Here is a 70,008-nt window from a genome sequence, read left to right on the forward strand (position 1 = left end):
TTATGCCACATTACTGCAGCTACACTTTAATTCATCGCTCCCCGGCCCATTTATAATGTATGTTTATCAAGTTTTGTGAGTGTGGTGGAGGCTTTAAGCAAGAGTGACCCTCTCAGACAAGAAGAGAGGGCTTTGTAGTAATTATGCACATAAATTGGGGGGACAGTGTCACATCTTGCTAGGGTGGGGAGGCATTTCTAGCTACACCCCTACTTTGGCCCTTTTGGTCATGTCTCGGTTGCTTAGTGAATGAGAGTCTTGCCTTCATTACCAGTGGATAATTGTTTACCTCTCTGTTTACTGAGCACTGACGAACTGAAATGGACATGTAAAAACTACTAAGCAACTAGTTACACAGTCCTGTCCCATTAAATAGTTCAGTTGTTTTTAAATAAGCCCTAGTAAAATTTAATTTACTACTTTGTTTATGCTGGCATGCTTAATCCTCCAATGGAGCAAATTGACACTTGGGCCTGTTTATTCAGGCGTTTGCCCCATCTAATCTGACCAAATAGACTGAATCAATACTGAATTACAGGATATTTGCTTGACTGTTGAAAAGATCATTCCTCTGCCCTACATGTTGAGCATTTTATTGCCTGTGCATTAAAGGAGGCACTTATCAGCTCACAGATAACAGACAATCAGCACACTGCTGACACAATTCATAAGACCTGGTTAGCAGAAAGGATTGTCAAACAAAGGCTTCTGTAGGCAAACACGCTCTTCAGTTGAGGATAACTGCAGGCAAAAGCTGGGAGAACCCCTAGGGAAAACAAACCTGGAGAACAAAGAAAGTGTTGAATTTGAAACAAGTTGATCACGCCCGTGTGCTCTGCCGACAGTTAGAGGGTGTGTACAAGTAACATTTACTCTATTTTAACTGCTAAGATATTAATTTAGCCTCTGAGTATTTATTAAGGACAACTTGAATATAGTAAATACGCTGTCTGCAGTGCTTGTTTTGTACACTCTCCTCTAACAGCAGTGGTTTGCTCCTTCTTGAGCAATTGTGTCTGGACTGCTAGACTTCTAGTGCATGTCTGTACACAGCAGGTAGCCTCTGGCAGCATCACAGACAGTTGAGGTTGTCGTCTCGTCCTGGGAAGAATGCAAATACTACCTGTTCAACCAGTAACCAATCTGACCATACTTATCTAGGAAAATTAAATGCCATAGAGCCTCAGTGAATGCGTGCGTGTTCCTTCATGCACATCTGTGCACGTGTGTATGTGTGTGTTGGTACTCTTTAATCTACGTTACAATTCTCTCGATGACTCTTCCACTTCGCATTTCAAAGGAGGTTCAAACTAATTAGCTCAGGGTGCCGGTGGCCTGTTGGTTTCGCTCCCAGAACAACTGCAGGTGATTGTTCCAACATCTAAATCCTCAAAAAGGACCAGGCTAGTGACTGTATGTCCTCACCAGTCCAAGGTACATAAAATAAAAGAAAATAATGTGCATACTGGTAAACATTTTGGGTAACATCCCTTATGTCATTAACAAAAACCACGATGCATCTTTTCTTCATTACAGAACAGCTTCTATTGTTCAAAATGTGTGTGAGAGAGCAAGCAGCAGAAAGAAAGAGGTAGAGATACAGTACCTGGCATGATTCTAATGAATATGCAAAATGTATTTTTCGGTGTATATGTGTGTGACAGAATGAGAGAAGAAGATATATTATTTTGAATCTAGAGTGAACCTATTGCAGGGCAATACTGCTCAGCGTTGTAACAAAGGGGTTCTTCTGGAATGTGGTTTATCTTTACAGTTCTCACCTCTTTTACAGGCTGTGCACCAACGCGTCAACATCCCACTCCAGAAACCAACACTAGGTGTAATGAGAAAAAACGGGAAAAACGGAGAGAGAACAATGAAGGCAAGGGGACAGATTGAATGAAGAGCAGCATACAAACAAGGGCTGTCACTAATAGAGAGTTTTATGAGCTCCAGACCTGCTGAAATGGAGTGCTGTGCGTGTGCAGCAGCTCTTATCGGCTCGCTGGCAGCAGGGGAGGGTGAGAGCTTCCACACTTGCACTCCGTAAAAATGGTCTGATTCATTTTCCGCATGAGAGGGTCTCACTGGGGCGGCATCAGACCAGCCAGTCCACACAGATTTATGGACCATTAAAGCAGCAGGCCTCCTGACCGCTATGCCACCATAGGCTGGCTGCTAAGACACAGTGCACCCTCATTCATGCGCAGTCACTACTCTCCATCACAGGCTAGCTTCCTCATTGTTCATCCCTTCATCAGCACCCCTTTTACTGCCTTACATGAACTCCTCTAATAGTCTGTAATCCTACCATTCTTCATCTCACTCCCTTTGATACAAAGTGAGCTGTTTACTGTAATTATTCTCACCCGCAGTTTTCACAAAATACTTTTTTTTTATTCATTCATGTCATGAAAAGGATCAATCCTAAAGTCCCTCATCAGCACCCTGGGCAGGCAGCATGTTATATCATCCAGGAAATGTTCCAATACCGTTATGAACATCCCTGACGGTGGTCGGTGGGGCATGTTGTTTTAGCCTAACAGTTTTACAATCAGATTAGCGTCATCGCAGGCACACAGACTAATGGGTCTGTCTTTTCAAGGCACCCTCAATCAACTGTTGCCCTTTGATTAATGCATTCTTCTCTCATTTGCTAGCTTTGCAACTTCATCATCCCTAGGAGTGATACTGGGAGGAAAATGGGGCAGAGCATATGTTGCTTGCCGGCCCTAAGAATAGCTCAGTATGCAAGAAAGTCATACTACAGCAACCTGAGCAAAGCCTCACAAACATGAATGAACGAATTAATTCACATAATAGTACCCTGAGTGCTCTGCCACCACTGATAAATCACTTCACACGCTTCTTTGCTGGATAAATGAATATTTCCCCATGTAATGCAATTCTTCACCTTCTGTGTATAGGCATGAAATATACTTGTGTTTCTATTCACAGTGTACCTGAACAATCCGACACAAGGCAAACAAGGTACTCACTGAAGCAGCCTCATGTTAACTTTAAGTATCAAACCACAGATCAACAAAAGTACTTTCCAGAGTGACAGGTATTCACTCTGACACAAAACTTCCATCGCACCACTGAAAAGCCTGTTTGTCCAGTTGGAAGAAGGGGGAAAACAAGGGTGTGCATCAACGCCAGTGCAGAACTATTTACTGCACTGCTCCATGGCATGCATTGGAGTTTATTCAGTAAAAGCAAATAGAGAAGCTATTAGATCAGTCGACAGAGAGCTACTCATGTACGCTTATGAAATGGAGTGGCTGAGATGAGTAAGGTATCACCATTATGTGAAAGTTACAGTTAGGTGTGAAGTTGCTGTTGGCCAGCAAAGCTGCACTCAACAGATAGTCAGGCAAAGATACAAAACTGACCTGCTGGTTTTCCTGAAGCACACATTTGCCTATGAAAGCACATCCATACAGTCATGTAAATAACAGGTATGTGCAATTGTTTTACTTTTAACACTTGCACAGATAGAGTTTTATCTGCAACTGGGAAAAGTAGTTCATAATTGTGCTTTTCTTTTTCCTCCCATTTATTTAATTTGATTTGTCTACAAGCTCAGACATCACCTAGTATGTGTCTGTTACTGTGTGTATATACAGGTCATGTTAGCTCCTTGTATAGGCTAATCGTTTACTCTAGGAGGGGCCCTGTTAAGGGGTCCGCTATCGTCACGAGGCTGGGTGTGGTGACACATCCTTTCTCTCCGCCCCGAGGTGTTTGTGTAGCCCAAGAACGCGGGACTGTTGTGTGGGACCTGTCCGCGCGGCTTGATCATCCACTCACTTTATTCATATCTAATTCATCCCACCATTACGTCACTATCTGTATTATTCAGTAAATCTGTTTTAAAACACTACACGACACATTTCCCTCCTCTGCGTTACGTTACAAGCAGCTGGCGATAAAAGTGAAAGCACATTTCTCACGAGGCAAAATAGGATGGCGTGCGCGTTCATGGAGCTTCTGCGCTGCGGCAGTTGCCAGGGGAGATAGGAGGGGAGGGGTTTTGATTGGCTGAAGTGGGACCTGTTGCCATGACGACGGCGAGGGGTTTGGTAGCGTTGCCCGCGCGCTCTGTGATCCGCGTTCTGCGTGTGTATGGAGGAAGCAGCTGCTGATCTGATCTCTGACACTGTGTGAGACAAGACAGCTGAATAAAACTGCGCACAGACGTGGCTTTAAACACACCGCACCGAGGCACGCCGTGCATGATTGTAAGTATTTAAGCGTTTGTTTAAGGGTGCTGTATTTAAACGGTGTTCGGGGGGATTGTGTTTCGAACAAGCTAAAAGTAAATGTGGTCAAGTGACTTTGCTCAGAGCAGCCAGCATGGCAGAGCAAGCGACAGCATGTGGCCAGCTAGCTAATGTTAACTTCTCTCTGTTCTCCGGACTCCGAGCTTCAAGAGTTAGTGTGGGTATTTATAGCACCAAAGAGTGGTTAGCGTTTTGTGTATGGAAATATAATTACCATAATATTCCAGCTAGTTAAAATATTATGCTAACGCTAGCAGTAAGATATACCTTCACTGACCCATCGAGCAGCTGCTAACGCTACTTTTCCGCACGTTTGTGCTGTAGGCATTAACGTGTTAAGTTCACTCGAATTAAAACCAAACATAAATGTGAGTAACTAACCGCAGATAAGTTACTTCGTAACGAGTCCCGTGTGTCGGGAAGTGTTGTGCAATAGTCCACGTCATTACGTGTAACTTTGTATTCCTCATTGTGTTACTGCTTGTGGTTGCTTGTGAGTGTAGTCTCGAGTCCGTGGTGATTAATGCCCCAGCATATCTAGCAGTTAGTTTTCATCGCTAGTAACAGCACTTTCAGCGTATCTTTTCCACTGGCGAAAGACTCGGGGTTTCAATAAATGTCTTTTATCGCGTAGTTTCTCAGGTTGTAGGAGACAACGATATTAAATCTTTTGTGTGTGTGTGTTAATTTAAGACGCATACCTTCCCCTCATATGTATAAAATTCATGGTAACGTTATAAATCGACGGCACCAGAGGTTGGGAGGCTACACAGGCTAGCTAAGCACATGATGTAATGGATTATCACAAGATTGTCCCAGATATAGAGTGCTCTACAAACAATGCCAGAGTGCAGGAAAAATATCTCTGTTTAAGCCAGTTGGATGTACTTTATATGTTGTTATTGAATAGGTCTTCATCTGCCTTGTGTTATTCCACGTGTCTGGTGTTGTCTGCTCCTTGTAGTGTCTACCTGCTGCCTGCCAGTGTTGTATTCACTGGACTGGACAAACCTCATCTAAAATTCATTTTGTGCTCTGAGATTTCTGTGTATATTTGGAAAAAGTGAGGGGAAAATGTCTCTTCCTTTGTTGAGGTTATGACATTAATGTAGACCGGCGTTCCTTTCTTATTGCTTGGCAGTTGTTAAAGCCCCAGTGATAAATAGAAGACAAAGGCGACGAAACAGATGTTGTCTGCCATTATTTTATTGAATCTCCATGGCTGTGTTGTAGGTCAAACCATCTGTTGTCTCTGCTGTTGTTTGTAGTTCTAGCCTGTATCCACTCCTGTACATGTTTGCGTGTACAGACGCCTCTAAATGGGAAGTGCTTTTGCCTCCCAGAATAGATGAGGGTCTGCTAACTTTACAGACATTCATTACTATAAATAAGACTTGTCGTAACCCCAATGATGCGGTTATTGCTCACGTGAAATGGATTTAACAACTGCATGGGTTTAACATATTGTCAGTGGAGTTGAATAATCTTCAGTTGTGGGCCATCATACAGTTATTAGAATTGCTGGAATAGGCCTCTAAGACATTGTCGTTACCATGGGTAGCATTACTCTGTGGTTTGAGGCTCTTTTCTTCCTCAGTAAGAGACCGAAGTACAGGTGAAATAAGAGGCAGACTGCCCAGTCTTTGTGAGTATGCTGGTCTGTTCTTAGGTTTCTCCTCACAGTGCAAAATGTTTGAAAATGTAACCGGTAGACTTGAGAGTCAGATGCTTTTACTTGAAACTGAATTTTACAATAAGCAATGTGACAATCGATGACATGAGTCATAGTATCATTTGTCATACAATCCTAACGGTAAACCCTGGTGTGTTGGCCTTCTTGTTAAATCAGTTACGTAGATAAGATCAATGTTTAGACTTTTTATTCTAATTTAAAAAACACTTTTCAAAAGTGAAAATGCCCTGATAGTCACATACTTCAATGTATTGCTCCATGTCCATGCTTTGGCTATACAAATACAGCTGTAGACACAGTGGTATCAAATATATCTCAAGCTCCTCTAGAACAACACTTCGTTTTTACAACTTGGTGTACACGTTGGTGAAGTTTCTTCATTATACTGTACTGATGACAGAACAGGAAGATGCTCCTCAGAGGATGTATGACAACAACGAAGCAACGTGATAAAAGAGACCACCACAGTACAACATCTTATCAAGTACATTTCTCGTGTAGAAAGTATATTTTAAATCCGTTGAAGCTTTGTTGTCCTGTTCAGTCATCACAACATGATGACTATAAAGTGTAAAAGATCATAATAAAGAAATGGCATAGTGCTGGATTGTAGCTTGTAGCTGTTACTCCCCTCTCTATCTAGACAAGAGAGGCAAAGAATCTGCACTTCAAAATGGTGGTGTTGCCATGTAATCAGTCTTATCAGAGAATTGTGTACTCTGACCCAGAGTAAATGAAGGGTTGCGTCCTCTAAAATCCACCATGTTCTTTGCAGGTCTCTCTCTGGGTGACTGTAGGTTTTAAATTCATTACGAAAGCCGACCCATGTGGCACAACACTTTTGGGATTGCTTAACACAGTCTAAACCTGGTTTCTCATGGATTGGCTAAACAGAAAAGCTCAAGGCTTTATAACCTGCCGTTCTAAAAAAAAAAAACAAATTACCAAGTCAATTGTGACTTTGATATTACTCATGATTTTAAACAGTTGGATTTGGTTTAACTGTTATTTTTGTAATGGAGGAGGTTGAATAATTTGATGATTGGCAGAAGGAAGTTAGCAGTCTTTGTTCACTTGAAGTGACTGTATTCAATACTGATGTTGTTTAACATCAGTATTGAACACTTTCAAAGTGGGAAATAAATTAAAGTGAAAGTACATGATCTTTGCTACTTTAGTATAAGTAGTGTATTTTTTTTAAAAGTGTTCATAGCTGATTCCTGTTCTCCTAACTCCCATTATGAGGCATGGTAGTTAAATTGAACAATCACATTTCTAGCTGAGATTAGTCACTAATCAGCGAGCACCAGCCCTAACTGCTGACGTTGTCTTGTCCGGCTTGTGGAGGTGACCGCTTCATGCAGTTGTGTGGTGGTTGACTTGAGTGATTGAAGCTGCTTCATGTGCTGTGTGTTTTCATCACTTGCTCACACCCTCTGTGTGTTTCCCCACGAGTACGTAAACTTCTGCTGTCTTGGGTCTGTGACATTCTGCTAACCAAACATAGGTGGTAGCTCTGAATTTGAGATGCAAATGTAAAATACATCCCTTCCTTTAGTTTCTCTGGTCACGAGTTTGTTTTTTTTAGTCCTTGTTCAGATGATCAACATTTTTTGTGATGTTTCACATCATTTAGCAAATCCTGAGAGACCAGGATACAGCTAAATGGCATCCAATTTTTATCCATTAACCTTTCCACTTAACAACATCACTATTTTACAAACTAGGGTCAGCCTAATGTCATGACATCAAAAAGAACACAGAACAGGTTGAGATGGTTCTGCAAATCTAAAAATACATAGTTTGAATGTGAACGTTTTGAGTTTCTAGTCCAGTTCAGTTCTTCCTCCACACGCCTGCCTCTGCCCGTGTGTACTTACAGAAGTATTGCAAATGGGCGATGTGTATATTCCTGTTGTGGCGCCCCTCTGTCTACTCCAGTTATTGTTTTACATCTCTTGATTGGTCACAGTGTTTACACATATGCACTGACTCTATGGTGAGCAGACCCCCTCCTTCTCTCCCCTACACCTCTCTAAACCCCTAACTGTCCGTGTGCCTGTCTCAGTGCTGACGGGGTGGACTCAAGACGCAGCCCATTAAGGCCTGCCTCATTGAAAGCACCACTAATGTGACCGTTTCCTTGATTGAGAGAAAGGAAGAGGGAAGCACGGCTGTGTCCTGTGTTACAATGGGCCTTTGTCTCGTCACCCCTGGCGGAATTAAAGGGTTTTATTGAATTGATGGCAACATCGACGTAGGCTGACCATCTTGTGCAAATGATTCAAGATCTTCTAGGATTTGTGGGGCTGAATGGGGTTTGTGTTGTCAGTTTACCAATATTTTGGAACCAGGTGCCACAGAACTTAAACAATTTAGTGTATGCCCTTTTATGTTTAATGTAAAGCACTTTCAATTGTCTTGTTGCTGAAAAGTGCTCCACATTGTTGTAATTAAAGGTGAAGGGCTGGGTAAGTGTTTGCCTGAAGTGAAATGTAAACATAAAACTGATGCATCACTGTTATTTGAATGAGTTTTATACTGGGCTCTGTACTTGAAACAGCTGAATCCATGAATAAGTATGAAACTCAGTTTATTAGAGCTTTGCTATTTTAAGAGTCTGGCATTGTCATCAGATCACCATGGTGGTTTATTGGGGGGGGGTTTGTTGAAAAATTTCAAGTTACCTTTATTTGAGCAGAATATGAAAGGGCCATGCACTTGTGTGGCGCCATAAAAATGTGTGTGCGTTCTTTACGAGACGTACAATAAAAACTTGTTTGATGTTGCATCCTGTATTTCCTTTGATTTCACCAAGCTATCCTATGATTATTACAACTAATTTGGTCTATGTAAAGGAAAGTTAGGGCTGGGTACTATCAAATCTCAATTTCTTTGTAGCACTGCGTATTGAAACTTTTCTCGTATTGAGAGTTGGTACATAGAGGCCTACAAGAAATGTTTTAAAGAGAATTTAGCTTTTATTGTTTAATATGAAAAAGATACTAAAAAGGTAGCAATTCAGTACTGAAACTCAGGTATTATATTAGCACAAATTACATGTAAAGATATACACATGCCTAATAACAATGCAGGGATTAATAATTTTTAGTTTACAATAAAGAATGAACAAGATGAAAGACAAATAAAACAGGCTGTAATGTACCATGTAGGTAGCCAACCCTTCAGTGCTGCCAGAAGAAGAGCGCTGAGCTCAAGACTTGTAGCCTGTCTTTATGTTATATTGCTGCTACTTACTGCATGTTCATCTTTTGCTGTGCATGCACGTTTGTTGATTCACTCACTTCAGAAGCTTCAGTAAATATTTTCATTGTCTGAAAGCAAGGTACTTCCAGCTGTCTTCATGCTGCGTTCTCTGGGTCTCTGTGAGAGCCCTGCGTTCCCGCTCCCCGCTATTTGAAGCGGATACCTATGAAGGATTCCACCAGAGTTTGCAGTGATTCAGGAAAACAGGCTTTTTCCTGCAGGGCCTTGCTGGTGGTATCTGGGATTTTGTACACAAAGTTCCATTTACAAAACCTTATAGTATTAACATGGAACATAAGCTCGTACAGAAGACATTCCTGGAAGGGCTTATGTTGAAACTTCGACCAAACTGTTAAAGGCACATGCGTTATGCCTCCAAAAATATCCCTTCCATCGTTTATTACTGGGATTTAGGCCCTAGTTTACAGTAAAGCAAATGGTCTGGTCCTAGTGCTGTTTTTAGTATTTGGCAATATATGAGGTTGTTGTGCATGTTGATTGGTGGTGTTTCAGTGTTGTACACTGAGCTTAGAGCCACATGACCCAAGAGATAAGGTTTCAGTGTTAGTCGGGGGCTGGCTTGTACTTTTAGAAGGCCTCACCTCAGTTGACAGTTGAAGTGCAGTCGTGTGTTTGAGTTTGAAATCACTATATAGAGTTAATACCTTCGGTGAACATCACAATCATGATCCATTGTTTAGTCTTCTTGTTTTCCCCTGACTGTTAAGTGACTGCATCAGTCAATTCATTAGGTTTGACTTGGGTGTTTGTCAGTAGCTCATAAGCTACATGCTGGTGGAATTCATAGATTGCCAAAGTAAATACTGCTGCTTCAACAAACGCTACCTCTCGGCCTCTCGCTGCCGAGTCCACTGTTTTGGTGTTGGGCAGGCCTAGCTGCCTCTGCGTGAAGTCTGAATTTGTTTTCTGAAAATGAACTTCCTCAACAGGCAGGAGGTGTTTCCTTCCCTCCCGGCCCTCTGCTTGAAACTGTGAGGTGAATACTGAGCACTTCTGAAACATGACTAGAGCAAAAACAACTGCTCCTTTGTATGGGCCGAGTGTGGGGCCAATTGTGATGCTTTGTGCCAGCTTTTTCATTTGCTTTCACCTCGGACACTGAGTAGATAGTTTTAATCCATTGAGTAGTTTTATTTGGAAATGTATAATTTAGACATGCTTTGACAGTAGCCTGATTAGCCTTCACATTAATGGTTGCTTTTATTTGTTATGACATAATTTGACCTTCCCGTAAAATAAAAGACTGCCACTTGGCTACCTCGCTCTGGAACAGCACCGATCTCTCTCTCTCTCCCCCTCCCACTCTAACTCAGCCCCCCTTTGTCTCATTCACATTTTTAGAGCTCCAGCCAGACTGGGTAGTCACCTAAATATCAGTTAGGGTTTCAAATAACATGCCTTGCCATGGGGCTTTGCGACACACCTTTGTGTATCTATTACAGAGGAGTAACTGGTTTGTGTCAACTGGTTTATACCTTGTGAAGAGGGTGTGGCGTGAGTACAGCTGTGTATGAACTCAAAGCTGTTACGTGTGTTATTTTTTTTTTCCTGAAATCTCTTTCTGTTATTCTAATAAAAATATAAGCTGTGTGTAATTTACTACTGAATAAATTAGCTATTTGGTACATGGAACGGGTATTATAAAGTGTGCCTTAACGGCACTTAGTCAGTAGTGCTATGACATCCAGGTTGGCTGTGGCCTTTCCCACTGCTCTTTGTCAGACAGGTTTGTGGAGAACAGCAGCAGACTGCTGGCCTCAGCATTTTCCGCCTGTATTGATCTCCCCACATTAGCTCTCTCTTCATGCACAGACATGAGCACAATTGCTTCCCTTACAACATTGGCTGCCGTGGCAACTGAGTCCGGGTCGCGAGATTCGCTCCCAGAAAACATCTCAAACCAGTACCTCTTCATTTTGATGCTACTATCATCTCCTTTACGTTGCCCCTGTACATATTTGACACGTCAACGGCTTGATTTGCCACTTAAAGCTATCTCCATATGTCTTTGTGTATTTTTGAATAGGCTAAGTGCTTAACAGGATAAAAGAGCAGTTTGAAAGGGGGGAAAAATGTGCCCTGGCACCTGCTGTTAGTGCCTGCCTGTTTGCACATGAATATGATGAGGCTGGCGGTACGCGGGGCTATTTTAACTTGCAGATGAGCCATCAGGTCAGCACCGTTGCAGCTTTGGTGTATTTTCAAGGATGAGCTGCAGTCAACAGGCCAGCGCGGCTTATTAGCTCCCTCTCCTCTCTCCACTCTTTACACACTAGTGTCCCATTATCATTGCATTCCAGGCCGCCTCTGTTTGATGCCTTTCTCATAAAAACAGAGATAACTGCGATCATTGCATCAGCAGTGGTAATTGACCAGCTGCAGTCATGGTAAAACACTTCTTGTGTTTGGCTGTTTGCAAGGCAGCTTTCTCAGTCCGTCCACCCTGCCTCTGTTGATATTTAAATGACTGTCATCGGGAGGAGCTGCTCCAAAGACCGTAAGCGTTCCCTGGCACCCAGGGACCCAGTTGAGAGGTCAGGGCTGGGAAGATGGACTGAGTTGAAGCTCTCTTGTGCTTTAAGGTTAATCATAGGTCTGACACTTATCCAGGCCCGTGACTGACACCAAACTGAGTCAGGTTTACAGACAGTCATTCAGGACCTGTTAAAAGAAGAAAGGTCATCCATGTGGAGTGTTTACTGTTGACCCTGGGTCCAGAAAACACATTGACTACACCTTTTTAATCAAACAAAGACTGAAATGATTGCTGGTAGGATGAAGAACCTCTGACACTGCAGGCATGTCTGCCTGCACAGTCCCCTTTCTATTTGTAAATTCACTCAGAGTTGGAACCTGTCATGTCGAGGGATATCTTTTTGTGTTTTGGTTTCTTGAACAGAGATTTTCTTTTAACACAAATGGGCAGTTCTCTCGCTGCCTGACATATCTGATTGCTCTACTTTGCCGAGAGCCGTGATTCATCCTAGACTGAGGATAACTTACATAGTCCACCTCACTACCACTGAGTCTCAGAGCTCTGTCTCTCTCTCTTCCTTCCTCTAAGTCTCTTGGTCTCTCTGTCTTTCTCTCTTTCTTTCTTGTTCTGTCCTTCCAGAAAAGAATTTCCTTCATTGTTATAGCTCTTCCTACGTTCTGTAGCCTGTCCCTTTTGCCTTTGGCCTGGAAAGCTCTTTGACTTACTTCCTTTTTGGCCACGATCAAAATTACAGAAGTGTATGTGGTAGAAATTTCAGTGGTGCTGACATATTAAAACACATACAATAGAGGATTGACGGGCAGAATGCAGGACAAAATGTAGCTAACATGACGTCACCTACAGAGCAGCCTTAGAAGTCAGTCTAAACCAAAATAGGATCTATCTGCTATATGTTTATCCCCTCATTGAGAGCAGTCATTTTGTAAATGCACTAAAGCCTCCTCCTTCCCCCTCCTGTCCTTGCTGACTTGCTTTGACAAACTGATCTGTGCGTGCGTGTACACTCCCTCTCCTGTCTCACCCACTGTGCAAACACTCTCCAGTTTGACCCAATTCTTATCTTATCGCAGAAATGAAAATGTATGCCTTTACAGCGCTCTCTGTGCGCCTTTTACCTTTTCGCCATCCTACTCCCATCTCAGTTTGGATCCAGAACATACCAGACCACCCCAGACCTTGGCATCTGGTGTCCATCCACGGGTGCAGCAGGAGCATTTTGGTTACAGGGGGGTTGTTCAGTGGTGGACTGTGGCAGAGCCAGCCAGCATGGATTACTTATTTTCTTATTGTATCTATATATCTTGTTTGTGGGATTTCTGCTTTTAATTGAAGGGATGGCATGGTTGTCATGGTGACACTAAAGGACATAAAGCTTTTTGTGAGCGGAGCCAGAGACTGATCTCTTTGTGCTCTTGGCCTCACCAACCAGTGTGCAAGACCAGTGCTTTTTTATGGTTTTACAGAGTTTATTCAGGTTTATTGGACAACATTAATTGTCAGATAAGTGCTTACTTAATAAGTGTGCTGAGACATGGACAGATCAGATCAGATTTTCTGTGGCTGTAATTAAAGTCATAACTTGATACATTAGCTTCAACTAAAGCGTTTGACAGGATCATTGCTATTGCAGAAGATGACATGCCAACTATTCTTCCTCTGAGCCCACGTAAAAAAATCATTGTCTTATTAATAAGGGTACTTGGGTGGAATTGGTTAATAATACAGGGCTCCTAGCAATATTGAATTTCCTAGTGCTGTTAAATGACTGACAGTTCCCGGGTCTGTAGCCTCTTTCCACTACTTAATCTGGCTTGTGACAAATTGAGACTTGATCCTGGCTGAACGTAGATCAGTCTATAAGAGCCATCCACTCTGTAAGATGGAGGCCTTCCACTCATTCCTGCAGTCGTTGGATGGCTTCATGCTCATTTACACATAATGAGGATCTGCGTCTTGGCTGAAACGCGGTGGGCGTCGAGGAGTGGAGCCTTAAGTTGGTTCAGTTTCTTGAGAGGACCTCCTCGAAGGTACTCAAAGGAAGGGGGGGGGGGCTCTCTGTCCTCACCAGGCGTGGAGGAGAGGGGCAGTGAGAGGGCCAGTGCAATAGAGGCAGACAGGCACAGCGACAGGAGGCCACAGGCACAGCTACAGGACCCAGGCAGAATTTAAGAAAACACGGTTAACGCTTGGAATAGCACATCATTCCATTATGTCACATCCAGTTATTTCACACTGCCAACTTTGTTTTGAAAATCGGTTCACCATCAAAAACTGTGATTTCTGTCTATATGTGAGCTGTTCATCTTTTACAACCTCTTCTCTCTTCTCTACAGACCTCTTTGATTTAATGGGTCCAATCATTGGGATGTCACCAGATAAGAAAACGGAAATTCCGGGTATGCAAGAGGAGCGGACAGGGCTCAGGGGCGTTTGCGGTGTGGGAACACTGCCTGAGGCGGAGTGTGCGTCCAGTCCGCTGGCGACCAGTGTGGATCGTACTGGAGGTACGGAGGATGAGGAGCTCACCAACCTCAACTGGCTGCACGAGAACCTGCTTCAGAACTTCACTCTGGGAGGTCCTGAAGCTCAGCCCAGCGCCAGCCCTCTCTTTGACATAGAGGGCGACTACGGGTCCAGCCAGGGCCCATCATCCTCGTCCTCATCTTCGTCACACAGCAGGGGCCGGGAGCGGGACTCGTTGAAGTCTAAGCCCCCTTTCTCATTTTCTCTTCTCATCTACATGGCGATTGAGCAGTCTCCCAGCAAATCGTTGCCTGTTAAAGAAATCTATGGCTGGATTCTGGAGCACTTCCCTTATTTCTCCAACGCTCCCACTGGCTGGAAGAACTCAGTTCGTCACAACTTGTCTTTGAACAAATGCTTCCGCAAGGTGGAAAGGAGTTTGGGAAAGGTAAGTTAGCAAACTCTCTCTTAACTTAACACAGAGGTAAACCTGGAAAACTGCACCGTTTAAATTATGCTTCTCGAAACTGCCGTCATGGCATCATTGTTTGATGATGTGATATTAAAATTTACATAGGTCAAAATGTGTCTGCTTTGTTTAGCAAAACACTGTGGGCGAACAGTGTGTTGTAGTGTGACGCTGCAATGTGGCTCATGTGACAGTGTCCGGGACTGCAACACAGCCGCAGGGTCCTCTGTCTCTGCTGTGATAAGGGTGGAATCCAGTCAAGGTCACAGATATTCCTTCAGAAGAAATGCAAACACAGCACACTAAGATAGGACTTTATCTCCCCAAGCACTACAAGGCAGTGTAACTGTTTTTAAGCAGGGGGAGAAGCATCCCACAGTTGGAAACCTCAACGTCTAACTGCGAGAAAAGAAGCTAACGTGACCTAAAAGTTGCTGAGATGAGTTTGTTACAAGGATCTTTGCCAGCCTTGTCCTGGCAGGGTTACGTGTCACTCGCACTCATTTGTATTAGTGTTCCTGTATAGAAAGAAAATAATAGAGAAGTTGCACATCCTGCACAAACATTCTTGTGAACTGAATAGGAATATGCAAAATTGTTAGCTTACTTCGTAATGGTGTGTTCCTACACAAAGTGAAGCGAACTTACTCGCGCGTGAGTTTGACTGCTGGAGTAACGCTGTTACAGCGGTGTTAACCCAAAATAAACACATTTTGCTGTGATTGCCCTCTGTGTGAACTATCGCTAATTTTGTCAGCCATTTAAAAAAATTTTTTTTTTTAATCATCATCATCATCAATCTAGTTTTAATCATTAAACATCATTTTAGTCTTTCCTAACTCATTAGTATAATTTTGATTAGCATTTTGGTCAATCTGCTCTAACAAAAATAGAGATATTTATGATTTTGGTTTTTATTTCACGCATCTCACATATAGATAAATTGTTTTGTAACATTTGAATGTTAGCTTTGTTCTCATTTTTATTGCAAAGGAGACATTAACTTACCTCAATTAGCCTTGATATGCCGCTTCAAGTTCGTAGCGTTTTTTCCAAAAATCTTTTAACCACATTGCTTGCTGTCCAATATAATGAGGCACTCTGTTTTTTTGTCCGCCTCACTGTATTTGAAATGGGACCAAATATCTAAGCACCTCTTTCTCCCTAGCATGTTGTGTTCATCACCAGCGTTCGCATCCTCCAAAGTACAGTAACGTTTTTCTCGCGCACCAGGCCTCACCTGGTCGGCCAGCATTCAAAATACAGGAAGAAAGGAAAAAAATACTGCTGAATGAACACTGTTCAAGTGAAAATTTAGAGGGAGATGTGGCCTGTAATATTTTCTCCTCATTATACTGACAAAAAGAAAGAGACATTTTATTAATGTTTTTATTTTATGAATTACATTTTAGTCTTGCCATTTTTCGTCAACAATATTGCATTTCAAGATAGATAGTGACAGTCAGTGTTTAAGTACATTGTCGGCGTCTCGACATTGTCTTGTTTTAGTCACGGGAAAAAAGTTTGTTGATGAATATATTTCGTTTAGTTTCGTCTGACGAAAGTATCACTACTGTGAACACGCAGTAATGTTTGCGATATCTTTTTAGTTTTCCAAGCTTTTGTTTTGAAAAATGTGGTGAGGAACAAAATTGAACTAGAGAGGTAGTTCTGATTTTAAAGCCCCCCAAAACATTCCTGTATAACATTAAATGTTTATGACTAAATACGCATCACTCAAGTGGCTTAGTAACATTTAATAAACAACCTCAAAGCTGTCATCAAATTTTCTTTGAAATGTTGCTAAATATTGATTGGTAGGTCACATCACCTGTTTCCGACTGAGCTGCTTCACTTCTCTAGTGAGTAAATAGTAAAGCACTAATTAAGAAAATAGGCTTTCAGGGCCTTTCATAGAGCTGAAGTGCTGAACATGTCAACAGTAATACACTATAAGCTTTTCTGTTGCCCTTCTGTATGGTTGCATTTGTTACTCAAGTTTTAGAAAGCGGCGGTGGCAAGGTTTCTAAGAGTCAGACTGTTACTGTACTGATCCAGGGAATGACACGATGGTAGCCATATTGAGCTTCAGTATGAGTTCAGACTTGTGACCGGTAAGCCCGTGGTGCCAAGGCTGTGCCTCATATTTTCCCACCATGGGAGGGGATGGCTGTTTGCGCTCAGCGAGTAGCAACATGGCGAGGTGCAGGCCGCTCAGCATGCAGGTGCACAGTGTGAGCCATTCGTCTGCTGAGAGACCAGCACCAGTTTCACATGACACTGGCTGGTGGTTTCCGTTGCTATGGAGACATTTCCTTCTTCCTGCATCAGGGCTGGTTGGTAATCTGAGTCAAGGTTATTCTCCTCCCTCCCTCCCTCGCCTCCCTCGTCTCCCTCCCTCTATTTTCCTCCCAGACTGGGCAATACGCCGCCATCAGATAAAGTGACAGTTAAAACACTCCCGCACACATCTCCAACAGACAAATTAATTCCCCACACAGTGCCACGGAGCAGTTCTTTCTTTCTTTCTTTTGTTGAGGAATTCTTAGTTATGCATTTTCTATTTTCCCCTGTTTTGTTTTTTGATGTAATGCTCTTCTAAGAACTATAACTTAAATGTTTTTACCATTTCTGCAAATAGAGACTTGCTATGAGCTCTTTGACAAATAATTCTGTGCATCATTTTGAGGGGTTAAGAATAGGTTATTGCAACAAATAGTTTAGATTTTTGGACATTGTTCGAAGATTTTTTGTTTTAAAGCAATTAGAGCATGTCTTGTGTAAAAGCTGCTGTGAAGCTTATTGGTGAAAAAGTTGCTGATTGATTGATTGCTTTGCCACAATGACTAATCTCTAAAAGATTTAGTGTTCCACTTGACCTTTATTTTGATAAATAATGATCATTTGTAGTGTTGCAATTACCCAGCTATACAGAAAACAAAATTGATTGCTAACTCTCTTATTGAATCTTTTCAAAGTGTGGATATTTTGACCGCTGGTGCAATGGAAATGCAGGTTTCACACTATTCTGCTGATCGACAGTTGGTAGCTGTAACGTGCAAAGAAGCACTCGTAAAGGTTAAATATCACCAAAGAACCAATCAGAATACATACTGAACAAACCTGTGGTAGTACCGTAACACATGTGTGTAATTGTGAGGAATATCAGGACTTTACTTTCCCTATCTAATAATATCTAGATTCATCTAGAGGCAGGTTTTGTAACCTGGGTGTAGTAGTTTGACCAGACGATTGACCCTGCTGTTTCTTACAGGCCAATGGAAAAGGTTCTCTCTGGTGCGTTGACCCCGAGTACCGCCCCAACCTGATCCAAGCCCTTAAGAAGCAGCACTTCCCTGCCGCACATGCCTTCTGCACACCACCCGCCTCCCCGCCCAGGTAAACTTTCATCAGCCGCTCTCTGGATGTTGTGAATTATGAGTTTAAATTGGCTTTGATGTTGAAGGAAACTGTTGTCAGCTAGTCAAACCTGAATTGGCACATCAGCTCTATCTCTATGAAATCATTCTTGCCGTATTTCATTTATTTAGTGGACATGGCATTGTTGGCGAAGCATATCTTAATAGGTTTTTCTTTCATTTTGGAGATCTGCACTTCCATTACTTCCATGACTTTTTTCTCCTTTGCAAACTCAAAATCTGACCATTCATGTCTTTTGTTTACCTTCTGCAGTGCCTCCTCCCCCCCTCGCCATCTCTTTCTACAAGGCTGCTCATTCAAAGGTGAGACCGAAGCAAACTTATCTCAGTTCGGATAGGTACAGTAAAAGCTGCCTGCCCAGCAAGAATGTATGTATTCAGATCAATCAGTGCAGTTGTTTTTTTTGTTAGTTTGTGTTTGTGCAGTATTTTGATTATGTTGTCTTTGCACATTTCAGCCCCAGAACATTCAGCATCACCGTGCTTTTATCCTCAAGCCTTGGTTTGATTTGTTGCTTTCAAGTCATTGATGCCTCATGTAGACCATAATGTTGAGAGTTCCCAGTCGATGTCTCAGCCTCCCCTTTCCCCCCTCTGCCTCTTGGATTTGTAACCTTGACGACAGGCAGAGGTTCTGCTGGTGCAGAGTGTCGAGCACTCAGTCTCACTGTAATCATTAATAATTTAGAGCCCCAGAAGTGAGCTATGAGGCTTTTAGACACTTTGTCAGGTCTGGAAAGATCGGATGCACTCTTAATATCAGTGGCTTGAATTTATCCTCTGGTCTGCATATCCAGTCCATTCAGTAAGCAATGATTGGGCTGCCATGTCTCCGGTTTAAAATTTATTGAAGGAACCCAGTCCTCCCAGTCCTAGTAGAGATGCCATGCTCCCATGCTTTCACACCTCAGGACTGACCATCATGCATGTTCTCTCCTCTTCCAGAGTCTGACATTGATGCTGCCACTGCCATGATGCTCTTAAACTCTGCCCCAGGGCACCACGTTGACCCATGTAAGAGAATCCACAAGCAGCCATACTTTCACCTACTCTTCCGTCTCCTTGTCTCCTACCCCTGACATGCCACATTGTCATTGCTTAAATCTTCTTTTATTTTGTGTGCTTTTAATTTTGTGATGTGATGTGTCCCCTGTTCTTACAAGTAAAGTGTTGGTTCTTGCGCGGGAAGGGTTCATTACTTGTACTTGATTGCATACAGTTTGTCCTGTAGATAGTCTTTTAAAGTCATGTTAAAGGAATAGTTTTGCATTGCCTGCAGCCGGTAAGCTTAGCTTAGCAGAGCACAAAGACTGGAAGCAGGGGGTTCCGCCAAAGGTGACAAAATCCACGTACCAGCTCTTCTAATGTTCACTGATTAACACATTATATTTCGTTTGTTTAATCCATACAAACCCAAAGTGTACCAGTTCCCTGTTTTACGGGGGGTCATGCGCAAGCTGTTTTTGGCTGGAAGCAGCTGCCTGGAAATCATTGGAGACGCGAGGAAGTTACCGGGCTCAGTCTTCTCATCTAACTTTTGTGCTTTCCCCATCAGTGGTTATTCTGCTTCAACATGCAAGCAACAAGATATTTTTAAATCAGGTTTTCCCTCTTGGGCTGAGACAAGTCTTAGTTCTGCTTTATCCTTGTAAAGAAAGCAGGCTAAAGCTATAGTTTGTGGTTCACTGGGTTCTCTGATTTCTGCTTTTCTTTCTTCAGAAAAACAAAACAAAAAAACAACTAAAAATCAATAGCTAGTTTACTGTAAAGTTACATTAGGATTTACTTAGTATCCCTCAAAACCATTTTTAAACCCATTAAAGCGAGACACTTTCCCAACTCGAGTCTGTAAAATTAGTTTTTCATGTCTGTAACGTCACTTTTTTCATCTTCTGCTGTCCTCAGGCAACTCTGAAGGCCCACTGGACCTCTCCCGGCCCGACTCTGTCCTGGTGAGCAGTGATCCAAAGCAGGACCACAACTACAGCAGTGCGGCCCTGCAACGCTGCTCGTCCCGCTCCTCCTCCTCGTCTCTTTCCTCCCTGGATGAAGGGGGCTGCGACCGTAGGCAGTCCCACCGCGCTGGCAGCGAGGGCTTCCACAGCGACGAGGACTCTGACCTCTGGGACGAGAGGGGTGTCCACCAGACTTCTCGACGTCCGGCCGCCATCAAGTGGCCCTCTGGTAAGAGGCCACGGCGCGAGGTCAAGCCGGAGGTGGATGACGAGCTGAAGGAAGCCGCCGGCTCCTTGCTGCACCTCGCTGGTATACGCAGCTGCATGGAGGGCTCCAAACGCACTGTCAAGAGCACAAAACTTAACAGGAAATGAAGATTTGACTCACCAGACTCCGGACCCTGTGAACCCTAACCTCTGACCCCTGATCATGTGTCCCAGTGTGCCTCCTTCTCCTTATCTGATCGTTCATTGGCCATTTTGAGCCTTTTTTATTTGTTTGGGAATATCCCTGTCCAACAAAACAAATGGCAATAGTATCGTTCACACAGGAGAACAAAGCCATATAGAGACTTTTGTAACTCGGGGGTAACTGCTGGGGGTGGGATTTTGGGCTATGGAGAACCATCATGAAACCTATCCAAAATGACCTGCCTGCTTCTGTTGGATTAGAAGATTGTGATTCAAGGATTTTCCTCCGAAAGACAAAATGGGAAAAGCTGAAGGTTTTATAACTCAAAGCGTTGCATGCTTCCTCTTCAAACCTGTATCCTCTTCCAAGTGAATCTATTTATGATGCGAATGAGTGCATGTTTGTAACAGACAAAATCTAACCTCCTGGTGTTATCAGTTTCTCCTTTTTGTGCTAAAGAAAAAAAAAAAGCCACTGTTTTGAAAGGAATTCCTGCTCTACAAATCCTCTTGTAAGAGAGATGCAATAATTAATCTACAACCTTAACATTTTTATTTTTATTTTTTTTACACATTATTTCATGGTGGCATTTTTCAGAGTTGAGTACGCTAGTTAAACTTTACAATTAAGAGAATGAATGGAGTAGTACTATGATCTTGTTATGCGATAAACTTATTACTTCAGGATTAGCAAGATGTGGAAATAGTATTACTCCGCCACTGCCAAATTTAGTTGCAAAGTTAGCTATACTACTTCGCTCAGTTTTGTGCGGCCATAACAGTGCTATACAAATGAAAGTTGTTTTAATTATTTTTGCAAATCCAGTTCTCGTCCTGTCAATCCCTTCCATTCATCGGTGTGTTTTTGACATTTATGTGCAGACATATATTGACTTGTTTGGTGACAGCCTATGCAAAGCGAACATCTGCCACATATTGCCAGATGTTCACTGCGTGTTCATAGGTTATCCTCCATAGATTTGTGTGTGTGTGTGTGTGTGTGTGTGTGTACCATAGTGCATGTCGACTTCAGCCTGAACCATGAGATGATGGTCATGACAGAAAATGGTCAAATCAACTTTTTATTTCACTGACAATGTAGATATACTGCTCCAATGACTGTGATTGGTGTAATGACAGATCTCCCTTGCTATAGCTGTATTGTGGGGCCTGCTTGCTTCTGGTCCTTTTTGAATGCAGAGCTGGTTAATAGTCAAAAACTGGAGCAGACAGTAAATTACCACAGCATTGTTTGGATTTGCAGTTTGATTATACCTCCCTATGTTCTCCTTGTTTTTTGAACCATGTACTTTAGAAAATTACAAAGTGATTAAGCTCATTTTAATGCTGGCTGATCCCGTGGCCAAGTTCATTCACAACCTGAGGCATGGTGTGTCTGTTAAAAAGAACAAGAAGGGGACAATAGAGTCATGGCCCGAGAGACCTTTGCATGTGCAGTCGCTCGCAGGCGAGTTGTTGAAGACCTGTGCTGCTCTCATGTTGTGCCCTCAGTTCTGGCTGGCCACCAGTGTTTTCGTCCTTGCTCTTCCTCCTACAACAAAATAAGGAAGTGCACGCTCTCTTCTCAAGCTGTGAAATGGAGTGTTTATTGTCAGTTGGTTGCATGCAGTTCACTGAGGGGAAGTTGCGAGGCACTTGTGTAAAAGGCCATAATTCTCATTTGAGCTTTTAAAAAGGCTGCGTACTTGCAGCGTACAATAAAAGGTAGCATGGAAGCGCACAAGGGTAACAAGCCGAAAATATCATCATTTTTTTCTCCCGCAGGACTAGATCACGTTGTGTCAGTTAGTATAGCATGCATGGTCAGTGCCAAACGTTTTCTTGTGCCACTGATGTAAATCTGCAAAGGGTTACTCTATTCCCCTGCTGCCAAAATGTAGTGTGTGATTTAGAGTAACAATGCCCTAGTTTTCTGAATCATCCGAACAGGAAATGGGAGAGGACTCTCTGGTCAGTGCAGTGACTTAACCAATCCTTTGGTTTATTTTTGTCGCTTGAGAGTGGGAACTGTTCATAGCAGAGTACGCTGCAGTTCTCAGAAGTAATACTTGCATACACTGGTCTTGTTTAGCTGTGAAAAAAAGAACAAATTATTGTTCATTAATCATCACCTTATTTATGACATTAATTTATGGGATTATTGAATGCATACTCTATCAAATACTGGTCATTTGAAAGGAATGACTAGGCACATTTATTTTTCTCCCTCTGTGAACTCCTCTTAATAAGTATTTTGTTTTTCTTCTTGTTTTATTTTACAGCAATACACCTTTTTTTTCTTTCACTATGTTATAGTGATTAAGTATTTTGCCAATGTCTATTGTCTTTAGAGCGGGTGTTTGTTTTTTTCAATTTAACCATGACTGCCAGGTTTTCTTGATGTTTTGTTTTGCTTTGTGTTATGCTGGATAGAAGACAGTTAATTAACATTGATCCTGAAACCTTTTGTTGCCAAAATGGATGTACAGCTGGGGTATAAAATTTAAGACGGACACATTCCCCATGTGCTGTAGAAGTTCTTTGAAGATGATTGAATCATTTGTCTCATGTTTATGTTTAGATACTATGACTAGGTAGTCACAAATTGAAGATTAACGCTCGATCTCATCGCAGATTAGAAAAAACAAATTACTGCCACTCATAACTCATGCTTCCAAGTATTGTTATGGGATGTTGAAATGTTTCACTAAAAACTGGATCAGACTCACTCAAAGGGTGAACTCAGCAGGTGCACTCAGTCCCCCAGGCGGCTGCTGTGTAGTTTCAGACATTCAAGTGTACGGACAAATGCAAAGAAATTATGTAGAGGAAAAGCTCGCTCATTCTTTCTGTAGCACTTGCAAAAGAAATGTTATATTGGTCTCAAAGTGACACAGAGTCAGTGTGTACCTAAACGTTTTGGGGTCCGATTTACCAAACTCCAAACCCAGTTGCTTCATTGCTCAACAGCTTTTACTGAATATTGATTATGTGATCCTCGAAATTCTGTTGCAGTTCCTATGGGTATAATGAACATTTGTTGTATTTCACAAAGCTGCCAACCCAGTATCAGTTTGTGTCAGTTGTCTGCCATGTCTATTGGATGGACACACCTTTTGGTTTTTGTATGCTAACCTCTGTTGATAAAATGTTTATAAGATTTATTTTCGCCAAAGATATGCAATTGCATTATATATGGTATTACAAAATATTAATAAAAACCTGTTCTTGTTATCCCTGCGAGCATCTCTTCATTCCAGGCTGAGCTGCTGCTGCTCGGCTTCAGCATTTTATCACTGCAAATAAGACATGACACATTTTTTGTGCCCTCTAAACTCTCCTCCACAACACAAGAATGCCATCACTTTACATTAGTAGCCTAGACTAGCTACATTTTTGATCAACATTGCCACCTGCTGTGAAGGCCACAAGATCAAAATTCTAGCTAATAATAGTCTGTTCTTTAGAATAGCTACCTCTCCATGTGGCTGCTTTCTCAGTTTTCACATAACCATGTTACAGCTGGCAAATATTTCCCACCAAGTCCAGCAGTTCAGAGCTGTTTTGACTGCGCAAGCTGTGCTCAGCACTACGTGTGGCTGCTCCACCACGCTTTCCCTTTTACTTCTGCATGTCTTTTGAATGCACCAACGTGGCAGACTGCCAGAAATGCATCTCACATTAATGTAAATTCCACGGCTGTGCCAGTGATGGATACATCGTCAGATGTCCTAACGACACTCTCTGCTGTAAGTTAATTAGTCATGGAGGACTGTGGGATGAACACAGTGTGACCCTGAACAAGGGCTTGTCTGACTAGCCTCAGGCCCATTGGCACGGCTCTATTGTTCAATAGAGTCCTGTGTGTTGACTGAAAGAGGGGGGCTTCTCCCTCCTGACTGCCTCAATTCAGCTGGAAATCAGAGCAGCATCACCTCCCCCCCTCCCACACGGCCCTAGCAACCACGCCACGCCGACAGTTGCCAGGCAACCAGACAATGCTGGAGCCGCTGGCTGTGGCGTGCGCGTTAGAGAGTTTGTGTTTTGCCTGCATGCATTTAAGATCAGGAGTAGTGAAACAGCAGCAGAGGGAAATGTCTTTCTGCGGTACAAAACATTGAAACACATTTGACAGCTGATAGACTAAGAACTCCACAGTTGGGATTTCTTTAAAGAAATAGTAATACTACGTGGTGGAAATATGAAGAGATTATTATGGATTAGATGAAATTAATCGTGTAGGATTTGAGCACTGATGGCTGCATTAGCAACATGTCATTTCACTTGTAGTCTAAACGAGGTCATATGCGTTTTAAAGGGAAATCACAGAGCCTGTATGTGATTTCTGACCTTGTTTTTGTTAATGCAACCCAAACCACACACAAACTCAGCAGCAAATAATTTATAAGTGACTTAATTGTAAATGGCATTGGATCATATACTTTACTATTACTAAAATAAAAATCCTGCATTGAAAGTACACATTATTAGCAAAATACTATAATAATATAAGGATAAAATGTGTAATTATGCAGAATTGTCCTTTTCAGATATAATATGTCATTGGAATATTATTATTGATTCATTAACTACTTTAATTAACAACTATTGTGTAGTTTATTCTATATAAATTCATCATATTTTATTTTTTGAATATGTTTTGTATCTGCTGAACCTGCAAAGTAGTTTTCAGCTAATACTGTCAGATAAATACTGAAGAATCTATACATCTATCTATCTATCTATCTATCTATCTATCTACGGTCAGTTGCTCTCCTTCGAGGAATTCACCAACAAATTTGATTTTAATATTGCAAGGAAGGGGTATGAGAAGATCTGTAAAGCAATTCCCACTCCTCTTCTTCGAATGATACAAAGCAGTATGCAATTTTCCTTGCTCATGCCTTCATTACCTTCCTTAAAAGTTGGTAATATTCCATTGATGAAAAAATGTGACAACAGAACAGTTAGTCTGGTCTTTAAATACAAAATCTTTGGAGACTTTCATTCATGCTCTGTACGAGATAGTATTGAGGTTCCTTTAAGGAGTCATTTTCTTTCTAGCTCTTATGTCCTATTCCTCCTAAAGTCAAGGAAACACACTTTAAAATAATAGCAGGAATATACCCTGTTAGTGACTTTTTAAACAAAAGATTTAAATTTGAGGTGAAGCCTTGCATCTTTTGCTCTTTAAAGGCCGAAACCACTGACCACCTGTTTTTCAACTGCCCCTACACCCTTTCTTTTTTGTCTGAGGTCCATGTACATGAAATTGACAAAATACCTTCTTTTGTATACAATGATATTATTTATTTTATGGACATTTTGGATTTGGACACATTTCAGATACCGTGAATCTTGTAATTATTATGGGTAAATATCGCATTTGAATGAATAGAAAGGAAAAAAACCTGCTCTCCTCTATATCCCAATCCTTGCTTTTTTTAATGTCTCTCATCTTGCTCTTTTGTGCTCCTAAACGTTTTTTATTTATTTATTTTCTATTAAATATCTTACTTTAATTATCCATTTACTATTACTATTAATTAAGTTTATAACTTACATTGTCTGCTGCTATGTTCGAGTGTGCTATGGTATCATCTCCACCATTGTAGATTTTCTCATTTTCTACTAGTTGTATACCCATTCCCTAACTTGTTTGTATATTTTGTACTTTTTTCAATAAACAGAAAAAAAGTATCTATCTATCTATCTATCTATCTATCTATCTATCTCTTCAGACGCTAGACGGCGCCATGCTTTCACCACTTCCTGTTTGTTGAACTCTGACCTCTGTGCTTGTGTCTCTAGTTGGAGCTCATCGAGGGGGATTTAGCGGGTTAGAAAATGAAAATATTCCTTCAGATGGATGGATTGTCACGGCTGTTTCGCTAGCTTAGCGGCAGCCACACTCACTCTTTAACACGATTTGCGGTCGCAGCTTGTCACACGGCTGCTGTCAGATACCCTTCATGTGTTACCCGGGATTTGTTTTGCTACATAGCTAGTTAGCTGTGGGCTAGTTAGCCGGCTAGCAGGCGCTGTCACCGTTAATAGTGCTAACTTAAAAAAGCGGTGCTGTGAAGTGCGAATAACATCCGGCTTTACAAATTAGCGAAAATCCGAGGACCAGCGACCAGGTCTTTCTCCGGGACTCATGACCGCCCCTCTGTAACAATGTATGCGAGGCCAGGTTTACCAAGTAAGGGAACAAGCCGCCCTGAAGTAACAGTTAGCCACGTTTCAGCTCACCGTGCCTGTCGTCAAAATTGCAAGTAACCTGGCGGTGTGAGGAACCGGGCAAGCTAACGGGACAACCATCAGCTAGCCGGGCTAACGTTAGCTAAGACACCGTTTTCTAGCATCAAGCGACGGGATAACCTTTCCAGCGACAATGGCTAACGTTACAGACCTGCAAACAAAATACAGCAAGCTGGCACAGGAGTACTCCAAGGTAAAACACTGCCCGTGTTCGCACAGGAATTAATGTTGATAAAGTTATTGTCATTGTTAAATACACAGTTTGTGACAAGGCTGGAAGACAGAAGCTCCTGATGTGTTGTTGTTATTATTAGCTATATACTGCAATAGATGCTACCTTCATGATGGTTATATTGATTTAGAGGTGTTGATTCAACTTCATGAACTTTATACTGGAAGATGGAGTTCATAGACAGGTTTAATTATATTTCGTTGTACTGGGACGTGTGTTTTTCTATTCTTTATATAAGTGAATGTAGATAATACTAGAGTAGAGGTGTTATTAGAAACACCTTTAAGTATAACATAGTACAATTCAACAGCACCACAAACTACAGCCTCCAAAATGATCATACAGTTGAATCAACACACCTCTCTGAGTAGGATTTTCATTTAATGCAGACTGTAGATCAAGACAGGTGTACCCAATGAACATGTAGGCAACTGGTTGTACACTGATATGATATTAATATACAATACAAGACTAGATATTTCAGAAGATTGTGGTTATCGTGGTGTGTTTCAGCTTGAGTGTTGTCAGGTCACTGCATGGTGTTTAGGCCAAATATTAATGGGATCTTAATAGACTTTCATAGCTGAAATTAATGATTCACATTTCAAGTAGCCAGAAATTGTGCAGTGTTCAACCTATTTAAAGGTTCATTCGTTAACAGGTGACAGTAAAGCCTGTGTGTCTGCGTTTTCTCTTGTGAGCTGTATGTGCCCTTTGTTTCTGTGTCAGCTGACGGTTGTGTGGGTGTGTGTGTGCGGGTGCGTGCGTGCGTGCGTGTTTCCTGTTCTACTCTGATCTTCCCGTTACCCAAGCACCATATCCTGCTCAGGAACTGCTGACTACGTAGCTGTGACACAAACTGCCATTATGCTTAATTAAATATGTTATGAAAGGCCTCTAACCACACAGTAAAGAGGTTTGAATATTTTGATGACTCTTGTTATGCAGAATAGGATGCTAAAAAAACAGCAATATGAGATTTTTCTTGTTAAATGTGAATTCTGCTTAATGCTTCATTCAAACGGCATTATTCTTTATCTGAAAACCGCCTTTACATCTCAGTCGTGATCACTGATAACATATATGTTTTTTGTCCCAACATTTTCCTCTGTATGTTTTTACAGCTCCGTGCCCAGAACCAGGTGCTGAAGAAGGCGGTTGTGGATGAACAGGCCAACTCTGTCGCGCTAAAAGTAAAGCAACATGTAAAACATAAAACACAAATTGAGGCCAAGGCAAATTCTGCAACAATGCATTAAAGTGACACGATCACGATTTAGAGGTAGTGATCTGATTAATGCGTCGGTTTATAAGAAGACATATACAGCATTGTAATGCCCTTGTTTGTCCATCATCAGGAGCAGCTGAAGCAGAGGGACCAGAGCCTGAGGAAGCAGGAGCAGGAGATGGACAGTCTCAGCTTCAGGAACCAACAGTTGGCCAAGAGAGTGGAGCTGCTGCAAGAGGAGCTAGCTGTCTGTGAAGCCAAGGGCAAAAAGGGGAAGGTGATCATGAGGGAGAAGGGAGTGGCCACACAGTTTGGTAGAGGGAGCAGGTTGTATTGTGTATTTTTTGTAATGGTCATAAAATAATTTTGATAGCAAAAACATTAGTTTTTAAGAGGGACATGTTTTTTGATTGTGATTAAACACTAATGTTTGTAGAGCCGAAAGATCATGATTTACAGCCCTCATTTCATTTCCGCCGCCTCCTCCAGAGTAAAGGTGACTCCCCCTCGCTGCATGGCCTGGAGACCCAGAGTGTTTTTGATGAGGACCTGCAGAAAAAGATAGAAGAAAATGAGCGACTTCATATCCAGGTAAGCGTCCGTGTTATGTTTATGTTGGTCTTAAACATAACACGCATTGTTCCCTGTATACTCAGTTAATGTACTGGGGAGGCAGTGCATGTGATGGCTCCGTTTTCTGCTGTATGCTCATTAGTTCTATGAAGCAGATGAGCAGCACAGGAGGCAGGAGGCCCAGCTGAGGGCACGGCTAGAGGAGCTGGAGAAAGATTCCGAGCAGCAACAGGCTGTTGTGGATGGACTCACCGCTAAGTTCATGGAAACAATTGACCGCCTGCAGAGTGACAAGGCTCGTTTAGAGGTGAGAATAAAGCATTTTTTTTGTTTGTTTGTTTTGTGCAGAACACTAGTGGGTCCAGTAGGTGTCACCTTTCTGCTTTGCGTCATAGGAACTTTTACTGAGGGGACAGGTGTTACTTGGCGGAGGGGGAGCACCAATAGTTTTTTGACCGCTGTGTATAGTGAGGAAATGTTTGAATCAGTGGATCTTTATGAACTGTGTTATGGATTATTGCATTTACCTGAAGACCATTAGCGGTGCACAACAAACCTAAACAAAACAAAAAGGAAAGAGCAAACTTATTTCACTAGACACTAGTAGATTATTGCGGTTAGTGTGTGTGTGAGTGTTTCAATTAGATACTAGTCCATGCAACCTTTAGTGGCTTCAAGTTTAGATTTAGTGCTGCATTCAGGTTATTAAAGTTTATTAATTTTTTTCTATTTTTTCTTTCTTGTCATAGGTGAAAGCACAGACCCTGGAGAGGGAAGCAAAAGAGTGCAGAATGCGAACAGAAGAGTGGTACATCTTTCTTTTTTATTCCCAGTTCAAGAAAAATTGAATCTACCAATGTGGTGTGTTTACATACTCAGGGCTCCAGGCTAACTTTTTTTCTAAGGAGCACTGTAGCCCCTAACTGAAAAGTTTAGGAGCACAGGCAGAAGATTTAGGGGCGCACACCTAAAATCAAACTGCAACGCAATTTTTCACATTTTAACTGTATTACCGGTAATTACAGAAACTACAATGTGATGTTTCATTTTACTTCACAGTCACATTTTGCTGTTGTTTCATTAAGGTGTTGTATAGACTGTGTGGTGCCAGCTGCTTCAGCAAACATGGTTTTCCAAGGATCACATCTAGTGTGGTAGATACAGCTTATGGTGTTGGTGTTTTTGCTAAATCTAAGCCATGTAAATTCCCTCAACCAGGGGCGATCTGGCCCAATAATTCAGGCCAGGAATTTGACTCCATCCCAGGCCACACTGTTCACGCAAACCACCCTAATTTGTAGACTAACCCTATCTGTTGATGTAACGGGTACCAAACTAGGTATAGATGTTGCCACCATGTTTATCCGGGGAAAAAGTTATCCACATTACAAAATACAAACATTTGGGACTGACCATTAAAGTAGCCTATCTAGTCGAGTTTTCAAGGTATTCTATGGCTATGGGTAGCATACACACTCAGAAAACCCCGAGAAATGGCCTACAACAATCGTAGCACGTACAAATGTACAAGGCTGGACACAAAAACAATTAGCCTACACTTTTAAAAAAGAGAATGAGATATAGGCCTACAGAGTTTTCTTGAATGTACAAACGATGATTGTTCAAGCATCAATCATATCAAAAGCATCAAAAGACGTCACACACACACACCCCTTCACTGAACATAATAAGCAAGTAGGCCTGTAATGCAAAAGCCCAAAAAGCTTTCCTATAACCCACAAAAACCTATTGATTACAGTGCTCACTCACATCCATCTTTCAATAATTCTACTAGATAATATATTTTGTTTTGTGTAGCATACAAATAAAAAAACAGTTGTACCGTCAGAGGTTAAGCAGTGCACAGAAACCATTGCCATGGTTACTACCCACAGAGCGCATGTGCAGGTCGCACATGTGCGAGCGGTAAACTACTGACACTGTCTCAAAAAATGGTCACAAAATGCCAGCATTTGCATCTAATGTATTCTTCATATTACTGAACTTGATTATGATTTATTTTCATAAAGTTTAACTCCATTTAGATAATTTGTAACAGAAATATTTTTTGACATAAATCTTGGAAATATTTTACATTTTTCTTCTACTGTAGTTGTGATTCTCTAACTTTATTAAAATAAATTCCCCAAGTAAAATAATCTATTAAATTCTTTTACTTTTTTGCTCTCTCTCCGCAGTCAGCAGCAGGTGAGGCGGTGCCAGTCAGAGCTGAACAGACAGCTGAAACAAAGCAGCAGTGTTATCCAGGAGAAAGTGCCCTTCAATGACACCAGTGAGTATCTGGCACTGAGCCACAGGTCTGCTACAGAGCAGACATCACATTTATGTCTTTGTCACTGATACGATAACAACATTCTGCCCAGGAGAAAATAGTGTAATGCTACACCAAACTGTAATATTGCACGCATGGAGGCAAGAGGCTAAACCATTTCAGCTGTGTTTGTCGAGTCAGTGTTGGGGCAGAGCTTCTGCTCTGCTTTAACTGCTTTTCTGTCCTACCCTGCAGAGTTTAGTGACTACAACAGCCTAAATGTGCCACCACACAATCGAAGGCACCAGGTGAGTGAGAAAACAATTTTATTATGTTTATAGTGCGCATGCATTCATTGGTCAAAGAGAATACTTGTGATTAATATTAAAGCTTATTTACTGTTGTCAAAAATTACGATTGCATTTCCCCAGCAGTTATTTAAGTTTTTCAAACCCACATAAAGGTTTTTGTTAACCAGTAAGTAAGGACTTATATAATACATATCATTTGAAATACAACAATTCAGCAACTTCAGTAATAGTGGAAGACAGGGCTGCAACTCCCATTTATTTTGATTATTGGCTAATCTGCTGATATTTTTCTCGATCAGTCAAGCGGTCAATAAAATGTCAGGAAAGAGTGCTTTTTACCTTTTTACAGCCAGGGTCACGTCTTCAATGCCTTGTATTGTCCAAAACCTAAAGACATTGAAATTACTGTCACTTAAAGTTTCAGTGTGTAGGTTTAGTGGCATCTAGTGGTGAGGGTTACGAATTGCAACCAGAGGTTCACGGTACATTCACATGTTCCTCGGATGGTCCCATTTCCAGAGTTTTGAATTCCTTCTTCGGAATTCAGTGTGTGTTCATGCGCTCTTAAATCGAAATGTGGAATCAACATGGATGCAACTACAAAGATGTGTTGGATTAGCATTATCAGAGCATATAAACAACATGCAGACATCTAGTTCACTCTACATGGACAGCAAACTGTTATAACCATATTACAAATTACATGTTTGCAAAATATGTATATGCAGTACATGATTTTGCACGAATAAAAGTTTTGTATACTTATTTATTTCCCATTTAGACTTTATTGCTGTTTTTTCAATAAAGATTTAAGGAATAAAAAAAAGATTCTAATTATTCCGACACCACTTGAATGCACCGCTCACCCCTCCGTTTCCAAGCGAGAAGGAGAAGCTACCTTGTGCTAAGCAATACCTGTGGTCCTCCAATTGTCCAAATGTCTCTTATTTTCTTATTTCTAATAAACCAGTCCACTACTACTACAATTAATAACGTTACTTGTTCTTCTTCTTTTTCGTATATAATGTTCAACCTAGTGACAAAACACGTTCTGTAGAGCCATTTGTGCATTTTGGCTACTGTAGAAACAACCTGGTAACATTCATGTAAGGGGACCCGCGTTGTACGTAGATAGAAATGTCTCATTCTAAGGTAATAAAAACATAACGGTTCATTATGTAAGATCTGTATACACCACTGAGGTTGAAGGTTGGTTATTTTTGCTTAATAATGACTTAACAATAATAAATCAATGATCAGAATAGTTGCTGATAAAATTTTCTTTTGTCTGAGTAATCAGTGAATCAACCAATCGTTTGTTGGAAATTCATAGCATACCATATATCACACAAGTTCACACAGCTGAATTTTTTTTTTTGTTTGTTTAGATTAAAGCCCGGGACTTGGCAGGTCAGGCCCTGAGCTTTATTCAGGACCTGGTGGCTGCTCTGTTGAACTTCCACTCCTACACAGAACAGAGAGTGCACATCTATCCCCTGGACTCATCCATCGAGCCCATCTCCCCTCTTAACCAGAAGGTGAGGCAACCATACACAAGAAATACAGACTGCCTATAATGTGACAGATGTACATTGAACTATAAAGTGTTTATATAGTGTAAAAACCCTAAATCCATTATTCCTCTCTACATAGTTTTCTCAGTATCTACATGAGAATGCAGCCTATGTGCGCCCCCTGGAGGACAGCTTTCTGCAATTACACCAAAGCATCACAGAGGACACTGTCACAGTACTGGTGAGTGTTTATTTTGGGACAGGGACATTGTGAGGGCTTGTTCATGATGTTTACTTATAATCAACCACATATTGTGTTTGTTTTTTTTGTCTTGAATTCAAGGAGACTGTGGTCAAGCTGAAGAGCTTCGCTGATAATTTCTCCTCATACACCCACTTTCTGCAAAAGATTCTTCCCTATCAGCTGAAAAGGTCAGTGCTGTGTGTGCATGTGTGTGTTAGAATAATGGAGTGGAGGAGGCTGTATTGATGGCTATCTTCTCTTCTCTTTTCAGCCTGGAAGAAGAGTGCAAGGCACCTCTTTGTACTACCGCCCTTACCACGAAAAACCAGGAGCTGCAGAGTGACGTGAAGAGAGTGACTGTTACATTTGAGAAGCTACAGAACTACATTAACCTTTTGGCCTTACCCAGTAGGTTAATATAGGCAGAAATACATACCATATGTTGCAGATGAGTTCATACAGCTGAATTCTTTTAGTGACAGTTGATATTGGATGAGAAATATTACTTCACCAATGAATGTAAAGAACTGTATTTCATTTCTTTGACGCATTTTGAAATAGCTTGTTTTTATCGAAGGAAAAAGTGCTGTGAAGTGATACAGTACGCTTGTTTTACAAATGTGTGTAACGTGTCTCAGGTGTTCGGCAGGATGCCATGCCACAGGGCAGCACCTCAGCTGTCTTCACCCAGCTGGCGGCCTGCCTGCACAGTCTTCACGATGCCATTAAAGGTGAGCAGCCCCGTGAGCCTTTTTTTTTTGACCCGGAGCCATTCACAACCAGCGTGACACAGCATAAGGATTCCCTCACATAACAACTGAGTCGCTGTTGCCATTCCTGCAAGTCAGATTCATTTTCTGTTTTCACAACAATAACCAGCAGCCCAGTTTTTGAAGAGTAAACATCCAGTAGCTTCAGTGTATGGTTGCAGCGGTATACTGGTTATACCATGTACATTTGGTACATACAATGAGATTGAATTCTACCCAAATAAATATATATTTCAAGTTTATATCATGTTTATTTATCTATGTCCTTTGTTTGTATGTCTGGGTTCTTGTGGGGACAGTGATTGTGGTTGAATATACACTGAAGACCTGCAGTTTTACAATTTGAAAATATTGTGAAAATCTGCATTTACAAACCAATCAGTACGGTAGCACCCCCAAACAGCCGCCTTTTGATCTCAAAAGATGATGGAAGTGTAAAATCTTGCCAGTGAAGCACTTGATGCCAACAGATGCTGTAAATGGCTCTCCTGCTGTTCTGTTTACTCCCTGTGTGTCCAGAGATGTCAAAGCACTACAACCAGAAGGCCAGCTTAGAGCAGGATCTCCCCACCGTCACCCAGAAGCTCTGCACCACCTCAGAGTGCCTGCTGGGATCTTTGGGCTCTCTGACCAGCAGCACCGGCAAGGTACGGACAACAGGGGGCAGGCAGCAGCCAGGTTTAAATTTCCTTCAGGGTGATCAAATGGTGGCCGCTATTTTTATTTATTTTTTATCTGTAATGCATGAAAGCTAAATTGAGAGTAGCAATAAGTTTTCTTTTTTTTTTTTTTTTTTTTTTTTCTGCAACTGGATCACATTGGTAATTTGCCACTAATGTGACAACACAGAACAGCAGGACTCAGGTGGGCAGCGCTTAAATCTTCAAAGATACTGTCCAAATCACAGTTTGCGCAGCTGCTCCCCAGTTGGAGCAAAGGGATAAAATGATTTCTCTTTGTGAATCAAGTGAACCGTTGGCTGAGATGTGTCTGCCGATGGGAGGCACAGTCCGGTGGGTTGCAGTGTTGGAAAACATGCTGGCACACGATGTGTGTGAGTGAGCTGCATTTTGAGAGTGATCATCTCTGCAGGCAAATGCTTAATTGCTCAGACATTTATCATCCTGGACACTTGGTGGTGTCATCATCGCTGCTGTAAACACACCGGTTAATTTGAGGCTGAACCGAATGCTGAGTATCTGCATTAATTAGTGTTTCTTTAGCTAAGGAGGCTGTTTTGCTTGAATGAAATGAGACACAATGTCACCATTTTACTGCAGATTGCCACTTTCTTCAGCAACAACTTGGACTTCTTCACATCATCAGGCTACAGTCCAAGAGGCAGCACAGTAGCCCTCAACCCCTTGCAAGCAGAGAGTATGCTGGCCAACAAAAAGAAAGCAGCTGCCTATATCCATGCTATCAAAAAGGTCAGTATGTGCTTAAATCCACCGGCTATTACCAAGGTTTTGGTGACAAATGGTGACCGGGTCTCCAGACTTTGGAACTATTTATTTATATTATTTAAGTCTTTGTGAATATTTCATTTGACTTTTGCTATTTTTATGCTTTTATCTTATTTTATTTTATTGTTCCTTTATTTTATTGTTTGGGGTTGGGTATCCCGAACCAGTTCCAAGTTTGGTTCCAGAACTGTGGAACCGAACTAAGACACGTGCTTTTCTTTTCTGCTTGTCAGTTCCTAACTTTTTGTATATTTCAGCGGTGCTCCCGACTGAACTACAGTGAGCATTTTACAGTTCATATAAGTGTCACTTATCCTTATCTGCCAGGACCTGCTACGTGGACGTAACGTCACTTAATTTGTTATGCAGTACGTCAATAAAGCATGTGAGAAGAGCGTACTTCTGTTTACAGTCCTGGACCGCGGCGGACCGCAGCAAAAGCTCAGGAGCTTGGCTTAGCTTCACTAAGAAAAGATAATGACTCAGCAAAATTCAACACCTGCAGTTAGAATATTTCGTGCAAGGGAGGAAGCAGCTCCAACATGACACGGCATGAATTCACCGTTTTCAATGTGTTGCGGTCTCCCAGCTACAATGACGCCCCAGACACAGCTAACGCTAACAGTAGCAATGTCTCACACTCAGGTCCAAAACACAGATGAGCGGACATTCACGTTTTATATTGAAGGTAAACTATTGATGTCTGCAAATGATTCCAATATATAGATGCCCCTCTAGTACAGAAACTCCTTTCTGTAGGGGAAGATGCGCGAGGACAAAGTGGGTGAATGTCCCAGAGTGTTGACAAGATATATGGTGCAGGGGTTGGAATCAGAGCTGAGATTTGAGAAGTAGAATCAGAATTGGAATAGATAAAATTGAAATAATACCCAGCCCTATTTATGATTCACTTACTTGTTTTAACTTTGATTTGTTTGTTCTTTTCCATGGAAAGTACTTTTAAGAATAGCGCTATACAAATAAATTCATAAAATTGACCATACTCCCACTCTACTTCTTCTTTTGTTTCTTCATTCAGCCCAGGCCACAGTCTGTTCCATACAGAGAAGCCCTGTCAAACCGCCGTATACTTACCAGCTCTACTGAGAGCAGAGAAGGTCTCACTCAGCAGGTATGAGACTCGGCTGAAAACCTCTTTGTGTAAACCATCTCTGTTGGTTTAGGATTGAACAATTTAAAGATTTTGCTAATCATTTCTCAAAGAGGTTACATCTGGCCAAGAGCTACACCCAGGACAATGTAACCACGGATGTGTCACGTGTGCCGGCCAGGTTTGGTTGCCCCAAACGCAGTGGCATAATAACATAGAGATAAAGTCAAAAATGGTTCCATGTGCAGTTATATTTATTGTGGCTTTGTGTTCTTTGCGTCACATTACGATTAAAGGACAAACTAAAAAATCAAGCAGAACAGCAGCATCACTTGTGTCTAAGAAATGAAAAGGTTGCGAAATCACAGAAATTCTTAAACAAGAGCAGAAATTTTGGTCTTGAGATGATGCAACGCAGTCATATGATATTTCAAATGAGTTGCAGACAGTCGCTCTTTGGGGACAGGGTGTGAGGAATTGAGAAGCTTGGCCTGTGAGCCTGTGCAAATTCTGTCCTGAGCTTCAAGTGTCTGCTTTGTTTTATTTGATTTTTTATGTGTCCTTTGGTCCATATCAACCTGCTTAAATGTGTCACTTCAGCACCATATTTATTATTCCAAGTACAAAGTCATAAAATGAATTTCTAAACATAAAGCTTATTGGGCTTTTCCCATATGAACCTCCAGGTTTTGGAAAGAACAATCTCAAGACCTCAGGGCAGGAAAGCCTGTTTCTTCTTTTAAGTTGGCACATAAATTATGTTTCATTTGTTAATCTTTGTTTCCGTCTTATTTTAATTCCTTTTTTATCAGAGTATATTATTACAAACTGCTTTGTTAGAGAGTTTCCCCATTTCTTAATAAATACTTCTTGCCCTTTGACATCCCCCGACCTCTGCTCAGCCTGTCCTCTCCCCATCGGCCTCCTGCAGGTGCAGCAGAGCCAGGAGAAGATTGCTCGGCTGGAGCAGGAGAAGGAGCACTGGCTCCTGGAGGCCCAGCTGGGGAAGGTGCGGTTGGAAAAGGAGAACCAGCGCATTGCGGACCTGGAAGCGCAGCTCGCAGCAGCTCTAGGGGGAAGTCCAAACTCTCCAACAACCGCAGCCAGCACACTCGCACATAGCCACGAGGAAGCAGAGGACGAGCAGAAAGCTGCAGGGAAAGAGACAACGCTGTGCACCAGCCTGGTAACAGTCCCTCTGTTGGCTGCTGTTCCTGTTAGTTTTTGCTTGCAGAGGAAATTTTCTGCCCATGGCACTGGTGTCTGATTTGCTTCAACAAAGGGAGTATTATGGTTCTTTTCTTGTTGCTCCCATGCTAAGCAAGTTTTTTGCTTAATAAAACTCAGACTTCCAATGTGCTGATGTGGCGGAATAGAAGAATACTGTTGTTTATTCAAGTCGGCACAGAGTTCACAGTTCAGTCACAATCCAGGGCAGCTCACTAGTCTCTGAACTGTTTGTGCATCCATCTCCCTTTTGTTGTTTTCATCTTTTGCCTGGCTAGCAATGTTAGAGGCCTGTCTGTGCTTGAAGCAGGATTTCATAGCATTTGATCCATGATGAAGTTCCTGACAGGTTTCTCTCTTTTTGTCTTGTCACCAGGTTGGCATGTTGTGCACAACACCTACGGTTGAGCATGTGAGTTGTCAAGACACTTGTCATAAACACATTTAAGTGAAGAGTTCCTATATAAAAGAAATTGTTTTAAAGTCACAATGCTTCCCAGAAGGAAGAAAAATCATATCTAGCAGGAGGTTGTGTCTGTGTGTGCAGGTGGGAGACGAGGAGTCCAGGGAGCAGCTGATAAAGGCTCACTACATGGCCAGAGTAGGAGAGCTCACCACCCAGCTCCAGATTTCAGACAGCAAAGCGGTGCACTTCCACTCCGAGGTGAAGCTCTTGCTAGAATGTGTATCTCAGCAACTGCTTCTATAACAAAGAACTGACCTTTTCATAACACACAGACTTTCTAACATGTCATCTGGGAAGTGAGATAACTCTTAGAAAAAAACTGTTGTTTCTCTGTTCTCTCCTCTTTGTCGTCTATACTTTGGAAATGGTTCTTGAGTCCCATTATTACCAATTGTTGCTTCTTTTTTTTATTTCCGAGAAACTGACATCTAATATTTTTAGCATTACGGTGAGGCTTGATCTGAATGTAGATGCTTGTCTAAGTGACATGCTGTCGCATTGTGACTAACTGGCATGTCAGTCATCCTTGTTTGCAGCAGTGCACCCAATCCTGAGTCAGTGTCTCGGGTATTAAACTGTCACTTTTTCAAACTGTGCATTTACCTTTAGCGCTGTCTTCAAATATACACATTACTTGAAGAAGTATCTTTCTTTTTTAGCAGTTTTTGTGCTAGACATGCATTAAACCCATCAGGGGACAGCTGTTTACTTTCCTTTTTCCCTTTTCCAGTGTCGAGCTCTGGCCAAGAGGTTAACCATTGCAGAAAAATCACGGGAGACTCTGAGCGAGGAGGTCAAGCTGGCTAATCAGAACATCACGCGCTTGCAGGTAAAAAGCAGTCTCATTACCAAAGGGCTTCCTGTCTAAGTGTAGGCATTAGCGTCCTTCGCAACTCACAAGATATGCACATTGTAACTGCGGTGTCTGACATGCAGGATGAGCTGGCTACGACAAAGAGGAGCTACGAAGACCAGCTCAGCATGATGAGTGACCACCTGTGCAGTATGAATGAGACTTTGAGCAAGCAGAGAGAAGAAATCGACACGCTCAAACTGGGCAGCAAGGTACAACTCTTCTGCAGGGTCTGCTTTTTGCAAAAATGTTGCCATTCGAAACTTTGTCTCGCTCTTGGGTTTGTTTTCAGCTGTTGTGTACTGTCCATCTCCGTATAAATATGTCTAAACGCTCTATCGCCAAAGAGGAGTGGTAAAAATCCAGCGGCTTTAGGGAGTGTAAAGTAAGGTTTGAGGTTTGGCAGTGAAACGGGACATTGTAAAGTTTCTGTCAGTTATGAGGTGAAGTGGGAGGTCAACCATCTGAAAAAGTTGTTAAGTTAAAGCCGCAGAAATTTAGAGGCCTGATTGAAGCGTGCATGTCCCAGCATGTGTGCACACAGATGGCTGCATGTTGGGAAGTTGCGGGACAGAACATGTTTGGGAGCTAAAGCTGGTAATTTTCTCTTGAAGGCCAGATAACCAGCCTGAGCATGTTTTTTTTTAGATTTTTTTTAAAAGGATGCAAAACAAATCTGACTTATCTTAACTTGCTGCACTTAAATGCAACACAGTACTCTACGTAAAACACTTTTTTATTCTTTTTCAAGAAACAAACGATACATAACTACATCAATATGCACAAGACAAAAAACACATGTTTCTCCTGTAGCTAGCAATCACCAATCCTGTGAAGTTTTTGCAGAACTGAGCTCGTACATTTTCTGTTGCCTTTAGGGAAACGCCAAAAAGAACAAAGGACGCTAGAGCTGCCCTCAACTCTGGCTCCATTTGGCATCACAAAGGGCACCTTGAGAGAAGATCTGGTCTGTGGAGCCTCCCAGCAGAGTCCTGGCACACTAACACAGTCACCAAACCCACAGGACGGCTTCAGATTCCTCCATCGTCAGGCAGTGGCAGTACAAATGAACTGTATGGAGGCTTGAACATGTTTGACTGAAGACACTTTTTTTCCCCCCCGTTTCCTTGTTGTCACAGCACCAGTTATAACACAACATGATTTGCTAAAAAAATTTTGGAAAACAATACCGGAAGCGGCTGCTTGACCTTTTGGCTAAAGCAAGGGTGGGAGAGAGACCACTTTTCCCCAAACGGGACAGAGGAAGATTAAACAGCTGAAGTTGGTAATGCTCACTGAAATCAAGACTTGAAGACCAAACCCTGTTGATCAGTGTGTAATTTCCCTGCTTAACGTACGTGTGAGAGATTCTTACTGCTTATTTGTGGGAGCAGGCGAACAGAGTAAATGTTGGTGTGGCTGTGTGTGCACAGAGTGTTGTCTCATGGCGTGTGTGAGTATTGTTTCACACTTCGATTTTTCTTTTGTTTTAGATCAGATTTGAGGTTATATGTGGAAGTGATTCCAAGGGCCTGTCTGTCCACAAACAACATAAATACTCCCTTACAGCACATGCATCGATCACAAGCTTCTGTAAAGAAGGGCTTTAAAACCTAAATGATCAACCCACAAAAGAAACACTTGAATTCATTCCTCATTTTGGAAAATGTCCAGTCCTCTGGGAGTGGTGAAAGGAAAAGAAGAACTGAATTAGGGTAGAATGGACAAGTCGGAGCTCGTAAAATGGTGTTAGTCTGTCTCTGTGAAGTTACTCTGTAACAATAGTTGTTTTTATCACCAAAGTAAGTTTGTATGTGCACTCAGAGGCCTGGTGTGACACAACGGTCTCTCAATTCATGTTGTAATGTGTGGACAAAAAGGGTTATGTGAATATACACATTTGAAATCATGATCTAATTGTACTGTATTATTTCTAATATATATATACAAAAAGGCATTTATTCAGATGTTACAAATCTTTATTTTCCACAAAATTTGGACAACTGAATCTGCAGCTAGTTTTCTGTGTGTATCCTAACAGGCTAGATTGCTGGAAGTATCATAGAAGGGTTGGCCCATACTGTAACTGGTGCTTAGACAACCTGATTCATGAGTCATGGCCGGTCATGGCAGAGTGCAGTTAAAGTTTACAGTAAAAGTAGAACCTCTTTGGCTTGTAGTGACATGAAGTAAATGAAAGAAAATCCCAGCTGAGGCTGTGAGCAGTTCATTCAAACCTCTTGTTTGCCAGTCTACACCTGCCAGCAAAACTTTGACCACAAAGAAAAGCCAACACGCCCTAAACCGATATAGAATAATGCTTGTATTCTCACAATGTAACCTGTTCAAAAGCACATATAAATATGTGAAACTAAATAAAAGGCTTGTTTAACATTTAAATGATTCGTGTATTTAGATTCACCTTACCTAACTTTATATATACATGGGGGGAAAAAGCAGCCTGTAACACACCCATGCCACTGGGAAATGAGGCAGCACCATTGAACTGGACATATGAGAACTGGAAGATTACTGTTTAATGCCGTCACTTTGTTTTGGAAGGAAAAACATGTGTCACTTTAGTTGAATTCATGATGCTTTCATGTACTTGTGGTACACAACTTAAGAGGTAAAAACAGGAATAATCACCAAGTGTTTGTGCATTCAAGCACTTTCGACCAGTAATAGTGGGGATAAGGACAAAACACATTATTAGTGGTTTTCTTTCTTTTTATTCAAGAAACACGATCAGTGCGTGCAGAATTAATATATGAACAAGAGAAGCAGTGGTGGAAAAGTGGCTTCCCAAAATACCCTGCTTGAAATGGTGTATTGTACAGTACTTTATATATTATGTTCTTGTAGGTGCTGTGATTCACCTTTCTATTCTACTATTTTAATTATTGTAACAGTGCCATTAGGCCAAAGTTGTAATTAGAGACTATATATGGGACATAAACTTTGAGTTGTAATAGTTACAGTTGTCCAGTTTTGACACATTGTTGTATATTCAGCGATTGGGGATATAACCATTAGGCCTTAATTATTTCCCCAGAATGTGTATGTTTGATATATATTCACTCTCTTACTTGAGTGTCTTGTTGTGATGTGCGCGCCCACCTCCTTCTGATACCGACATTTCCTACAGTCACGAACGCAGCACTGCTCTGTTGGTTCCTGCAGTGTCCCGCTGTAGGACAGTCTGTCTGGACTCGGGAGGAGAAGCGCTGCACTGTTACAACTCCCAGGATTTACACTCTGCCATTTTGAGGAAAACCGACCGACATCAGCGCTCAGACGCGTCGAATTAAACACAAGTCATGACCTGAAATAAGTGAACTACCTCTGTGAATTCGTGAGTATTTCTTTTTTCCCCCTGGTCTGCTTTGAGAGGGAGCCGCGGTAGTTCAAGTCACGTTAGGCACCACTTTAAAAACTGTTCTGGTCTGCTGCCTTCGTAAATGTTGACTCAGTCTGTTGTCAGTCGTGGCTCGGTTATGAGTGGACGGCTCGTGTTTTACTCACTGAAACGACAGAAGTAAGGCCGAGTGACAACTTTACACAGACCTCGCATCAAAACAAAGGCGCAGAACTGATCCCAGAAGTGGGCCCCTCTGTCCCGGGTCACGGGCCTGGCTCAGTTGTGGGTGACAGCATGCTGGTACTGTTTTCTTTCTCCATCCTGAGTTGCTATGGGCAAAAGAAAGGAAGTTGTTTACCGGTAACTCGTGTGTTTGGCTGGCATTTAGTGCGTCCACGCTGCAAGAACGCTTTGGCAACAATAGTGCAACAGTGTACCACGATGTGTTTCGATTTATGTGTACATGTCGATGACATTCATTGCATGTTTATTTTTTGTCCCTTCGCGGACATTTTTTCGGTGCCGTCTATTAGTATAACATGCAAACGTGTCCATGTAAGCTAACTGTTGGCGAGCTGTCGCCACAATGGACGCTTAACAATAGCAAGAGTGAAGAAGAGTCACAAAGTCAGCAATGTCTACTACGGTTTTATAACCTTAGCAACTATTTAACAACCTAAAGCTTCCAGACAAAGTAAGAGAGGGCAGCAAAACCCCTGAGTGTATTATTGACCAGAGTAGTTATGTGTTTTATTGCTTATGAACTAAACCTTTCCTCTGTAAAGGGAAGTGTGTGTTACTGCCTCTTTCAAAAGTTATACAGTTTTGCTTTAAGGATACTGAAAAAAAAAGTCCTTGAGTTTATTATTAGTTCATCCCTAAATGCCTGAGATAAAAGAAAAGAAAACTGCATGCATTGCAATTGTGGAAAAAGTTGACACAACCATCTCCCATTCACTCCTGTTTATTTTTTCCAGTCATGTTTTTCTGAACTGGAACAAATCTCCACAGTAAATGCAGGTTATCTTGGAATTAATGTTCATAAATGACCTAACATTGGTTTTCTCTCCTGCTTTGTTTGATGGCAGCTCACTGTGTTGCCAATGGCAAATGGGTCATCACATTTTCGTCTCTGTGCTAGATTACACAGTCATTGTGGTCACAACAGTAGTACTCTCCCGTCGGGGTAGTATCTTGTTGTATTTATTTATATACTTTTCCAAAGAAACGGCCTACTCTGTGGTGAGTATACAGGAATGTCCCAGAGAATCCAACAGGAACTCGTCTCATTTAATCAGGAAGCATCTGTCCACTAAGTTTAAATACTTTTTTTAAATTTAGCAGTTTTATTCTTAATATGCCACAATAGTTTCCTGTAAGTCATCATGTGTCAGGAGACTGTCAAAAATGGCTTCCCGTCATCAAGAAATTTGCACTTTCTACTCTCGACTCAGTAGTCAATACAGTAGAAATAACAGGAACTCCTCAAGAAGATGAACTTTAATCTATAAGTAAATAATCATGAATCTAACTCGAAGTAAAAAATCACCAAGATGTTTGTTTTCTCATATCCCTGTTAGTTAGTATCAGCTTGTATTTGCTGTTCCTCTTTGTGGTTTGGAATCTCTGTGAATACCGACTCACGATTTTTTTAGTCGCACAGTATTCACATGTTAAATCATTTTTGCAGTTTTTTGACCTGTAATTTGATCTGTTTGGAGTTTTAGTTTAGTCTTGCAGCTTTCAGGACCTGTATTTCAAAGTGCTGAGTGGCCCTTTTCTAAAGCCGACAAATGCATCCATTGGGCAACACTTTAAGACTCAGTTCGACCCAATGATTATCATTAAGTGACTTCACACTTTCAGCTATTATCCATGAGGTGTGTATGTTATTTTGACTACCCCGGGTTTCGCAAGTTTACTAATTTATGTAAGTATAGTAATAATCAGCGATGATAAACCTGAGAATACAGCAGGGGATTAGCCTACTCTTGGTCTTGATTGCAGTACTTCAATTTAACTTGGACCAAAGCTGTACAATATTTGTAAGAGTACAATTCTTGTCTTTTCATTACTTTTGTGTGTGACCTTGTGAGATTTCTTCACACCCTTTGGGCTGATGATAACAATAAAAAATAAGGCTAAACTTGTAAAAGTAAATCCTCAGACATACTTTATGTTTATAAAGCACCTAATGGCTGCTGTTTTAATCCCCAGGCTCCTTCTTTGTCACTGTTGTGTTTACCTTTGCAGTGGTGGAGGACAAACTAGAGTTGAAGACCTGTAAATCTGGTGCATTTCTGAAAATTTGATAAAATGACATTAAGATAATATTTGCTGTCAGTTCACACGAATAGAGCAAGCTGGTATTTCCTGTGTGCAAAGCTGCTTGTCCCCGAGGAATGTGTGGAATGTATTCTTTTGTCCTCTGTAGATTTAGCACAGTCTCATTTCTGTACTGCCTGCTGGAGAGCCCAGGAAGAGATGGCAGACTGGAAATGAGTGTGAAAGACTGTCAGTAACCCCTGTGGAGAACTCATCCTTCTCCCTGGCCGTCTCTTTGAACCAAAGCTGCGGGATTCTGTAAGTCGGAGAGGAGGGGTGAACATTGCAAACATCCTCTCTTTAGAAAGATGTTCTCCAGTGTTTGACTGAGAACTTGTCAATCCACTACCCCAAATCAGAGCCCCCGCGTCCCTGTTTATTTATAGCTAGAGGAACTTGCCACTGGATTTCTTCTTCATGCAACTTGGCTGTGATCTTGAAGGGAGGAGGAAGACTGTAATTGAGGCGTTCTGCTTTCAATTATTGTTTGCAAGATTTGTTTTATGGGGGAGATAAGGCTTGAGCATTTTGAAAGTGGCATCTCTGTGGCCTCTGAGCCGGATGCTGGTGAAAGCCGAGCTGCTAGCACATCAAAAGACAGATAGTGATTGACTAGGAGGAAAATTAAATGCAAGCTGTATAAAGATTACAACATTTTTACTCTGCCCATTGGATAATTAGCCTGCATACCATTGCTGTTTAGCAATATTCCAACATGCTTTCAACATTTAACATCAATATTGAAATATGTCCTGCAGATCTAATATCAGAGGTTAAAACACATATTCCAGAGATGCCACATTTTACAAGCTTTGTTCCTTCTCTGATACTGCTTCATGCAGGAGCCTTTTTCCCGCCATGACTAACTTTTCTTGCGCATTTTAGAGCAGGCTTGCTATTAAATATTTAGACCATGCTCATTCCAAAGCACAGCATGTCTAAGATACATCATTTCACCTCATCAATTTGCATTACAAAGCATTTGAAAGTCCAAAACTTTAAACTCCTTTTGAAAACAGGAAACGGGCTTCTCAAAAATACTCCTCAGCTCCAGTAGGAGCTACTAAAAAACGCATCACATCTACACCACACAATCCTGTGAGAAACCCAGCCCGGGTGTTGTTCTTCAGACTAATATTTGTTTTCCAAAATTTGAATGGAAGAATAATTTTGTTATGCAAATGTCAATGTATTGAACTTCAATAAGAATCACAGTAGTGTGTTGTTTGCCTCACCCATGTATGGAGAAAGAGCGGTACTCTTTGTTTTCAAGCCTGCAGTACAAACACAGTTGAGAATAAAGGCTACAGCGCTGCATCCTTTTCTCTGCTGCTTTCAAAAATTAACCAAACAAAGAAAAGGGGAAAATATATGAGCTTGCATTTTATTGAACTTGTATTGAACTCTGCCAACTTTATGGCACATGCATAAAGTTAGTTGAAACTATAAAAAAGATCGTTGATACTATTCTGATCGGGCACTCGCAAGACAGCTCGCTTAAAAAAAAAAAAATGTCTGTATGAAGGATTCGTCAAAAGGATTCGTCTGTGGTGTCACAGAGAAAATCTGCTGCTTCTCTGACAGTGAATTGCAGAATGCTTACTTGAGCGTTTACATAAAATTAGCCTTAGTTAACTGTGATGTGTGTGTGTGTATGTATGTATGTATGTATGTATGTATGTATGTGTATATATATATATATATATATATATATATATATATATATATATAGATGGATAGATAGATATGTTCCCGATTTTCAAGGTCAGTATCTTATTAACTTTTAATGGAGTACCTACCTCAAGGAAATATGTTTTATTTATATCCCCTGGAGCTCTCTCTCTCTCTCTCTTCAGGATAAATTGACTTGTTCAAGCTTTCAAATGAGAATTGATCTGGCCAAGAGCACGTGTGTTGCCTCTGGAATAGCTTGAGATTTTACCTTTTAAAAAAATTACTTTTAAGATGTTACTTTTTTATATAATGTTCTCTAATTCTTCTTGTTTGTTTACTTGCAGAGGAGAAGGCATCTGAAGTGGGGGGGACAGTTAACCCAACAAAGGAGGACTTGTTGTCTTTAACCATTCATCAGTCCTCTTCAGCCATGTGTTCCACAAATCACTCAAACTGGGTCACATTTGAAGATGACAACATGCCCCTCTCATCACCTCAGAAGCCCTTACAGTCACAAGGGCTTATCAAAGCATCAGTACCGCGTCCCAATGGCTTGAAATTAGTGCTTCCTCCAATCAGAGATACTTCCTGGAGCATGAGTAGTTCCCTGGAATCCCCTCAAAGCCACACGAGTGTTAGCAGAAGCTCCTGTGTACCATGTAATGTGCCCTTTTGCACTCCTGTGAGTGGGGTTCCTAGCAGTGTGCCCCAGTTTAACTCCAACACGTGGGAAAAGAACGACTTCTTCCGGAGTCTCTCCAGCACTTCGACCACCTCTGTTCCTTCTCCTGCACCAGAGGCCGTGAATCAAACCTCAGATGGACCAAGCCCTTTTCCTTCTTTCCAGGGAAACTCAGGACACTATAACCCCTTCTGGGGTGGATCTACACTCAGCGCAGATGTGGGCAGCTCCTCCTCAGACTCGGAATCTGACAACAGTCTACCGCGTTTCTTTATTCGGACCAAAGACGGCAGTGAGCCTTCACGTGACCAACTCCAGAACTTCTCCTACGTTTGCTCCAAATTGGAAGACCTACGAGCAGAAACTGACCACGAAACAGAGACAGAAAAAGATGGGGAGAGGCGGCTAAGTTGCAAAGATGAGGTGCTAAGTGATGGTTCATCTCAGTTCGTTCCCCGGGGTCTCTTTCGTAGCCAGAAGAGAGACGGCTGGTCTGTCATGCTCAGGATTCCAGAAAAAAAGAACCGCATGTCCTCGCGGCAGTGGGGGCCGATCTATCTCCGCTTGCTGCCAGGAGGTGTGCTGCAGATGTACTATGAGAAAGGGCTGGAGAAGCCGTTCAAGGAGTTCCAGCTTCTCCCTCAGTGTAGGCTCTCGGATCTGAAGCTCGAAAGCTACGGCGAACCCCGTAAAGTGGTCTCGCTCAAGGTGGAGCATTTCTCGTACACGGAAAAGAAACGCTACCACCCTAAGTTGGAGGTTAGTCATGAAGCGGAGGTAGAGCAGCTGCTCAAGTTTGGCTCCACAGTGCATGACGACATGGAGGACCTGGTAGTCTCCATGGAAGAGGAAATCTTTAAACTGAATATGCCCCACCAGCAGAGGCGGCACTATGAGGAGCAGGAGCTGTCAATGCAGATCACTGATCATATCTGGGTACAACTGGATAAGTGTGGAGGAGTCATGGAGCGGGCAGCCTTCACCCAAATTCACTGTCTGGCTTTTCTGAATGGACTAGGGGATTGTTTCCTTGCCCTTAACGATCTCGGGCTGCTGCGCATTGACTCCAGCTACGGGTCTGAGGAGGGCAGTCAACTCTGGATGGAGATCACCGACTGCCACTTTCACAAATGCGTGAATGAGACGGAGTTTCAGAGGTCCCGGCTAATTAAGTTCTTCCCTCCTGAGGCCTGCAGGGTAGAGCTGATGCGGTACAAGACGGCGATTTTGGGTTGCACGGAGATTCCCTTCTCGATCAAAGCTGTGGTGACAGTACAAGGTGCCTATGTGGAGCTCCAGGCCTTTCTTAACATGTCTGCCACCTTCCTTTCCTCCATGGGGGTGTCTGACACATACCCACTGTGTGAGAATGTAGTGATCCGCGTGCCGGTGCCGGGCGACTGGATCAAAGTGACACAGACCGTGGCCTTACTGCGACAGAGGTCACTGAAGGCCCGTATGAACAGAAATGCCTGCTTGGGCTCCGTCAGTGCTGCAGACTCTCAGCCTGTCATGCAGGTTACAGTCGGCACTGTCAAGTATGAGAATGTATATTCAGCCATCGTCTGGCGGATCGACAGACTGCCTGCAAAGAATACGGGTAACACATTTCCGAGAGATTAACATTTAGCCCTACACTAAAAGCTTAACATATCATTTTCTCATTAGCTTCTCGGCCTTGTATTCTTGTGCATGTGTACAGTGTGTTTGCCCCTCAGTGGTGTTGCAGTCTAATTACAAGCAACCTTTGTTTTCTCCTTTTGCAGCAGTGGATCATCCCCATTCATTTTCCTGCAAGCTAGAGCTGGGATCTGATCAAGAGATCCCAAGTGACTGGTACCCTTTTGTCACGATGGAATGTGAAATTATGGGCGCTGTTGTGTCACAGACCAGGGTGAAGTCACTGGGTACTGCGAACGACATCCAGCCACAGAAACACGTGACCAGCTGGACACGCTATCATTGTCAGGTAAGATGTTTCATCGGGGGAATAATATCTTGTCTCAGTACCTGCACCTACCTTAATGTAGATAAAGAAATATCTTTATTTATTAGTGCAACTAATCTAACTTTGTGGTTGTTTTTTTTAGGTGGAAGTGGAGAGGAAATGGATTGAAACAGAGTCGCAGAGGCAATCTGGCTGTATGACACAGTGATTATTAAAGAAGCTCTGAAGAGGACATTATCCCTTTGGACCAGGATATTTGCCAAAATCATCTTAATGTTGAAAAGGGATAACCAAAATTGAACAAAAGCAAGGGTGATGAGGGACTTTCTGCTTATATCTGGTGTCAGATTCATCTAATTAAACATAGCCTGGTTATATTTCTCATGGATGTTAGCTGATTTTGTATCCTTTAAACTGAGACTGAATTAGTCTAGACCTAATAAACAATTTAACACGGCCCTTTTGCCTAGCACTTTACATTTAATAGATGTATTAACTAAGATTACAGTTTATATGAGTAGTGTATACAAGCTTGCATTTGCATCATCTGCACTGCCCTCCAGAATGTTTGGCAACCGTAGTAAATGCCTTAATAAATGAATGCGAACGGGCTGTATGAGATAAACAGCTTAAGTAATGAGCAATATTCACTGTTTGAGAAAGGCTTATCAGCAGATGTTTAAGGTCAGTCGCTTTTGTTGCCCAGCAATGTTTAAAGTTCACATACTTAGACACTCAATCATTAAGGTATGAATCCTCCACGTGTACTAAAATGTGGCAGTGGGAAGATGATTTTTGATTGCTGTGCTCTAAAAACCTCAATAAGTTTCAGTCCATATGTAGGTAACCCCATGTATCAGGAAGTGTCAGAAAAAAACAATGTAAAAAAAAATGTGGAAAAAGGACTACTGTAATGTAATTATTGTTACACAAAATAACGTTGGTTCAAAAGTGGGTCACACCATGCTGAGCCCCACAGAGCAGCATTTGTCTTAAGTGACTTAATCACAGTTATTAGAACAATTTGGTTGAATTGACTCGGGCCATGCTTATTAGCAGCCTTTTTCAGCAATGAAACTCTCTGATCAAAGGTTCCAAGCAACACGAGACAAACGGATAATTAAATCATTTTTACAAGTGCATTTCCCCAAAAGCTACAAAATGATTTCTTAAATGAACAACAACTGTCGCGCTTTTGACAAATACAAAGTGCATTCACAAAGAGAAACAGCAGTTGCAGTTTGAAAGCAACCCAACAGCATAATAACCAACTGACTACAACCTATTATGGCCAGCCTTTTGTAGCGTTATATGATTCATTGATTTCATTTTATTTTTTTTCCCACATAGAATACAACTCATTGCTTTTGCTGCTTACCTCAAGATGACCTTTGACTTCATACTATGGTTGTATTATGGAGGACTGTAATTTTATTTAAACATATCAAATCTTTATTATGTGATTTTTCTGCCTCTGGGTTGTGAATAGGTTGGATTTAAAAAAGAATGGGGAAGCTTCACAGTGAACAAAAGGCCTTCGATGATGATTTTATGTATGAGGTACCTGGCTTAAGCTGGATGTTATGTACATTAAGAGTAAAAATTTTATGAAATCTGAAGTGACTCGTGGTACTTCTTCACAGATGTTCACAGGACTTGAAGTGTCTGTACCACACACTCACATTTTGTATTATGAAACAGAACATACACTCTGATACTGTCAGGAGTAATCTAACCACAGACACACAAAGCCTTGGTTGTGGTCCCATAAACCTGGAGAAGTGCACCTGCAGGAAACGCCACAATAATACTTTATTCATTGAACAAAGGAGTGTCAAAACACTCAACTCAACTCAATTTTGCCCATCATCACAACACTGTTAAGATACTAAGACATCCAGCAGTGACTAATGGCAGGCAGCTCAATAAATGCCACATGATATGTAGGAAATTATTTTCTAATGCGCTGCAAGCTGTGTGATTTTATTTGTCTGAGTTTTATTTGATTACCTGTGATAGTGTGCAGGTACAGAAGAATTATTTACTTACCCTGGATTGAATTTGCCACTTTGGGAAACACACTGCTGACAGCCGTGGTTAATGCGCATTCAAAACCGCACATTTAACAATATAGTTTCACAAGAGAGCTGCTGTGTTTTTAATGCAGTACTGTTCACATTGGCCCCCGTGGTGATGAGTCACTACTCTACAAAGCCTCAACCTTGGACCTTTTGAGTCTCTCCTCCTGAAGAATTAACATCCAAAAACATTGGACTCTGTTTCACCCTTGAACCGTAAGTCTTACTTGTTTCATGTTATTAATTGTACGTGTATTGCGTGTTTTTATGGTCTTTGAACACACAAAAGTGGTGGTGCCTTAACCCTAAAGGTGAGTACAAAGTTTCACCTTAAATGACAACCATTACACTCCATTTATCAAAATAATGTATGAAGAATTATATCACAATCAGCTTAACTGAAGATTATATTTGTGACTACAACAGGTTTTAAATCAATCCCACCAGTTGTTGTTCTGGTTGATCACCACAAGGGGCAGTGTTTGTGACAGTAAATTGACCATTGTTACTTCCATTACTTTAATTGCATTCAATCTCAATTTTCAATGACCAAATCTTTTCCATCTCTGAGCCCATACGTACAGGCTAATACAGAACATAGATAATGTAATACTGTTTATATAAGGGAATAAATAAAGGATCATCTTATAATTCAAAGAGCTTCCATCTGTGTCCACAGTAGCTTTAAAGTGAAGTGACAGCTAAGTGGCTGTTAATTTCAGCGACTGCAGTATCCACAGGGGTGTCTCATGTTGCTGCTTTTCAGCCGCAGCGCTCTCGTCCTCAGAAGAGTAGTCAACCTACAGTGTTGAAAGAGTGGCAGCATTGCCAAACAGATGCTTGGAGGAAGCAGGGGTCACGGCTCCTGCTGCTGCTGCTGCTGAACAGATTGAACACCAAGTGCAAAATTAAGTATTTTATAAAGGGTGAAATATTTTTAACTCTTGGCATTGTGCACTCTTTGGATCAGAGACTGTACTACTGAGCTCCCAGCACTGAGGAAAATGTTCAACAGTGTAACCTTTCTATTGAAAGTAACCAGAAAACTACAAGTGGCAAGAAAACCATGGTCTCTAAAACTAGACAGTTGAGATAAGCTACAGAGAACTAAGCCACTACTACGATACTGAAGCCATATTTAATATTAGGAAAAATAGATATTGTAATAGGCTACACATTTCAGCTTATAAATGGTGTTGTGTTTGTTGCGCATTTTAATGCCTTGACGACGAGGGGTGGGGGGTGCTCCCACTTAAAGCCCTATGGCTCAAGGCCAGCCATTTTCACTGTCGTAATGAATGGTAGTGTTCCGCCCAGAGCCAAAATATAGAAAACCATCTCTAGTTCTTTCCTTAGTTTCTGGTAGCTAAAGCTAAGTAATCAGAATCAGAAGGAGCTTTATTGCCAAGTAGTGTTTTACACATACGAGGAATTTGCTGTGGTGATAAGTTGCTACACGTAGACAAACATACAGTCAACATAAATAAATGTAGAAATATATAAATATGGAATGGAAGAACAACCTTGCAGATATATACATGTGCATTATTCTGGGTCTGTGCCGTGCAGAAGTAACGCAACGGAAGAGAATATTGCGTCCATATAAATATACAACAAATATCAACAATCAACAACAAATATGTGCGACGTGCCAAGTCTGTGCCCGACACGAGATGAAACAGTATTTACATGTGCAGAGACATTTGTATCATTTGCAAAGGGGGAGTGTCAGTGGGGGACCCGGGACTAGTTAATGTGACTAGTTGCAGACGGGAAGAAACTGTTTTTGTGGCGAGAGGTTTTGGTCCTAATGGACTGCAGCCTCCTGCCAGAGGGGAGAGTCTGAAACAGTTTGTGTCCGGGATGGGAGGGGTCAGCTGCAATCTTTCCAGCTCGCCTCAGAGTCCTCGAGGCGTAAGGTCCAAAAGAGAAGGAAGATTGCAAGCAATCACCTTCTCTGCAGAGCGAACGATGCGCTGCAGCCTGCCTTTGTCCCTGGCAGTGGCAGCAGCGTACCAGATGGTGATGGAGGAGGTGAGGATGGACTCAATGATGGCGGTGTAGAAGTGCACCATCATTGTCTTTGGCAGGCTGAACTTCTTCAGCTGCCGCAGGAAGTACATCCTCTGCTGGGCCTTCTTGGTGAGGGAGGTGATGTTCAGCTCCCACTCGAGGTCCTGGGAGATGATGGTGCCCAGGAAGCGGAAGGAGTCCACAGTGGTGACTGGGGAGTCACACAGGATGATGGGGGAGGGTGGGGCTGTGCTCTTTCTGAAGTCCACAACCATCTACACGGTCTTCACAGCATTGAGCTCCAGACTGTTCTGGCTGCACCAGGTCACCAGATGGTCGATCTCCCACCTGTAGGCGGACTCATCCCCACCTGAGATGAGCCCAATGAGGGCTGTTGGCTCTGTAGGTGAACTGCAGGGGGTCCAGGAGTGGGTCTGTAATGGATTTTAGGTGGGACAACACAAGGCGTTCAAAGGACTTCATAACCACAGAGGTCAGGGTGACGGGTCTGTAGTCGTTAAGTCCAGTGGTCCTTGGTTTCTTGGGGACAGGGATGATAGTGGAGGCTTTGAAGCAGGCTGGCACATGGCATGTCTCCAGTGAGGTGTTAAAAATGTCTGTGAACACCGGAGACAGCTGATCAGCACAGTGCTTCAGGGTGGATGGGGAGACAGAGTCCGGCCCAGCTGTTTTGCGGGGTTTCTGCCTCCTAAAAAGACCGTTGACATCCCTCTCTGTGATGGAGAGAGGAGGGGAGGGAGTGGAGCTGGCCAGCTCTGAGGAGGGAGGGGAAGAAGTGGTGGTGGACTGAGGCTGAAGCTGAGCAGAGGAGTCACGGGGGATGGTGTCCGATTGACTCTCAAAGCGGCAGTAGAACTGGTTCAGCTCATTTGCCAGGTGAGAATCGTTTATGGAGTGGGGGACTTTGGGTTTATAGTTTGTGATCTGTCTGAACCCCCTCCAGACAGAAGTGGCGTCGTTTGCAGAGAACTGGTTCTTTAGTCTCTCTGAGTTCAGTCGTTTAGCTTGTCGCCCCTCTCTGCTAAACCTGTACTTTAACGCCCTGCACCGGCCCTGTCACCACTCCTAAATGCCTCTTCCTTTTTCAACCTTAGCTGTCTTATTTTTAGCTTTAAACCAGGGTTTGTCATTGTTATAACTCACCCTGGTCCGTGTTGGGATGCAGCTGTCCTCACAGAAGCTGATGTAGGATGTCACAGCCTCTGTAAACTCATCCAGATTGTTGGTAGCATTCTTGAAAACATCCCAGTGAGTACGGTCCAAACATGCCTGGAGGTCCTCAACAGCTTCACTAGTCCACTTCTTTGATGTCCTCACAACAGGTTTACAGAGCTTTAGTTTTTACCTGTAAGCAGGAATCAGATGGACCATCACATGATCAGTGTGTGACGGCGTGATAGGCACTGCTAACTGTGGTGTAGCAGTGATCCAAAGTGTTCCCCTCTCTGGTTGGACACTTTATAAACTGTCTGTATTTGGCTGAGATTTCCCGTTAAAGTCACCGAACAACAACAAGGGAGTCTGGGTTTGTCTGTTCCACACAGTATCCGGTCGGCCAGCATGCTCTGTGCATCCTGAATGTTGGCGTGCGGCGAGATGTAAACACTGACCAGTGAATGAAGCAAACTCACGGGGGGAGTAAAACGGTTTACAGTTAATGATAAGAAATTCCAGATTAGGAGAACAGTGCTGCTGAATCACTGTCACGTCGGTACACCAGCCATTGTTAATATAGAAACAGACACCTCCACCTTTTGTTTTGCCGGAGAGTTGGAAGCCTAGCTGCAGCGCGGAGTCCGGTATCAGTTCAGACAGCCAGGTCTCCGTGAAGCACAGAAGAGGAATAAAAGTCTCCGTTTTCCCCACCAGAAGCTGAAGTTCGTCCGAAGACGCACAAGCGACCCGGTGTTCTGACGATCTATGCTGCCTTGTTGAAAAATGCTACCATAGCGCAAATCGATAGCAGAGACTATCCAGTCGCTCTGCCCTATCGAAAAATGCTATCTTATGTGTTCCCTTTTTCAATCCCATGAAGGTATAACTCTCACAGTATTTTATGACATATTCTGTTTTTTTATTTCAGGGGTAGGGTATTCTGACTAATAATGATATTATTTTTTTTTATATTACTGACAGATATTGACTGATCAGACCATAGACTGTATGGTTGAAATCAATGCGTGAGACTTGAGAGACCTGAAGGTCCAACCATCCAACCATCGTCAACAGTTCATCCTGCGCACAGGGTCGCGGGGGCCTGGAGCCAATCCCAGCCGCCATCGGGCGAAAGGCGGGGTACACCCTTGACAGGTCGCCAGTCCATCGCAAACCCTGAAGGTCTCTGCTCCAATCACATTCCACTGTGAAGCTTGATTACCTTCACCTGTGTGTGCACACGTTCCATCCAGTTGGTGCGGGCAAAACAATCTGACTTCATCACTGTTAACTGTATGTTTCCAAAGTCCATTGTTACCGGACCACAGTTACTTTTGCCTTGAATCATGCTGACCAACACAGGCCCAGTGGTAAGCAAAGCTGCTTTTCAGCTAGTGTTGTTAGAGGCTAGCTAATAGCCTTAGCTTCCTTTTTGCTAGAAGCTAACTAACAGCAAAGCTATTTGGTGTGTGTTGGCCTGTATATAAGTCAAGTAGCCTAATAAATGAAAGCACAGTTTCTATTCAAATATAGGCAATTTATTCTGAGCCTCGAGCTATTTATTTGGACTAGCTCAGTGATGTTTAATTCATCATGTGTGTCAAGCAAATTCTCATCCAGAAATCTACCAATTAACGTTAGGTCACATGTAAAAGTTAGCTCTGTGTTAACACCACCTAGTATTAGCAGTAACATCAACAATGTTTTTGTCCCTGTAAGAAGTCTGCCCAGAAAACATTTTATTTAATTAACATTGACTTAATTGCAAAGTGAAGAGTAATGGGGAACATGGGGAAGTCAATTCTTGACAGAATCGAATCTTCAAATATCGTTAATTAAAATGAACTAATGACTGAGTCATTTCGTTCTTTCACGTTATGCTTTATTAAGTGTCACATAATTAACTAAATAGATCGTGTCAGTCCATTAACTGCTACCGACAACCGACTTGCCTCTCATTCTCCGGCGCAGGCAGTAAGTCAAACTGCCGAATGAACAAAAGACTCTGAGGAGGACCCATATGAGTGGTGAACAAATACTTCATTCCTGCTCCACCGTAGCCGAGCTCACATGACAAATGAAAGACTCAAACCAAACCTAGAGACCTACAGTTGAGAGTCTTGAACTAGGCTAATCACTTCTGTTTCCTGTGGTAACCAGTGCTTTAAGTGGGGCGGTACGCAGTACCGGTGTTCTGACGAGCTATGCTGCCTTGTCGAAAATTGCTACCGTGGCGCAAATCGACAGCAGAGACTATGGAGTCGCTCTGCCCTATCGAAAAATGCTAGCTTATGTTTTCCTTTTTCCAATCTCATAAAGTTATAACTCTCACAGTATTGACATTCTGTTTTTTTGATTATATTACATCATTTCAGGGGTAGCGTATTCTGATAACTAATATCCATCTATCAAATAATGCTCCCAACACAGAATCATTTTATATTGCACCACTACTCACTCCATGTGTACTGTACGGAGATGGGGAGCATGTTCAAATACTATATTATGCTATCTTTATTTAAGATATCATGGGTAGCATATTCTTCATTTTTTTGACGTTACTAACGATCAGCCACTTTCTCGACGGCATTCCCAACAGCAAGGTTGCACAGATTTATGGGCGTGGAAACAAACCACGCTTGTGGGTCATACACATGCGCAGAACCCCTAAGTAGCACATCTCGATAGGTAGCATAAATCGACAGAACACCGGCACCTCGACATTTTACTCTTTGGCGTACCGGGACATTTTCCCAAGCTGCTGGTACTCTCCTCTGCCCTCTCCATATCAAGTTCTCTGGGCGCTACGTGACGCTCACCTGCTCACATTCTCGTCTGTGGCGGAGAGAGACGAGGGAGAAGAGAAGCTCGGTGCCTTTTAAGCAGCTGTGTGCTGAAAGTAGCTCGTCAATGTCACTTTTCGTGAACCGACCAATCAGCCTGGATGGGGCAGACATTTAAAAGATAGGTAGATAAGGTAGACAGATAGGTGTCCTTCTCGCTGGGGACAGGTCAGAATCAGAAGGTCTCCATCACTTTTTGAAAGCATTTGTTAAAAATGTCCTGGAAAAACGGCAACAAGAAATGTTAAATAACAAATGACGCAATGCACAATAAGAAAACATGCAATGCAACTGAAATGAAGAAACAAATGTGCATTGTCCAAAAAAGTATCTTAAGCTTAAACAACAAGCTGCTCAGTACTGCATTATATTCCACTATATTTATATATTTGGAATTGTCACCTGCCACCCTTCCCTTCACATAAATAAAGACATTTCCACCATAAATTGGTACAAAAAGTGTTTAATGCAAAGTCTTCTGGGGGTGGACAAATCAGAGACTAATGACCATGTAGAGCATATTTCTTGCACAAAATGAATGAATGACAGGCAGACAGACTATCCAAATAAAGTGTGGCCTGTAAATATGTTAATATTATACTAACTAACATTTTACTTTGTATTTAGGCCTAATGGGGAGGACTGGCATCTATTTTTTTTCCCCACTTCAAGCACTGGTGCTAACGGAGCTCATGCAATTGCTTTGTGACGAGCGAACGAGTCCAAGAGTCCAAGACTAAATGTACGAATTACTCCCTCAGACTACTCGTTCCTCCTGAGTCATATACAAGATTAGGTCAAATGAACGAAACGTTCTTTGGACGACGCACCACTAGAATTTGGTACATGTGCCACAAGCAGCTCAACAGTTTCTGATTTACAGTTTTTGTAAACAACTGCAGGCCAAACTCTACTTGTCCATAATTGATGATGTGATTGAGAGCATGAGGGAGCTGTTCATGGATGAAGGGCTTGAAGACAGGGTCCTGGATGATTTAAGACATGTGAGTTATATTCTACTGAACCCACTTCACTTTTTAAAAACTACATATAATGCACATTTTGACTCAAGTTGTCAGTTACAGCAAAGTTAGATCATCTAGTGAGGAAGTATGCACCATACCAGGAAGACAGACTGCTGTGTCTTCTGATGTGCAGCTTTGGGAGTCAAAGATGATGCAGTCAAAAGCAATGGAAGACTTTAGGAAAAACAATATCAACTCATCCAACTTTGTGCTGCAGCTCCCCGCCAACTACAGTCAGACTAATCATGAACTCACAGGTAATGCAGTGCTGCTTGAAATTAACTGCTTCTGACAAAATAAACATGTTTGTGGTATGAATGTGCATAGAGGGCGCACTGTACTGTAAGTCAGAGACAGCCCACTCTTCTAACTCTTCTGCTCTGATTTTTTTCTCTCAGCCTCAGTTGTGATCCCTGCAAGTCAGAATATTCACCGTTTCCCAATCAAGGCAAGTGTCATCAAGATTTGTAGCACATCACATGAGGGGCACATATGAAAGCAATAAAGTCAATAATTTTAATCTGTAAAGCAACTGGATTTCTTACTATTAAATTTAACCACTACTGAATACGTAATGTAAATAAAATACCATTGAATTTATATCATTGAAATATTTCAATTTGAAAATAATCCATCTGTCTTTGTGGTTTTAACTCTGTCCAGAAGGTCGTTTTAAAGTGGTGTAATTTCACAAATTTTATTCTAATTTTTTTATAGTTCAATGATTTTAATTTATTTAAATTCTGATCTAAAAACAAAGTCAAGTTTAAAAAAAACAAAAAAAACAAATGAAGTTGCTCCAATCGGATTTGTGTCTAACCTGTCTGATAAATTACATTCAGGCTTGATTTTTATTCTTGGTTGCCTGGTGGATATTTTAAGTTTAAATATTTCATCATTTTGGTGTCAGAATTGTTTTCTATCCTGAATTTGTTTGAACCCTAAAAAAGAAATGCGTTAAGTGAAGTTTTTGATATTGCACCACATGAAATGAGCTCCTGGAAATATTCACACCACACAAATTCAGCTAGATGGTTGTCATAGTATAATTAACTGCTATACATTAGGAGCATTTAAATGTCAACCATAAGTATTCACCAGTGGTTAAATGTCACAGTTGGGTGTGCAGTTCCTTAAGAGATTCAGATTATTATGGTTATTTTTTGCCTCCACAGTCACATTCTCTTCATTTGTCTGACATGATACCTGTTATGATAATGTTTCATTGCAGAACAACTCAGAGACACTTGCTACTTTTTCTCTCCCTGCTGGGTTATCTTACCCTGTGCAGATACCAGCTGGAGTCACTCTACAAACAGCTTCTGGTACACAATGACTTTACCTGTTATGGGCCTACATCTGTTTTAGTTTTTTAGCAAGTAATATTAGGCTGTAATATATAGTGCTCCTCCCTTTTGTCTCACTAAGGTCAACTTTACAAGGTCAACGTTCCTGTTGTGGTTACTCAGGCCCCAGCAGGTCAGCAACCTGTATCTCAACCCACACAGAAAGTCACTGAGTGGAGAGAAGCGCCTGGCCCTCAGTCAGCTGCAGTCCCACCAAACACTGTTCATCCTCAGGAGGTAGAGCCATCGTCTGTTCCAGCTACTTCTGTCACAAAGCCGCCACATCCAAACTCCAGTTTACCCCCCGGTCAGCAGAGCAGTCTCCCCCAGAAGCCTCAAGTTCCTGCTGCTGAGACCTTGCAGCTTCAGGGGGCCCAATTGCCAGAGCTCACGCCGGAAAAGAACGAGCTGAGTCCACAACCTGAACCTGTGAACCTCAGTATGAATTCCTCACCCTGCAGTCAGCTATTAGACTTCCAGATCAGCACGGAGGAGGCTTTGACTCAGGCGTCAAAGACCAGAGACATTGACGACATCCTGAAAGAAGTGATCGAGGAGGAGAGAGAGAAAGCAGAAAGGGCTAGGAGTCTAGTGCCTGCTAAGACTGACAACCAGTCTGAGGCTGTCCTTGGGGTAATTTGAAAAGAATATTTTATGCAAATACTAAAAACAGAAGTAGGCACAGATGTGTATTGTGAAATTAATAGTTCCAGATTTTGGGGAATACACTAATTTGCCTTCTTGCTGAGAGAAAATGAATACAACTAAATATGCAGCTGGAGCCAGCAACTGATTAGCAAAACACTGGAAATGGAGGGGGGGCTACCCTGGCTCTGTCTAAAGGTAAGAAAATCTGCCTTCAAACACCTCTTGCTCATCAGTAATCTTCAAACATTCTGTGTATTCCTTAGAGAGCCCACTGCAGATGGTGTGAATCTTTTTGACGACATCAACTTTCAGTATCCAGACCTTGACCTTGAGAGCTTTGTATCATTCCACGTCCAGTTATTATGCATTTATTGCGCTCCCTAGAGGTTGATTTGAATGAAACTTTCAGGGTATGTCTGTCACTCATGAAGACAAATTGTGATGATTGGCCCAATGGTTGCTGATTTATGTCCATATAATTCCAGAGCCACACCCAACTTATCGACAAGATTTATTTAATTTTTGATCAGCTTGGTGATGATCCAGTAAAAATGTGGTGGCAATCAGAAGGTCTAGGAGAAGATGTTAAACACGTTTTTCAAAACATTCAAAATGGCATAACCTATTTGTAGGTGGACCTTAAGCATCCTTGAGGCTTTTTTGTTAAACATTCAGCTGGACTTGTGTGATGAATTTCTAGACTTATGGTGTGAGGGGCGTGGCCTTTCAAATGTTGCATTTTTAAGCCTTAATTACAGCGCCACCATGTGGCTGACTGGGCTCATATTTTTGTGAAAGCTTTTGCACATCATTTCCAGTTAGCTTTGTGCTAAGCTAAGCTGCTGGCTGTAGCTTTATATTTACTAGACAGACATAAAGTGGTATCTATCTTTTCATCTACCTCAAGAAAGCGAATGAAAGTATTTCCCAAAATGTCGGACTATTCCTTTAAAGGGCACTCAACTGGTGTTACAAAATCTAGGTGGTGGTGGTGTTTCCTAGGCAGAGAGAGTTTAATGAAGGACATTAAGTGTAGGATCCAGCATTTTTGGGGCTTTTTTCATCACACTGTACTGTAACAGCAAAACGGACTGCTGTGCCACCAACTTAAGCCAATTCAGGTGTGCAAACTTGAAAGAATCTCAAAGAATAGAAATCTTACCACAGCAGTTAGTCCCACTCCAACTTAAGTTTTTCTGAATATTATCCTGGCATAACTGTCATGTTTCTTCTTGCTTCCAAGCTGGACCTGGATTATAGCTACAGCCAGCTGTCAGACATCGTTCAGCTGGATGGTCCTGCTGACAACTCTGACATTGAGGAGGAAGAGGGAGTTCCCCTGGAAGAAAATGACTTTCTGGGTATAATCAATGCAGAGGCCATAAAGGCTCTGCAGGAAGGAGATGGCAGCAGTGACGGCAACAGCATCTCCTCCAGCAGCGACGGCGAGGGGGCAGATGATCTCGTTAATGCAGAGGAAGAGGTGAGGGAGAGAGACCGAGCCTGATATGAATTGTTTTATTTTTTGTCACTAAAACATCTCAGTAGGGGGAAAACTCCTGTTGATTTGTTCCCTCTTTTCCTAGAAAATACATTTCTCAGTCAAAAAAAAAAAAACATGACTTGGCTCATTTTAACAGTTTGTTTCCCACACCATCGTTCCTATTGATTAGGATCCTTTGAATTCAGGTGATGACGTGATTGAGCAGGACATCCCCGATCTCTTTGACACTGACAATGTAATCGTTTGCCAGTATGACAAAGTAAGAACATTTTGTCTCTCTCCTGGCCGTCATTTGCCTGTGATGAATACTGACTGTTAACATTGTAATATTTCCTTTCTGTTGCAGATCCACCGCAGTAAGAACCGCTGGAAGTTTCATTTGAAAGATGGAGTAATGTGCTATGGAGGCAGGGACTATGTGTTCTCTAAAGCTGTTGGGGAAGCCGAGTGGTAATGCGCTTTAGATTTCTTGCATACATCAGATAATCGTGTTGAAAGAAGGGGGAAAAAAAAGGATTTGAAAGGGCAAAACAATCAGTGAATTTAGACCTGTAATTTAGCTCACGGAGCAGGCTGTTTAAAACACCACTGTCCAAAATCACTGATACTTCTGTTTTAGTTTCTTGCATCAAGTCATTTACGATGCTACCAATTACTTAGTGTTGCATTTGAATCCAATCTAAGGCAAACAACATGAATTTATGTTGTATAATATTGTGCGGAGAATAGTTTACTTTATTAGTGGAGCAAAACATTATTTGACCTGGACTGTGTATTCTTTTGTCGTGATTATGTTGCTTTGAAGGTTCGTAATGTGCTATTTGATTTTCAAACATTGTAATGTCTTGCCTTTAATCTTGCTTAAAACACACTGAGGTGCACTGTTGTGCTGCATTTAATAAACCTTTTTTTTCTTTCTGTGCAACCCTGTACAAAGCCAGTGTTGCCTTGTTGTCATATAAGAATAAATCAAACTATTGAAACCAAACACATAAAATGCCAGCATGGACACTAAAATTGATGTATGTTTGACTGTAGTTTGGATAGACACTCAAGTATTTACTCACAGCTGGGGGAAAAATGTGCAGGGTGGTGTGGCAGCGTCAGCAACAACTCACAAAAAAAATCAGTGATAAATCCTTGAAAAGTTTTCATTTTGACATTGACAGTGTTGTCACAATTTTAGTAACATTCTTTGGTGCAGGCCTGGTGTGTAACATTGTAAAATTAATTTTCTTGTATACCAGCTTCAAATATTGCATCCTAAATAGTGTAGTGTGCACATTAGCGCAGAGTGTACTTTATAGCAGTGGTTCCCAGTCTGGGAGTCAGAACCCCCACAAGGGGTTGTAAGTTCATTCTGAGTAGACGAAACAGGATATCTGCAAATTACTTGTTCATTCTAAAAATGATTCAATCAAAACAAAGGGGGGGGGGTTAAACGGTATGCAGCTGAGTCAATGAGCACATCTCCTATATAAATGGTCACAGAAGGAGGATCTGTGGCACCACCAGAACCTGATGTCCTTATGTAAATGCCACATGTCATTTTCCACAGTTATGTGTTGGACATGATGCACTGAAGGGACTCTCTGTCCAGCATTTGTATGTAAAGTTTCAGAAATACATTGTCAACCAAAGTAAATACGAGCTTCTTAAGTTTCTCAGATGAGCTGCTGAGTGCTGTTTTTGGAAAGGTAAAGCATCCCAGGTAAACCCATATTCGGGTATGTGTTCTGAACATATGTATACAAGTGGAGGTTTGGCATGGGACTATACTGTATATCCTGGTATGTTAGTCTCGACAGCTGTTATATGGGGAAACAGTTGGTTAGCGTGAGTAATTGAACACCTTTTTTTTTCTTTTATTAAAATGTCTTATTGTGAAAATCCAGGACATTTTGAACAGCAGTAATATTCTCAAAGACCAGGCTGCAGCTTTAACTGAGTCCCTTGGCTGCTCTGACATGTGTGCAGTCTTCAAGTGTGTCCAAATGTCTCCTGAGTACAACAACCCAGTAGATGGCACTAAAACTGATGTCGGATGAGCTAAAACAAAGACTTCCATTTGATTATATTTACTTTTTATTAATTCAAACTCAAAATCTCAGCCTTTCTAAGGATAGGATAATAAAGACTTTCTACCTGTTGATCTTTAATAGAACCAAATATCTGGTTGTCACAACACCATACACAAGTGCTGTTTTATATATCTTGATGACCATCAATTCTTTAGGATAGCTTTGCAAACAAACTGGTGTTTTATTTATTCCCCAATCCTGCTCCATCCACCTGCCACTTTGAGAGTTTCCGGTAATGTGGTACACTTTATAAACTAACCTAGATCAAATCTGGTCTGACGCCTGCCATGTACAAGACGAGCAGTCTCTTCAACCTGACCTAAAGTTTGAAGAAATGCATTTTTAGCGAGACAGCAGATGCTGTCTTCAAGTTCATAATACAATTCTCTATGTTGATGGTCATGTGGCTCCCTTGTTTAGAAAGCAACCCTTCATCTTAATGTGATAGGCATAGAAGCTATGCGAGTGATGTTTTCTGGTGGACGTTTTCTGGGTAGAGTTGAGGTGCGAAGCCAGAGTCTGTGACCTGTAGAAGTCAGTGTTGGCATGGCAGCAGCCGCAGCGGCTCAGCAGCAGGCGCACGTCCTTCCTGAAAGCCCGTGTGAAGAGGGTGTACAAGAAAGGGTTGCAGAGGGAGTTGATGGGATAAAAAAGGATGAGCAGGATCTTTGAGTTAGACACGGTTATGAGTGGCATGCGCAGGGCTGCTGAGATGGCAAAGAAGGAGATCGGCGCCATGCACAAAAAGTCTGTGAAAATGAGCACAGCCATGCGTTTGGCAATCTTAGTGTCTCCATGATGGGTAGAGTGCTCTGGGTTGTGGACGCTCAGAAATATGCAGATGTAACAGTAGCAAACCACCAGGAAAGCGACGACGTTGAAAATGAGCACAGCCACCACATAAACCTGAGAGGCTGGTGTGTCGATGTCCATGGGCAGACAGATGCTCACTTTGCTGTAACTGCTGACCCCCACTAGAGGGAGCAGGGAAACCAGCAGAGAGAGCCCCCACCCTGCCCCCATCATGGCTGTCACATGTTGCATCCGGAGCCTCTTGTTGACATGCATGGCATTGGTGATGGTGTGCCAGCGTTCTAGGCTAATCACTGTCAGTGTGTATACTGAGAGCTCGCTGGAAAACACAGTCAAAAACCCAGCTATGCCACATCCATGCCCTGTCTGCCAGTCTGTGGCGTGGTTATAGTACTTGTGACGGGAGTAGTAGTCCATGAAGGCGATGAGCATCAGGTAGAGCCCCATGCACAGGTCGGCGAAGGCCAGGTTACACATGAGAAACCTGGAGATGGTCAGCTTATGGTGGCTAATTAGCAGGATGACAAGAACAGCCAGGTTACCAGCCACAGCGAAAACTGTAATTATCCAGGTGAGACAGCGCAGGACTGGAAAGCCCAGCAGGTCCTCACAAGGGTTAAAAGCATCTGGCTTTGGCGTGCACTTGACGAAGGGGTTGTTCAAACAATTAAATTCCAGGTCTGGATACTGAAAGTTGATGTCGTCAAAAAGATTCACACCATCTGCAGTGGGCTCTCTAAGGAATACACAGAATGTTTGAAGATTACTGATGAAAATAAACTGTGTTTAAGATCAAATATTTACATCAAAACGATGGCTTCTGTTTGTGTCACGGGCCATACGAGGACTGCAAACATGTCCCTGTATTAGGAGTTTATTTTTCTCATCAAAATCATCTTGAAACAAATAGGATCAACATGTCAGTTTTGAGAAACTAAATATCTCCGGAGAGTTTGTTATTTTTAACTACAGTAAAATCAAAAACTATGAAGTGTCATGTGAAGTGACAGTTGCAGCTCTTGCGGCTGAAGAACGGCTGAAACATTCAGTAAACAGACATAAGTATTTTTTTCCCATAATTTTGCCATTTGCTAATTCCACTCCTTTGGTTAAATTTTGGGGCTCTGTGAAAATTATTTTTCCATTAAGTGTAAATTAGAGTAGACCATCTTAAATCCTTTCTACACTTGAATATCATTATGTTTGAGATACTGGGGGAGTGTATTATACATTTTCTAAGTTAAGGGGAGGGTTCAGAGAAAATATTAATGTCTTACTTTTTAACCCCCCCCCCCCAGTAACTTTTGTACTGTCCCTAAGTCCCCAGTGAAGTAGCTTACGTTTCAGTTTCGCTGAGATCGCACAGCTTTGTGAAGTTCTTTAAGGCACTTTCCCTTTAAATAAAAAAGAAAAGAGGGGAAATGTTAGACCACAGAAAATGTCAATAAACTCCACAGCTAATTACCATGCTGCTGATGATCTGTATTCATTTGACAGAGCTCTTGTTCTTTATGCAGATGTGAATGGATTTGTTACATCTCTGGCAGCAGTTGTCGGTTACCTTTGTTTTCGACGCCATGTGTGGAAGGCACAGCAGTGGCTAGGGTACGTGAGCTCGGCCTCCAGCAGCTCAGCCAGGCTCTCCAGTGGCGGGAGGGCCTTCAGAGCAAAGGCAGAGCTGGCTTTCAGAAACCTCACCTGCCTTAACCCTTTAGGGGGGAGGGAACTCAGAGCTGTGGAGGAAACATCCCTGAATCACACACGTAGAGATATATTTCAGTGACGGTCAGTCAAATAACTAGAACATTCAGTGTTTTACTAAGGCATTGGACTACCACAAGCCACTAAATCAGTTTTGGCCAGTCATGTCTGGTATGTCACATTTTAAATTTAGTCGGAGGGTTACAAAGCCAGTTTTTCCCACAAGAAGAGCCACCATGTTGGATTTTGCTGATGGAATGCTGTTTCAGGCAAATCAGCCAATTTACAGTGTTTTCATATGCACCATCCAATGAGTAAATCGCACTGTTTTTCTAAAGAGATGCTCATTCACAACAAAATGCCTTATGACACAGAATAGAGGATGTAGTTACTGACATTTAATGAGGACACATTTTATCCCAAGCACAATGAATATTGAACATCGAACACAATTAACATACTTTCATCCCTCATTTAACCTGACATTCATCAAATCTGAAACTATCCAGAGGTACTACAATGAACCCTGCACAAGCAAAAGGAAGACCGCTAGCATTCCTGCGTGTCAGTGAATACTATAAATAATAATAATACCAAGATTAGAGGAAATTTCTTATCTATAATGTAGGATTGCTTGTAATCAGAGACCTTGCAAGCTGTATTCTCCGCCGACTGGGCTATTTGCTAACTAATCAGTATTCAGAAGCCCCACTTGCCTTGTTGGTTGTTTACACAGACAGGCTGTCACCGGCCTAATGTTTATACAATAAAATGATAAACATTGTTATGAATATTTATCTTGCTTACTGACCCAATTCAAATTTGGCCACCTTAATGCTGTTGATGTAGCAGATAGAGAATGTATGATTGTCCTCTTCCATATTAACTTTGTCACTATCGTAAATTTGCTGCTTTTGGATTTCAATCTTGTATCTGTGAAACCTGAACTTTTTAGGGGCTGATTCAAGAACAATTTTTGGGTACAAGTATTTTACTTGAGTATTTCTTTTTATACTTCTCCATTTGAATACATTTCACAGGAAAATTTTATTTTTTACTCTACTACTTTTGACAGATATAGTTTGTAGTTACTGAAGCTTTTACATTCAACATATATTTAGTTGATAAAATATGAGGAGTTTCAATAGAAACAGTAATGATGAACTACATCAAAATTCCACATGAACACATTAACTCTACTTTCCTATAATAAACATTTTCTAAAAAGGCAATACTTTATGCCAATACATAAAAAGTATTGTAACACTGTGAAAGGGGATATTCTGCATGACAAATTGAGTTTTACGTGTAATGGAGTATTTTTTTGATAGTTACTTTTGTAAACACTTTGGGGCAGTGGAACAAGGTGTGGAGCAACATCAGCATTTTTAGTCACCTGGTACCACTCAACTCACTGTATGTTTAGCTCTGTTTTGCTCTCCACCTGAGATAAAAAAGCTGTTTAGCTGCTAGCTTTAAATGCTAAAATATTGATTCTCGCAGCTTTAAATAAATGATAATTTTCTTGGTACTACTTACAGAAGACTTGGACCTGTGGCTCCTTCAAAAGCGTCTTCTTGGATGTAACTGAGATACCTGTTGTCTCTCAAAATTCTACAAAAGACAAAAAAACAACTGAAACACAAGTGACTTCCAGTCCAAACTGTAGTTCTGCAGTTAACATGCAATATGAAATGAAATGTAAGATGACACATTAATGGCCAACAATGCCCCAAACCCCTTTTTCATCTACTTTTTGTTTTCTCAACTTGACACTGAGGAAGATGAGCATTATTTTTAGACTGCAGGGTGTCTGCACATATCTCGTCCCCATCAACATTCAACGGTACAGGGCAGAGTAAGAAAACAATGGGGCATCCAATCTCTGTTTAGTCTTACATAACGTTTGTTTAGTGGTACACTCAGTTTTTATGATTAGAAAAAGGAAAAACCTGAACAACAGCAACATACCGTATCAGACTGTTATGCTGTTGTTAGCTTAGTATGAAGGGAAAGTCTTTTAATTATCAAAATGCTTACAGTGTGTTGAGCTTGGTTCCATTGAATGCATGAGATTTGATTTCTTTGAAGCTGTTTCTAATGAGGTTCCTGTCAAGGACACAATGTTATACATTTTGTTGTTTGCTGTCAGAAGCATCAAGGTCAGAGAACTGAACATCCAATTACATAAGCATATTGAGACACATCTTTGCAACAAATGGTGACAAATTGTTGCTTCTAGCTCTGATAATGAGGTAACAAAAGAAATATGGCTCCTTTACTCACATTTCAACATATTCCTCTGTGATACCCTGGAAAGAATTCGCAGGAATGACGTCGATCCTCATGTTGTCTGCCATTTCTCTGTACACAGAGGAGTTAACATTAATTTGGGGTGTTTGGCTAAATTATGAGTTAGACAAAATTATGTATATTAATAGCAGTTAAATGAACTGTGACCCAGTTTCAGGATTTGCGGCAGTGTCGGTGGCATTATGACATTGATAGATAAAAGTAAAACTAGGCTCAGAATAATCAATTTGGGTTCCCCTTAGAGTTACACCAAGAACAACACACAGTTTTGCACACGCAGAAAGACACTAATCCTGTTTAGAAACTCACTATTTTTAAATGCGATTACTTACAGGATAATATTTGGCGCCAGGGAAGAGATAGTTGTGAAGTCTGGGAAGTGTATCACCCCTGTGTTCGAGATGCTCCTGTGAAGACGAGCAGCAGAGACAGATGATCATAAGCAGATAAGAACAAATCTGTGCAAACAAAATATCACAGAGTTGCAGACTGTCTCAGATGGTAAGAGAAATTTCATGAAGCAGTTTTGAAAAACATTCCCGCATAGATGTGGTTCATCACATCGTGTCAGTGTCTGCTTGTAACCTTTGATATGTTCCTTTACATTTAACTTTTAGCAATGAATGCTAGATATATACAGTATGTAACGTACTGTATGTTCAGATGGGTATCTTTTGCCTAGAACATAGAGGTCATAAGAGGAGATCTGCAGCCTCAAACAAACTGTTCAAGACACAAGACTGCCAGTGGTTTGAAGGTGGCAGCAAGAAAGCAGACACAACCCGACTTTTAGACTTTAGTGTTTCAAACTCCATGCTCCCAGTTTGGTTTTTTTTATTCCATATTTGAAATTTCAAGCCTTACTCAAGATAACCCTGATGGCATCATTGGCCTTTAACCCCTTAACATTCCTCTTTTATTTCGCCCAGACAGTTTTGCTATTGGCTTTTTTCCCCCCAACTCATTTGTACTTATTTGATGTGTAAGCATGTATAGCCTCACTTAACTTACAACTCAATAGGAAAACATACACAAAATTGATACAAAAGCCAAACAATAATCCAATAGCAAGACTCTTAAGTCTACAGCCATGCTACATTATACTGCTGTGAGGCTGTACTTAGCTAACTGCGAACGTCAACATGCTAACAGGCTCACAATGACAATGCTAACATGCTGATGCTTAACAGGAGATGGTAAAGACAAAGCCACCTGCGATAACACAGCAATAATGTAAAACGGGAGGACTTACAAATATTCCAGCTTGGGCAGGTCAGTGAAGGCCTCTTTTTCAATAACCCTCAGACTGTTGATATTCTGCACTGAACTGCGGGAATGAAAATGAGGAGAAGTATCAGTTATCACAATTATTGTTGTCAGTGGCTGTCAACAAACACAGCCTAGAACATTTACACATCAGCCGCACTGAAAGTCAAGGATTAAACAC

General features: G+C 41.7%; 5 protein-coding genes across 12 annotated transcripts in view; 4 read left to right on the top strand and 1 right to left on the bottom strand.

The window, feature by feature from the left end:
* Positions 1-4,096: 4,096 nt before the first annotated feature.
* Positions 4,097-23,736, top strand: foxn2a (forkhead box N2a). The gene is made up of 6 exons (XM_046070842.1): positions 4,097-4,244; positions 14,098-14,675; positions 17,971-18,095; positions 18,390-18,439; positions 19,082-19,150; positions 20,042-23,736. Exons 2-6 carry the CDS (start codon positions 14,112-14,114, stop codon positions 20,464-20,466), a joined length of 1,233 nt encoding a protein of 410 aa, XP_045926798.1. The 5' UTR covers positions 4,097-4,244; positions 14,098-14,111; the 3' UTR covers positions 20,467-23,736.
* A 2,538-nt stretch (positions 23,737-26,274) lies between these two features.
* ppp1r21 (protein phosphatase 1, regulatory subunit 21) lies at positions 26,275-41,430 on the top strand. The gene is made up of 22 exons (XM_046070743.1): positions 26,275-26,956; positions 28,120-28,188; positions 28,354-28,500; positions 28,713-28,814; positions 28,939-29,103; positions 29,546-29,604; positions 30,995-31,089; positions 31,324-31,376; positions 32,768-32,917; positions 33,033-33,134; positions 33,237-33,325; positions 33,409-33,545; positions 33,776-33,868; positions 34,427-34,554; positions 35,188-35,337; positions 36,413-36,505; positions 37,416-37,670; positions 38,088-38,123; positions 38,259-38,375; positions 38,908-39,006; positions 39,114-39,242; positions 39,909-41,430. Exons 1-22 carry the CDS (start codon positions 26,897-26,899, stop codon positions 39,936-39,938), a joined length of 2,358 nt encoding a protein of 785 aa, XP_045926699.1. The 5' UTR covers positions 26,275-26,896; the 3' UTR covers positions 39,939-41,430.
* A 772-nt stretch (positions 41,431-42,202) lies between these two features.
* On the top strand, positions 42,203-50,639 carry LOC123984126 (stonin-1). 2 transcript variants are annotated; one of them, XM_046070821.1, is made up of 5 exons: positions 42,203-42,385; positions 44,826-44,974; positions 46,735-48,672; positions 48,839-49,041; positions 49,163-50,639. In XM_046070821.1, exons 3-5 carry the CDS (start codon positions 46,821-46,823, stop codon positions 49,226-49,228), a joined length of 2,121 nt encoding a protein of 706 aa, XP_045926777.1. In that variant the 5' UTR covers positions 42,203-42,385; positions 44,826-44,974; positions 46,735-46,820; the 3' UTR covers positions 49,229-50,639. The 2 variants fall into 2 exon arrangements, with proteins under 2 accessions (XP_045926777.1, XP_045926776.1); XM_046070820.1 differs by lacking the exon at positions 44,826-44,974.
* A 4,864-nt stretch (positions 50,640-55,503) lies between these two features.
* gtf2a1l (general transcription factor IIA, 1-like) lies at positions 55,504-62,650 on the top strand. Of its 6 annotated transcripts, none has more exons than XM_046070824.1 (10): positions 55,513-55,657; positions 57,758-57,872; positions 58,014-58,134; positions 58,289-58,412; positions 58,554-58,603; positions 59,387-59,480; positions 59,584-60,134; positions 61,393-61,632; positions 61,823-61,912; positions 62,000-62,650. In XM_046070824.1, exons 3-10 carry the CDS (start codon positions 58,075-58,077, stop codon positions 62,105-62,107), a joined length of 1,317 nt encoding a protein of 438 aa, XP_045926780.1. In that variant the 5' UTR covers positions 55,513-55,657; positions 57,758-57,872; positions 58,014-58,074; the 3' UTR covers positions 62,108-62,650. The 6 variants fall into 6 exon arrangements, with proteins under 6 accessions (XP_045926778.1, XP_045926780.1, XP_045926781.1 ...); XM_046070825.1 differs by having other exon boundaries at positions 58,033-58,134; positions 58,210-58,412; XM_046070827.1 differs by having other exon boundaries at positions 58,033-58,134; positions 58,216-58,412.
* Positions 62,651-63,494: 844 nt separating this feature from the next.
* LOC123984125 (lutropin-choriogonadotropic hormone receptor-like) overlaps positions 63,495-70,008 on the bottom strand; it is a 13,775-nt gene continuing 7,261 nt past the window's right edge. The window contains exons 4-11 of one of the 2 annotated variants that reach the window (XM_046070819.1): positions 69,814-69,888; positions 68,894-68,968; positions 68,535-68,612; positions 68,289-68,357; positions 67,788-67,862; positions 66,109-66,297; positions 65,888-65,941; positions 63,495-65,055 (exon numbers count right to left, since the gene is read on the bottom strand). In XM_046070819.1, the coding sequence (XP_045926775.1) occupies positions 64,134-65,055; positions 65,888-65,941; positions 66,109-66,297; positions 67,788-67,862; positions 68,289-68,357; positions 68,535-68,612; positions 68,894-68,968; positions 69,814-69,888 (1,537 nt within the window). In that variant the 3' untranslated portion in view covers positions 63,495-64,133. Of the gene's footprint in view, positions 65,284-65,887; positions 65,942-66,108; positions 66,298-67,787; positions 67,863-68,288; positions 68,358-68,534; positions 68,613-68,893; positions 68,969-69,813; positions 69,889-70,008 lie in introns of both variants that reach the window. The other variant, XM_046070817.1, reaches the window with a different exon arrangement.

Source organism: Micropterus dolomieu, linkage group LG15 (genome assembly GCF_021292245.1).
Source record: "Micropterus dolomieu isolate WLL.071019.BEF.003 ecotype Adirondacks linkage group LG15, ASM2129224v1, whole genome shotgun sequence".
Lineage (NCBI taxonomy): Eukaryota > Metazoa > Chordata > Actinopteri > Centrarchiformes > Centrarchidae > Micropterus > Micropterus dolomieu.

Excerpts from the sequence above, each read along its gene's own strand:
- foxn2a (XM_046070842.1), top strand. The coding sequence starts at position 14,112 with ATGGGTCCAATCATTGGGATGTCACCAGATAAGAAAACGGAAATTCCG. Across the intron at positions 14,676-17,970 it reads TGGAAAGGAGTTTGGGAAAG|GCCAATGGAAAAGGTTCTCT; the intron begins GTAAGTTAGCAA and ends TGTTTCTTACAG. Across the intron at positions 18,440-19,081 it reads ACAAGGCTGCTCATTCAAAG|AGTCTGACATTGATGCTGCC; the intron begins GTGAGACCGAAG and ends CTCCTCTTCCAG.
- ppp1r21 (XM_046070743.1), top strand. The coding sequence starts at position 26,897 with ATGGCTAACGTTACAGACCTGCAAACAAAATACAGCAAGCTGGCACAG. Across the intron at positions 28,501-28,712 it reads CCAAGGGCAAAAAGGGGAAG|AGTAAAGGTGACTCCCCCTC; the intron begins GTGATCATGAGG and ends CGCCTCCTCCAG. Across the intron at positions 31,090-31,323 it reads AGTGCCCTTCAATGACACCA|AGTTTAGTGACTACAACAGC; the intron begins GTGAGTATCTGG and ends CCTACCCTGCAG.
- LOC123984126 (XM_046070821.1), top strand. The coding sequence starts at position 46,821 with ATGTGTTCCACAAATCACTCAAACTGGGTCACATTTGAAGATGACAAC. Across the intron at positions 48,673-48,838 it reads ACTGCCTGCAAAGAATACGG|CAGTGGATCATCCCCATTCA; the intron begins GTAACACATTTC and ends CTCCTTTTGCAG. Across the intron at positions 49,042-49,162 it reads GGACACGCTATCATTGTCAG|GTGGAAGTGGAGAGGAAATG; the intron begins GTAAGATGTTTC and ends TGTTTTTTTTAG.
- gtf2a1l (XM_046070822.1), top strand. The coding sequence starts at position 55,634 with ATGCTGACCAACACAGGCCCAGTG. Across the intron at positions 58,413-58,553 it reads GACTAATCATGAACTCACAG|CCTCAGTTGTGATCCCTGCA; the intron begins GTAATGCAGTGC and ends TTTTTCTCTCAG. Across the intron at positions 61,913-61,999 it reads TCGTTTGCCAGTATGACAAA|ATCCACCGCAGTAAGAACCG; the intron begins GTAAGAACATTT and ends TTTCTGTTGCAG.